The sequence below is a fragment of the Schistocerca piceifrons genome, chromosome 1, assembly GCF_021461385.2.
Source record: "Schistocerca piceifrons isolate TAMUIC-IGC-003096 chromosome 1, iqSchPice1.1, whole genome shotgun sequence".
In the NCBI taxonomy this organism is placed as follows: Eukaryota; Metazoa; Arthropoda; class Insecta; order Orthoptera; family Acrididae; genus Schistocerca; species Schistocerca piceifrons.
Genome location: NC_060138.1, coordinates 988,366,889 through 988,438,977, shown reverse-complemented (window position 1 = coordinate 988,438,977; position 72,089 = coordinate 988,366,889). Strand labels below are relative to the sequence as shown.

General features: G+C 43.0%; 1 protein-coding gene across 1 annotated transcript; it reads right to left on the bottom strand.

Moving 5' to 3' along the window:
- Positions 1-25,280: 25,280 nt before the first annotated feature.
- Positions 25,281-38,971, bottom strand: LOC124776975 (uncharacterized abhydrolase domain-containing protein DDB_G0269086-like). The gene is made up of 2 exons (XM_047252219.1): positions 38,191-38,971; positions 25,281-25,480 (listed from the first exon to the last, which is right to left on the bottom strand). The coding sequence occupies exons 1-2, from the start codon at positions 38,969-38,971 to the stop codon at positions 25,281-25,283; spliced, it is 981 nt and encodes a 326-aa protein (XP_047108175.1).
- Positions 38,972-72,089: the final 33,118 nt, after the last annotated feature.

Sequence of the window (72,089 nt, the reverse complement as noted above, 5' to 3'; positions counted from 1 at the left end):
CGGACGGTTCGGGAGAGCGTTGGGGGTGCAGCGCCAGGTCTTCGCCAGAAATCGCAGTTTATTAGAACTTAAGTGTTTGGAGATATGTTGTTTCATTTACTTTTTTTTCTTTTTTTTTAAAAAAAAAATCTTTATTTCAACATCAATAATAATATTTATACAAAAGGAACCCACCACCTTAGTGATTAGTGGGTCATAACAATTCTACAGTGTTATATATTCAGCAGCTATTTATATTATTATTATTATATTGGTACTATGTTTATTATTGTGAGCTATAGACAGGATACTACAGGATAATAGGCAGACTACAGCTATTAATCTATTCTACTTGCTAATTGTTAGTTTACTTCCTACTTATTAATTTCTAACTGCCTGCAGCGTTACAGGAGTGTCAGCGTAGATATAAACCTACTACTTTAGGCCCTGCTCATCGAGCTAATCCCGATGAGCGTGCCCCTGACACTGGGCAGGTCAAGATTGTTTCTCGCTGCAGGTTCCTAACTTAATATTTATATCTAAAGCTACAACTACTGTACTAACCTACGTCAATTCCGGTGCTTTAGTCTTGATCAGTGTACCCTGGTCCCCCTAGTCCTGCACGTGGCGGATTGCAACTGAAAAGTCGACCTGTCCACGCACAGGCGGTATAGGATCAGGGCAATTGGACATATTCGGTATCTGTCGTTAGTCGTGAAAGTCCCTCAAGTATGCTGTCAGTACTTTCCGTGATACCTCATCTGCCAGTCTGTTTAGAGTTTCAAAAGTTTCTTCATGTCTTAATAGGTCATATGTATTGTTATGTGGAAGCTGTTGTCTTAGTGTCACTGCTACATCATCGAAAAGGGGGCACTCGTAAACCACGTGGTCGGGAGTGCCCTCCGAAGCACCACAGTCACACTCGGGTGTAGCCTTTTTCCCAAACCGACACAAGTATGTCGGGTAGGGCCCATGACCAGTGAGAAAGTGTATTAGACCCCGCGTTGGCTCGAAGTACTTCATCCCTAGCCTTTCTTTTACATTTGGCAGGAACCCAAAGGTTCTTCTGCCAGTTTCTTCCGTTTCCCAAGACTGCTGCCGTAAGTCCTCACCCCTTCTGCGTATTTCTCCCTTGTCCCTCACCAGTGCTCCCAGGATATTCTCTATTTTCGTGTTGTTCCCCTTCTTAACCCAATACCATGCTGCTTGCTCTCGTATTTTTATATCTAAAGGACAGAGTCCCATTATTATTAATAGTGCACTTCCTGGAGATGTTCTGTACGCCCCTATAGATCTTAATAGCATGTTTCTTTGTACTCTTCTCACTGCCATGGCAGGCACCACCCTCGTGAGCCTATGTGCCCAGACTCCCGATCCGTAACCCACTACTGGCGTTAATATACTATTATGGTACAGCTTGATTAGGTGTGGTGGAAGGTGAAATCGTTTATGGCCTATGGAAGTAAGGTTGTTTAGTAATTGTAATGCTTTTTGGGTTACGGATTCAATGTGCCTTCCAAAGTTCCACCTTTCATCGATGATGACGCCCAAGTAGCGAGTCTCATGTCGTCTTATAACTGGTGAGCCTCCGATTCTGACTGTAGGATTCCTTACCAGCTGACCCTTCAGTAATAAGTACGTCGATTTTGTTGGTGAGATCGTCATCTTAGTATTCGTACACCACAGTTGTAATTTGGTCATTGCTCTGTCTATTTTTGGCTCACTGTCCTCACGGCTCCGGCCGCCGACCAACAGAAGGAGGTCATCTGCGTAGGCTATCGCCTCTAGCACTTCTTCACTCTGCTGCAAACTATCTAAAAGCGGCTCCATATGGATGTCCCAGAACAGGGGACCTAAGACGGAACCCTGGGGACATCCCTTAGTTATAGTTTTTCCTACTCTACCGCTAGGGGATGATAGCCAGACCTCCTGCCCTTCACAATAGCTCCTCAGGCAACCATATAGCGACCCTGGACACTCCTTCTCCCGCAAGCAGGAGAAGAGCGAAGGCCACCACAGGTTGTCAAAGGCGCCACTGATGTCAACCATGATGCCAACAACGTACTTGTATGGGGTAGAGTCGCAGACCTCAGCCGCCAGAGTGATGGCATCAGTTGCCGATCGCCCCGGCCTGAAGCCGAACTGCCTGCCACTCATCCCACACAGCACTCGGTGTGCAGTCAGTCTGTCAGCTAGCAGTTTTTCAAATAATTTCCCAAGGATGTCCAGTAGGCAGATCGGTCTGTAGGACTTGACATCCACTGGTTCCTTGTCGGGTCCATTTTTGATTATCACAACGGTTGCCTCTTTCCAGATTTTCGGGAATTTTTCCTGTCTTAGGCACTCATTGTATAACTGGGTTAGTGGCGCCACCAGTTGAGGTGCCAGGAACTGCACCGCCTCAATGCCGTCTGGGCCGGGGGCTTTCCCTGTTTTTAGTTCATTGATGTGGCCAGCCACCTCCTCTTCAGAGAAGGAGTAGACTGCCCTGTTGTTAGCTATTATGTCCAGATCTTGATTTCGTAGCTGGGACTGGCCTTCCGTGTCGCTGGCCTCATCGTCATCAGGCAGCAGGGATCGGAGTAGGACCTCGGCAGTCTCCTGCCAGGACTCCGTCATCCCATCCCCGTGCCTGACCGTTGATAGCATCATTGGGGATCGGATCTTTTCCCTTACTAGTTTGTAGGGTACTCCCCATGGATCCAAAGCCAACTGGTCTAGCACAAATCTTTCCCAACTGCGTAATCTGACTTCTTTCAATTCTTTTTGGAATTTCTCTTTTGGCTCCCGGTATTGCAGCAACCATCTTTGCTTTTCCCACCAGATGACACTGCGCTGGTAGTGTCTCCTCAGCCTTCTGACAGACTGACGCATTTCCTCAAGTTCAGCTGACCATGGTGACGGGGAGGCCGCCATGGCCCTCCTTCTGGTTGGAACAGCTGCCTTAACCGCTCTGGTAACTGCGCCCACCAGTTCTTCGGCCCGCTTGTCTATGTCCAAGTCTTGCTGTGCGTCACCTTCTGGCAATGGAGGAATGTCGCACTCTCTCGCTAGTCTCTCCCAATCAGCTCTCTTAAAGTTCAGTTGCAACTCCCACCCCGTGGCCCGGTGACAGCCTCTATTCCCTAGGCTAAACATAATAAGATTATGGTCACTTGTCGTTGCGTTCTCTCTAACTTCCCAATTCTGAATGATGTTGGCAGAATTTGGTGTAACTAACGTTACATCTATATTGGTGCCGTGGCCCCCTCCCGCTGCATAGGTGGGAGGGTTGCCAGGTCTATTTGCAACCACAAGTTGTAAAGCCATAATCATATCCTACACTTTTTCGCCATTTTCATCTCTTGTGTCACTGTACCAGAGGGGGGATTTTGCATTTATATCGGCTGCTGTAACCAGTTTGCGTCCCCGCAACGCCGTGGCTACTCTTGTTAGGTGATCCAGATGTTGTTCGATATTGTCTCCATATTGAAAATACATATTTATAAAGGTTATAATTCCCATGGGAGCCTGTACCTCACGACGTTGCAGTGACTGGTGGAGAATTGTGCGAGTGTTGTTACACGTAGAGACTGGTTTGTAATGACAATTGCCGCTTTGGGGGTTTCCCAACTATTTGCCACGTAGCGGCTGCAAATGAAAGTTTTGCAGCTTGAGAGTACGGCTCCTGTAAGCAGAGTACGTCAAGCCTCCTCTCCTCCACCTCCCTTCGGAGCTCCTGCATCACAAGTCTGCTGTTATGCGTGTTTAGTTGTCCAACAGTTAATTTAGTCATTATGGGAAGTAAGTGTGCATTCTATCGTTAGGCCAAGTCTTGCTCCAATCAAAGGCGATTCAACCATGAGCTAGGACTGGTTGAATGTAGATGTCGTCTATGTCAAATTTCTCCCCACGTCTCTCAAACACTTTCTTGAGTAAGTCTCGCAGGGCTCCGAAGTCGGTGGGAAGGTTCACTGACTTTAAGTGTATTCTATCTACAGCCTCCATTACCGAGAAGGTGACCTTTCTTCCATTCTCATGTCCTACCCGGACCACATGTCGTAAGGCAGTGGTCAGGATAGCCGGCTGCTCCAATCTCGCTAGTTGCATTGTAAATTCAATGTTGAGATACACCCTAACTGGGTCTACAGGCGGTAGCCTGATTACTGGGGTATCTGCCATGGTTGGGTTTGCACTGGTGCTAGAAACTGTACTTTCTTGGAGTGGTTGTTGTTTAGTATGTTTAGGTTCATGAGTGGGGGCCAGGGAGGCCGCCACCACCACAGGATGCTTCTGCCGTTGTAGATCTTTATTCGGCCTTTCTCCCCGGTTTGGGGGAGGGGGAGCTGTGTTCTTTTCCGGAAAATCAGTTTGTATGCATCTGTCCACCATAAAGGGATCTGTCTGGATTTCTTTCTCTATTGTTATAATTTTTACGGTGCCCGAAAGCGACCTTAAAAATTCCCTAAATCTGTTAGCCCTCACAGCATCCCTCCTTCTTTTACTCGGGGACTTGTGTTTAAGCATCCTGTTAACTGAGCCCTGCTCAGCCATAGTCGATTCTGGAAATGAGGCGTTGTTCCAGAATCCTGTAAGTAGGGCAGTTCTGTCCCGTGGCACCACAGGATTTCTTCCCACGATTTTTACACGGAATGCAGACCCCTGTTGCTTTACATTGCTTGCGGTTGTGCCCACTCTCACCGCACCTGGAGCAAGCCGACCCCCTGGTGCAGTGCCTCAGAATGTGGTCCAGGTCGCCACAGTTATGGCAGCGAGGTACCACGATATAGTCTCTGGTGTTAATGGCGTGGAAGCCTACATATAGTCTGCCCATTGATCTTATTCTTTTCCACAATTGCGCAGAGACCTCGGCCACGTGATGTACCACATCACGACCTCGAGGCCCTGTTTTGAATTTCAACATGAAAGAGTTTTTGAATTCCTGTTGATTCACGTCATCGAAATTTTGTGATCTAATGGTCTCATGTAGCTCTTCATTCGTCATTACCGTGGGTACATCATATAATATTATTAGTGTATTTCTCTTTCTAGGTGGTTCACACTTCACAACTGAGTTTAGTTTTTGATTATTTAGAAGCTTCTCTTTATCCTCCTCACTAGCAACTTCCACAATTACAGAGTTTCTACTGGGTTTGACTTTTATAATTTTAATTTTATCCTTGACTGGATCTATTGTTGTTGTTAACAGCTCTTGTATCCTTTTAACGCTAGTATCTTGGCCAGGCAGGGTCCTCAAGAAGACTGCCATGTCTGACCGTTTTACAACTTTTTCAATGGTGTCTTTGGTTGATATTTGTTTAGTTGGCGCCTGTGCAGCCACAGCCGCCCAAGTCTTAGTTGGTTGTTTCCTTAGCCTTTCATTTTCCTTTTCTAATTCCATAACGCGGCCTTCCAGTCTTGCATGAGCTATGGCCCAGGCCGATAGCTCGTTCTTGATTGTGTTAAGAGCCGCTTGACTAATTTCTCCGTTTTTCACATTTTGCTCTAAGAGCATAGTAATTCTTGTATGTCTCTGCACGACACTCTCATCATCTGCCTGTCCCGTCCCGTCCTGTGGAGAGGGAGCAGACATCGTAGAAGCCCGTAAAGGCGCACTCGTATCACACGCTTCGGTTTCAGCCATCATAGGTACGAGTGATAAAAAGAGAAAAAGAGGTGGGAGCCCGTCTCTTGCCCCAGACCGGCTCCTCTGGCATGGGGGGGGGGGGAGGACTGCTGCAGCTCGCCCACCGACCTCGCCCCTAGGTCAAAGGCACTCCCGAGCTGCTGGGTTCAACGCGCCGTTGCCAGCGCAAAAAAATGTTCAAATGGCTCTGAGCACTATGGGACTTAACATCTGAGGTCATCAGTCCCCTAGAACTTAGAACTACTTAAACCTAACTAACCTAAGGACATCACACACATCCATGCCCGAGGCAGGATTCGAACCTGCGACCGTAGCAGTCGCGCGGTTCTGGACTGCGCGCCTAGAACCGCGAGACCACCGCGGCCGGCCGTTGCCAGCGCACTGGTCCCCCTCGGTGGCCCTGTCATCGACGATTTCACGCGACGCTCCTCGGCAACTGCACCCCGCACTCCGGAGAGGCGGATGCACCTCTCGTCCTTCGCCTCCTACTTGCCCGAGTTTCCACCACTTGGCCAAGGACCCACTCCTACTCAGGTGGCGGGTCGGTCCCCCAGTCGTTCGGCGGTCTGGACCCATGCAACCTGGCCCAGGCGATGTCACCACCTCCTGGGTTTGGCAGAACACGCCCCGGTTACCCAGGGGCGTGGCGAAGCACCCTTGCCGACTCGCGCCGCGATCCCACGCGGACAAACGAAGTCGCCGGCATGCAGAGCACCTGTTGGTCTGGGCCCTGCGAACAGAAGGGACAAATGTTCGGTCCCTCGACACAGCTCCCCCTGTGCCACGCACCCTTCGCTTTCGCATCGGGTTGGGTCGCAGCTCTCCCTTTTGTCGCAAGGCAGAATGCCGAGCTTAACATCTGGCACCACGGGAAGGTGGAAAGAGCCACTTGGGAAGGAGAGGCTATGAGAGACGCATCACTTCCCCGAATGAGGACTGCCGCGGCACGCCCGACTGGAAGCGATACGCCCCAGTGCGAGCTCCCGTGCCTTACGGCGCGCCGGCAACAGGCAGGTCCGCGCTGGAACACGCCGTCAAGCGACTCGCCTCACACCAGACTGTTTCATTTACTTGTTAAATTCTACTTGTTTTCTTGGTGAGGTCACCAGCCGCTTTGTTTTGGGGTCGTCCCACCATTCTTCTCCGTTTTCCCACCCGCGGGAAGGTGGTTATTTGTGAATTGGGTGGTCCGTTTTTCCCTTGTGGAGTTGGGGAGGGTTAGAGCAATCTGCGGTTCGAGTTGTTCACTAATCCCCCTGTCAATCTGCCATACTTTAATAGCTGCCTCTGTCATGTTTGTCGGATTCGGTGTTAACGAATTTATAGAATTAAGGTGTTAATGCCGAATTCCTGAAATATGTTTTTATCTTGCCTAAGATCTTGCGAGACGGTATATGTGTAATGTAGAGCATGTTGTATATTTTATGTAAGTCTGAATTTCACGGGTTTTGTTTAAATAGTCATTTTTATAAAGTTGCCACCCTTCCTCCGTAAGAGTCCTTTTAAAAACAAATTGCACTTTCGGTGGCAAACAATTTCTTAGTGTGAGTGTTTGTACCATTTCCGTCCCTCTTACGGGGTGCATAGTTAATGTGTTTGTGTGAGTTGTTGAAATTTTTGTTTTAAAGTAATCTGGTGTGTTACAGATTTGCACCCGCGTAGTCTTTCAGAGGTTGTTGTGAGCAGTCGTGACTATGGCCATGTTGAAAGGGAGCGGCAAGCTTCTCAGCCCGAAGGCTCATACTGTCAATATTGTTCTTTCTGCCTCTAAATAAAATTGTAACTTGATATTTCGGGGGTGCTTTTCTGCTTATAAATTTTAAATCTGTTTTTGAAAAAGCTTTTATGAATAAAATTTCCATTTGTTAAAGGTAATTTCATTTTCATCATATACTCCCTGGCAACTACTTCCACGCTCACCTAGTGTGTTTAAATGTTCGATGTTTTTGATGAATCGCTAGTAAGTAAAGTAAATTCTTTAAGAAAAGATTTTGAAAGTAAATTCAGGGTACCATATGTAGTAAACAAAAAGAAATTCTGGTCGTATGTAAAGTACACCAGCGGCAGAAAAACAGTCAATACCGTCACTGCGCGATAGCGATGGAAATGTTGCCGATGATGGTGGCACTAAAGCGGAGTTACTAAATACAGTTTTTCGTAATCCCCTCACGAAAGAAGACGAAGTAAATATTCCAGAATTCGAAACCAGAACAGCTGTTAGCATGATTGACATAAAAGTAGATATCTTAGGTGCTGCGAAACAACTCAAATCACTTAAGAAAGGCAAGTCTTCCGGTCCAGATGGTATACCAATCAGGTTCGTTTCAGAGTATGCAGACACAATAGCATCTTTCTTAGCAATCATATACAACCTCTCACTTGACGAAAGGTTTGTTCCTAAAGACTGGAAAGTAGCACAGGCCACACCAGTATTCAAGAAAGGAAATAGGAGTAACCCATTGAATTACGGACCCATATCACTAACCTCAATTTACAGTTGTATTTTGAAGCATATACTGTACTCGAACATTATGAATCACCCTGAAGAAAATGACTTATTGATACATAACCAACACAGATTCAGAAAATATCGTTCTTGTGGAGCACAGCTAGCTCTTTATTCCCATGAAGTAATGAGTGCTGTCGACAAGGGATCTCACATCGATTCCATATTCCTAGATTTCCAGAAGGCTTTGATACCGTTCCTCGCAAGCGACTATTAATGAAATTGCGTGCATATGGAGTATCGTCTCAGTTGTGTGACGGGATTCGTGATTTCCTCTCAGAGAGGTCACAGTTAGTAGTGATAGACGGTAAATCATTGAGTAGAACAGAAGTGATATCTGACTTTCCGTGAGGTAGTGACATAGGCCCTCTGTTGTTCCTGATTTACAAAAATGATCTAGGTGATAATCTGAGCAGCCTTCCTAGATTGTTTGCAGATGACGCTGTAATTTACCGCCTAGTAAAATCATCAGATGATCAATTCCAATTACAAAAAGATCTAGAGAGAATATCTGTATGGCGTGAAAAGTGGCAATTGATACTAAACAAAGAAAAATGCAAGGTCATCCACATGGGTACTAAAAGAAATCCAACAAATTTTGAGTATGCGATAAATCACACAAATCTAAGGGCTGTCAATTCGACTAAATACCTAGGAATTACAATTACGAGCAACTTAAATTGGAAAGACCACATAGATAATATTGTGAGGAAGTCGAAACAAAGACTGCGCTTTGTTGGCAGAACACTTACTCGTATAAGATGCGACAAACAAACTAAAGACACAGCCTACATTACATTTGTCCGTCCTTTGGCGGAATATTGCTGAGCAGTGTGGGAGCCTTACCAGGTAGGATTGACGGAGGACATCGAAGAAGTGCAAAGAAGGGCAGCACGTTTCGTGTTATCGCGCAAGAGTGGTGAGAGTGACATAGATATGATACGCGAGTTGAGTGGCAGTCACTGAAACAAAGGCGGTTTTGTTTGCATCGAGATCTATTTACGAAATTTAAATCACCAACTTTCTCTTCTGAATGTGAAAATATTTTGTTAACACACACCTACGTAGGAAGAAATGATCATCATAATAAAATAAGAGAAATCAGAGCTCGAACGGAAAGATTTAGGTGTTCCTTTTTCCCACGGGCCATTCGAGAGTGGAATGGTAGAGATGTAGTATGAAAATGGTTCGATGAACCTTCTGCCAGGAACTTAAGTGTGAATTGCAGACCAACCATGTAGACGTAGATGTAGATACGAAGTAAAGTAGCTCCGAAGAGGCGTTGGCTAACGGAAGAAACAATTCATCTGATAAACGAAAGAAGGAACTACAAAAATACTCAGGGAAGGACAGGAATACAGCAATATAGATAACTTAGGAATGAAATAAACTGAAAGTGCAGGGCAGGCAAGGCGAAACAGCTGCAGGAAAAAATGTGAAGAAATCATCCGAGAAATTGACTCAGTTTATAGAGAAGTCAAATCAACCTTTGGTGAAATTAAATGCATGAGTGGTATTATTAAGCCTGCAATTTAAATTTCATTATTAACCGCAAGGAGAGAATGTATACGTGGAGAGGCCCCTGTGAGGGGGAGGATTGTCTGCTGACGTGATAGAGTCGATATGGAAGAGATTTGAGAACCAGTATTAGAGTCAGAATCTGAAATAACTCTGGAAGACTTCAGATCAAATAAGGCAGAAAGGAGAGATAAAATTCCATTGGAATTTCTAAAACCATTGGCGAAATTGTCAAACAAATGACTATTCAAGCTGATGTGTACAACCTATGAGACAGGTGAGGTACCATCAGACTTTCGGGAAAACATCATTCACAGAATTCCGAAGATAGAAAGGGAATATAAGTGCGAGAACTACCGCACAATCTGCTTAACAGCTCATGTACCCAGGTTGCTGACAAGCATAATATAAAGAAGAATGGGAAATAAAACTAAAGATCCGTTAGATGAAGATCAGTCTGGCTTCAGGAAAGTTAAAGCACCAGAGAGGATGGTCTTCACGTTGCGGTTGATTATGAAACACATTCATAGAATATGTCCACCACGAAAAAGCGTTAGACAGCGCAAAATGTAAACATGTTCGAAATTCGACGAAAAATGGTTGTAAGCTAAAGAGACAACGGGTAATACACAATATGTACAAGAACCAAGAGGTAACAGTAAGAGTGGAAGAGAAAGAATGAAGTACTCAGATCAAAAAGAGTGTAAGGCAGGGATGCAGTCTTTAGCACATACTATTCAATCTGTATATCGAATAATCTATGAATAAAATAAAAATTCAAGAGTGGGATTAACATTCAGGATGAAAATGTATCAATCATAAGATTAGTTGATGATACTGTTATCCCAAGTGAGAGTGAAGAAGATTTAAAGTTTCTGTTGAACGGAATGAACAGTCTAATGAGTAAGGAATATGGTTTTAGAGTAAACCAAAGAAAGACAAAAATAATGAGAAACAGAAGAAATGAGAATAGCGAGAAGTTCAATATCAAGATGATGACTGTAGGCGACTTTTAAGGAATTCTGCTATCTTGGAAGCAAAACAATCAACAACTGATAAAGTGAGGACGACTTACAAAGCAAACTAGCACAGGCAAAGAGGATACTGCTGGTCAACAGTAGTGTCCTAGCATCAAACATAGGTTTTAATTTGAGGAAGAAATTTCTGAGAAAGCACATTTGGAGCACAGCATTGTATGATAGTAAATCACGGACAGTGTGAAAACTGAAACGAAGGAGAATCGAAATAGTTGAGATGTACTGCGACAGAAGAATGTTGAAAATTAGGTGGACTGATAAGGTAAGAAACGATGAGGTAAAGAAATGTATGGGGAACACTGACAAGAAGAAGGGACAGGACCTGTGAGAAGATATCAGGGAACAACCTCCACGCAACTAGAGTGAGCTGTAGAGGGTAAAAACTATAGGGATAGACAGAGACTGGAATACAGCCAGCAAATAATTGAGGATGTAGGGTGTAAGCACTGCTCTGAGGTCAAGAGGTTGGTGCAGAACAGGAATTTGCGCCAGGGCGCATCTAACAAGTCAGAAGACTGATGCCTCTTTTTAAAACAATTATTTCCTGATATGGACTGGCCTGCCCCGGCCTCTTGATGAAGAATGGGCTCCATAGATACAATAATCCTCACTGAAAGTGTTCCCACATAGTTCAAGCCATGTTTAGTGTGGTACATTGATAAAGAAGTATTATCGACGTGTAACAACGAATCATAATGAAATAAACATTTATCCAACGATACATTAATGTGTGTATCATAAATAAAGTGTATATTGCTTGTAACACTCCGGTTTATTCTACTGACTTATCCCGCTCGATCGGGATCTGAATAGCAGCCCAAATAGATATTAATTAATTGTGACTGTGTGCCTAATGGGGCTGGAATCGGATTGGACTGCTACGGAGTTGTTACATTCCATTTTGTCCTTCGCAAATACTGTAATAATGTTCTGTTTGGTGGCAAGAAGAACAACAAACACAGCTTCACTAAACAAAACCTATATTCTTATCAAAAACCACAAAGATAAGGAGACAGCCACTGCCTTCGTCAGTACACTGTTAATAATGGCTAATCTCAGCACAGGCTTCCTCGCTATTCATAATCGTCACACGCAACATACAATCACTGTATCCAACACTGCAATCCAACACTGCAATCCAAATAATGCCAGCACGGTAGACGCGGAATATCAATAACGGCACAAAAATATCACTGAATCACTCTGTTAATTATACTTTCTCACTTTCCCGTATAATACTAACACAAAGGGGTTGAACCGCGGCGATGGCCACTCCCTTTGTCGGTAATTTCTATCAATTGCTGGCTTCTGCTCAGCTCTACCCGCCTCGCGGGAACCTACAACACGCACTGACTTGACTCAACTCTCGCTCTCGCGACCCGACACACTAATCGATAGTTGCCCTGTCGACCTGTGTGAGTGCAAACCTAGTAGTACGGGCCTGCGGACCCCTTACATCCCCACCCTCGAAAACTTCTTTAGAGCCGCAGGCGAAAAAGAATCGGCAAGGGAATGAAACATTGCTACATTTGAACAAACACACAGTGTAAATAATTAATGAAATTACAATTCATCAAATAATCCCTCGACTCCGGTAGTGGGCTGCCTCCACAATAATTTTACAAAAGGTTATACATCTCATAAACATGGCATTGTCCAATTTACAATTTTTATATGAACCAGCAATAGTCCTCTCTAGTCCAATATTGAATGAAACACACAACATATACACTCAAAAATTATTACTTAAACACAGGACATATGAATTACTATACTACAAATTAGTTATTACAGGTTTTATACTCATTCTTAGATAATCTTCGACATGAAATATGCAATTCTAATTGTAATACATCACAAAACACAATGTAAATAAACCTTTCCCTCTTTCAAATGTCCATTTTACAGCTAATGTCCTAAATATATCTTAGCAGGTTTATTCGGGTCCTGGTAGCCCTCACTCTTGACCGGACTTCACCTGGAGTGTCATTCAGTTTTTCGGTTCCTCCGCCTCTTCCTCTGTAATCAGACGAATGATTAAAATGAATCCTTGGGTCATTACTTCCCTCTCAGTTTCGATCATTAGCTTGATTGTGTCCCTGTGATCGAACAGATTCCAACTGTTCCAGTATCTCCATCAAGGCCTCCCTATTTTTAATTAGGCTCCCAGATACAGTTTCTTGCATCTTCTGATTCAGTCTTCTTTTTATCGCAGATATCATTACGTCATCACTCAGGGGTTGTTCCAAGGTCTCGTTCAATTCCCACAAATGCTCGGCAAACTCTTTCGACGTTCCTCTCCATGTAGTAAGTGACTTGCGGTGTAGTAGGTCCTCAAGTGCTGCACATTGATGACCTTTGGACCAGTAGTTTTTCAAGAATCCTCCTTCAAACTGATCATAATTAGTAGTCCCTTTCTTCTTCTTGATTTCACAAGTGAAGGCCTCCCTTTCTATTGCAACCCACTGGTTATCTTCTCCTCGTTGCACGGCTACAGCATTTCTCAGATGGACAGGCAATGGGTTTTGCTTATCTCCCATCTCCTTAACCGCATCGTTGCATTGTTTCTGCATCTGCGTCACCTCGGTGATCCTTTCTCCCAATTCGGTTTTAGTTTCTTCAACATCGTCTTCTATCTTCTTTGTTAACTTTCCTTCCACGTCTTCCTGGACCTGGTCTATATTTTTCTGTAGCTTACTCTCTCTCTCGTCGACGTTCATCTTCAGTCGTTTTGGTAACTCCTGCATTTCCTTCTTCAGATTACATTCCATCTTTGTGTACGATGTTCTGATTTCTCGTACTATAGTTTCTTGTAAACTTTTCTCTAACGATGCGTCAGTTTCTTGTAAACGCTTCTCTAATGATTCTCGGGATATTATTCCCTCTTCTCTAGTTTCTTGTAAACTTTTCTCTAATGATTTGGTCCCCTTCAGCAACTCTGCTAACATCCACCGTATATCTGCATCCTCTGAAATTGGCTTATCTCTCGTCGTTTGTCCCGGTGTCTCGGGATAATTAGTTGAATGTGCTAATGGGCTATTCAATGACACTCCATAATCACTGATACCTGAATCATCTCGGTCTTCCTGTCCAAGCTCTTTCCTTTCAACTACTGCATCACAAACCTGCTTATCTTCAGTAGACATGTTTGTTTATTTTTAATGCACAGCTAAGTAATATAGAATAACCTCTAGTAACCCAAAACCCTCCTAATTACCATGAAACTAATCAAACAGTACCTGAAGTATTATTCAATTAATCCCTAAATTGATACAATATGCAAGAGCATCGAACATAACAACTCTCAAAACCTAATCACTTCAAATATCAATTTTCACATACACCGCTTATGTAAAATGTTTTAAATAAGATAATCACAACACTCATAAAAACTATAAATGTAAAATCCCCAAAACCAATGAGCATATCTGTATAATTACCATTTAGACGGTGCAGTGTGCATAAATAAGTATGCTATATTTTTTATTTTATTTATTTATTGTTCCGTGGGACCACATTTAGGAGAAGTCTCCATGGTCATGGAACGAGTCAATACATGAAATTATAACACGATTGTAGAAACAGATAAAATGAAATATAAGAAACATATTCAGGTGACAAGTCGTTAGTTTAAATAAAGAAAATCAAGAATGTAACACTGGAATTTGCTTAATTTTTTATCTCTTCCAGGAGCTCCTCGACAGAATAGAAGGAGTGAGCCATGAGGAAACTCTTCAGTTTAGACTTAAAAGTGTTTGGGCTACTGCTAAGATTTTTGAGTTCTTGTTGTAGCTTATTGAAAATGGATGCAGCAGAATACTGCACTCCTTTCTGCACAAGAGTCAAGGAAGTGCATTCCACATGCAGATTTGATTTCTGCCTAGTATTAACTGAGTGAAAGCTGCTAACTCTTGGGAATAAGCTAATATTGCTAACAACAAACGACATTAAAGAAAATACATACTGTGAGGGCAATGTCAAAATTCCCAGACTATTGAATAGGGGTCGACAAGAGGTTTTAGAACTTACACCATACATAGCTCGAACAGCCCGTTTTTGAGCCAAAAATACCCTTTTTGAATCACAAGAATTACCCCAAAAAATAATACCATATGACATAAGCGTATGAAAATATGCGAAGTATACTACTTTTCGTGTTGAAATGTCACTTATTTCAGATACTGTTCTAATGGTAAATAAAGCGGCATTTAGTTTCTGAACAAGATCCTGAACATGGGCTTTCCACAACAGCTTACTATCTATCCGTACGCCTAGGAACTTGAACTGTTCCGTCTCGCTTATAACATGCCCATTCTGTCTGATTAAAATGTCAGTTCTTGTTGAATTGTGGGTTAGAAACTGTAAAAACTGAGTCTTACTGTGATTTAGCATCAAACTATTTTCCACAAGCCGCGAACTTATATCATGAACTACATTATTTGATAATGTTTCAATATTACACACAAGATCCTTCACTACCAAGGTGGTGTCATCAGCAAACAGAAATATTTTTGAATCACCTGTAATACTGGAAGGCATATCATTTACATAAATAAGGAACAGCAGTGGCCCCAGCACCGACCCTTGGGGAACGCCCCATTTAACAGTGCCCCATTGGGACGGAACATCATTACCACTCTCAATATTGCGGAGGATTACCTTCTGCTTTCTGTTCTTAAAGTAGGAGGCGAACCAATTGTAAGCTACTCCCCTTACTCCATAATGTTCCAACTTCTGCAGTAATATTTTGTGGTCAACACAGTCAAAAGCCTTCGTTAAATCAAAGAAAACACCTAACGTTCGCAACCTTTTATTTAATCCGTCCAAAACCTCACAGAGAAAAGAGACTATAGCATCTTCAGTTGTTAAGCCATTTCTAAAACCAAACTGTACATTTGACAGCAAATTATGTGAATTTAAATGCTGCAGTAACCTTGTATATACAACCTTCTCGATAACTTTAGCAAACACCGATGGCATAGAAATAGGTCTATAATTGTCAACATTATCCCTGTCTCCCTTTTTATAAAGTGGCTTCACTACCGAGTACTTTAATCGGTCAGGAAACCGACCACTCCTAAAGGAAAGGTCTATAATTGTCAACATTATCCCTGTCTCCCTTTTTATAAAGTGGCTTCACTACCGAGTACTTTAATCGGTCAGGAAACCGACCACTCCTAAAGGAAAAGTTACAGATATGGCTAAGTACTGAGCTAACATACGTGGAACAATACTTCAGTATTCTGCTAGATACCCCGTCATATCCATGAGAGTTCTTGGTCTTTAGTGATTTAATTATTAACTCAATCTCCCTCTTGTCAGTATCGTGGAGGAGCATTTCAGGTAACAGTCTCGGAACACTTTTTTCTAAGAGCGCTATATGATTCCCTGTTGGGACTAGGTTTCTATTTAGTTCACCTGCTATATTCAGAAAGTGATTATTAAGTACTGTACATATATGCGACTTATCAGTAACACGGACATCCCCACTACGCACTGATTCTATATTCTCGACCTGTCTCTGCAGACCAGCCACTTCCTTTACGACTGACCATATGGTTTTAATTTTATCCTGAGACTTAGCTATTCTATCTGCATACCACATACTTTTTGCCTTCCTAATAACTTTTTTAAGCACCTTACAATACTGTTTGTAATGGGCTGCTGCATTTAGATTTTGACTGTTTCTAACGTTTTGATATAATTGCCACTTTGTTCTACAAGATATTCTTATCCCTTTAGTCAGCCACCCAGGCTGCCTGTTTGTGCTAGTACCCTGTTTTGAACGTTCTAACGGAAAGCAACTTTCAAAGAGCACGAGAAAAGTCTTGAGGAAAGCATTATATTTATCATCTACTGTATCAGCACTATAAACATCTTGCCACTCTTGTTCCTTGATAAGGTTTACAAAAGTCTGTACAGCAACTGGATCAGCTTTCCTAAAAAGTTGGTAACTATATTTAACATGTGTTGCAGCACAAAAATCTTTTAGACTTAAAATTTGTGCATCATGATCTGAAAGGTCATTCACCTTTTTGCTAACAGAATGCCCTTCTAATAATGACGAATGAACAAAAATATTGTCTATGGTTGTTCTACTGTTCCCTTGCACTCTCGTTGGAAAGAATACGGTTTGCATAAGATTATATGAATTAAGGAGGTCTACCAGCATCCTTTTCCTTGCACAATCACTTATACAATTAATATTGAAGTCACCACATATAACTAACTTTTTGTATTTCCTATAAAGTGAACCAAGAACCTCCTCTAGCTTTAGCAAAAATGTTGTGAAATCGGAGTCTGGGGATCTATAAATAACAACAGTAAGAAGTTTAGCTCCACTAAATTTAACCACACCTGCACAACATTCAAACACCTTTTCAGTGCAGTACTTTGAAACATCAATTGACTCAAATGGGATACCGTTTTTCACATACATGGCTACTCCCCCACACCGCAAAGAGCTCCTAGAAAAGCTGCCAGCCAACCTGTATCCTGGTAAAGGAAGCCTCTGAATTATCTCCTTATTTAAGAAGTGTTCAGATATACCAATAATTTCAGAGTCAACATCTATAAGCAGTTCACTAACTTTATCTCTAATACCTTGTATATTTTGATGAAATATACTAATTCCCTCATTAATCGGATACCCAAGCTTTGTAGAAAGTGGTTTCTTTGTTAGAGAGACTTCCCTTAAGCAGGAATACCTATCAGCTGACTTCAATCTAAAAAAGGTACAGCTCTAACACTCACAACTACCGGAATTTTCCCATGAGTGATCCCACCACCCCCACCTATGCTGTCACCTATAAGTTTTGCCAACCTCCCCTTCCCATACCTGTTGAGGTGCAGGCCATGTCTAGTGAAACCCGTCCTACTGATAGACTCCACCGACACCACTGAAATGTGACTCATGCCTTCTGTCATCAGCGCACCCCCAAGTCTCATGTTATTACGCCTGATGGCTGTATTAAGATGAGGCCGATCGTGATGCTGAAACAGTTCCACGAAGTGCACATTCGTGTTGCCAGTCTGAGTGGCTATCTTTTCCAGGTCACCATCTATGTCATAGTCCCCATCCCTATCAATACTATTACCAGCCCCACCCACAATCACTACCTGATCCTCTTTAGTAAAATCCCTACATAACCCCCCTATGTTAAAAGCCACCTGAGCCAATCCTGCATTAGGCTTCACAATGCTGGTGACCTGGTACTCACTCCCCAAAACTTCCTGCAACTGCTGGCCTACACCTCTACCATGAGAACTACCTAACAGCAGAACCTTCTTCTTTCTCTTAGACTTTGCAACTGTCCTAGCCACTGTAACTGCTGAGGTCTGCTGCATACTTCCTACATCTACAGCTACTAGAGATTCCTCTCCACTAGACTCTGACAGTTGGTCATATCTATTGCAAACACCAATAGTAAAACTATCTGAAAATCTCCTTCTCCTAGCAGATCTCTTGGCAACAGCCAGCTTCCATTCCCCAACTCCCTTCTCCCTCCTCATCCTATCTAGCTCCTCCTGTGCGTTTTTCAACTGCACCTGAAGGGCACAGATCTTACACTCCTGCTCCTCTATCAACTTACTCTTGCTACATAACCTGCAGTTCCAGGAGAGGATCTCACCACAATGCCCACTGGCTTCCCCACTGCATTCCCCCCAGTGAAAATACTTCGAACAAGTCTCACACCGCAATCCACTACTCACGAACCTACGGTAAAGCCCACACTTCTCACTCATGGTAAAATTTTACAATTATTGAAACAAGAAAACAACTTTATCTAAGTTCCGCTACTACAATAAGAAGATGTTAAAAACTGACTACAATTATCACAAACTTGCTCTACAAAGGAATTAACTACTATTATTGACAGTATTAATCAACAACAAATGAGAATATAACAAAATACTAACACAGAAAGAAAATCAAACGTCTAATGACAGTAACGAAACTGAAAGCAGTTCGCAAAAATTTCTTCTGAAGTTATTTCACCAGAAAACACCAAGAACACCAGTTGAAGACTACTAAAGTTCCTAAATAAACTACTATACACAAACAATTAATTAGTACTTAGCTTTCGATGCGCCGCTACAGCTGCAACTGGTCAGCGCGGAATGTAAACACGGGTAAGAGGTTAAGTTGCTCGATACGAAACACTCACAAATATGAGGCCACAACACAAGAAATGCAGAGGTGAATGAAGAAACCACTAATAAGTCACTTATATAGTAAATATTATCACAAAAACAGTTAAAAATATATATCTGAAACCTAAAAATAGATGAAAACTTAGAGAGCGATCTCACACGCAGTCACGCGCTTCGCAAATTTTTCGGAAATTACTACAATTGGGCACTTGTCCTAATGTAAATATCAGTTAAAAATTGTTTATTTATCACGAAGACTGCACACCGCAATTTAATGTTATGTCAACCAGTCGTCTTCACTCACCAACTGACGTTACCGCGAGTCGCGATGTTTTGACGTTTGAGGTGGGCGTGGCGCTGTACTGCCGCTGGAGCTGCGTGAGGTTGCACTGCTGTTGCAAGTCGTCGTAGTTCTCCGTCGGCCCCTCCGTGGCGCTGCAGGCGGGCGTAGTTTGTAGTTTGGCCGCTAGGTGCCGGGACTGCGCTCGGTGTCTCGAAGTCGCGTCGCTCAGCCAGCCGCTCCGTGGTGGGATGTCGTGTGAAATCACCTCGCGGATCGAAGCTCTTTGGTGCAACTGCTACACGGGTCTGCGTGACGTCACTCAATAATTGCGTCGCCACAATACATTCTCGTCCGCATAACAGTTTATGGGTCCACAAGAAGCTGTCCGATTTTCACTATTCAAAAAGCAATTTCAGTCAAAATACTACTATTAAACACTTCTGTAAAGCTTTCGTGACGAATTCTTAGTTAGTTTTGGTATAGTAATGTTCACACATGTCTTTCTTTGGTGTTCACTTTTCACAGTTTTTCGTGCGGATTTACGCATTTGCACATTATAACACAGTTTATTGACACTATTATTTTCATCTAATATGGCAAGAAAAAAGTTTAGTCACAATCATAAGGTGCTACTACTTCGTATTGTTCACAATGCACTGTTTCTTGTCGCGATTTTAAAGTTTATGTTCTGTCCCGATCCAAATTGAAAAAAACACTTTCTTGTATTAAGCAAGGTAAAATTATCTATTGTTCTTTACTACTCGTCCGAAAATTGCACTAGTCCTTTCACGGTAAGCCAAGGGTGTAACACTCCGGTTTATTCTACTGACTTATCCCGCTCGATCGGGATCTGAATAGCAGCCCAAATAGATATTAATTAATTGTGACCGTGTGCCTAATGGAGCTGGCAATCGGATTGGACTGCTACGGAGTTGTTACATTCCATTTTGTCCTTCGCAAATACTGTAATAATGTACTGTTTGGTGGCAAGAAGAACAACAAACACAGCTTCACTAAACAAAACCTATATTCTTATCAAAAACCACAAAGATAAGGAGACAGCCACTGCCTTCGTCAATACACTGTTAATAACGGCTAATCTCAGCACAGGCTTCCTCGCTATTCATAATCGTCACACGCAACATACAATCACTGTATCCAACACTGCAATCCAAATAATGCCGGCGCGGTAGACGCGGAATCTCAATAACGGCACAAAAATATCACTGAATCACTCTGTTAATTATACTTTCTCACTTTCCCGTATAATACTAACACAAAGGAGTTGAACCGCGGCGATGGCCACTCCCTTTGTCGGTAATTTCTATCAATTGCTGGCTTCTGCTCAGCTCTACCCGCCTCGCGGGAACCTACAACACACACTGACTTGACTCAACTCTCGCTCTCGCGACCCGACACACTAATCGATAGTTGCCCTGTCGACCTGTGTGAGTGCAAACCTAGTAGTAAGGGCCTGCGGACCCCTTACATGCTGAAAGCAGACATATCCTGGCATCACTTATCTTTCATATGTGCGTGAATGTATCCATAAATATATGTTCATTACGTTGATGAAATGAACATTCGTCGTCACGAAGGTACCACACCATTTGTCGTTGTCATCACTCCTCCTTTCCGAAGAAACACGATTCATTGTGGCGAAACATCTGTCTGGTGAAAGATAAAGAGGAGTGAGGTCAGAGCAATAAAGCTGAAGTGACGTTAGAATGTACTGTTACCAAATTTATTCAAGATCTACGCCTCCTCTACCTGTGGTATTACCTCACTAGTCCTCCCCACCCCAGCTTCCATCCTGCACTTCCCTACTTCTCCCTTCCACTCTCCACCTCCACTTGTGTATTGGTGGGAAAGATTCTGTGCTCAGCTGCTGGAGAAAAGAAAAATGTATGGTACCGTCTTTAATTATCTTCTTTATTTACTTTAGAGGGTCTTATACTGATGCTGGATTGCCCTACAGCTGCTTCCACTCTCCGCCCCCTCCACAACACCTTTCTGCTGCCCCCTTCCCCTCTTTTTCCGATCCTACGTATGTAAGCTCCCCTCGAAGTTTGAATACCGACTGCTCTAGTCCACAATATCGTCATCAGATGGTTGCTCGAAACTGTCCTACAACTGACTTCACTCCGCTTGTCTCCACTTTCTGCCGTTCCTCCCCCCCCCCTCTCCACCCCCTCCCCTCCCCCCCAACTTAAGATTGCGTGGAAAAAAGGCTCGAATGGAACTTACTGTCTTTATATTTTGAGGGAAATGTGTCCAATTGACAAGATGTTGGTGTTGGGCAGATAGGAGTTTGATAAGTGTATTCCCGTAATAATGCAGCTGAGGACCATGTTCATAACCTCCTGCACAAGTAATGTAAGGAGGTGATAATGGATAAGCACAGAGAGAATACTTTTCAGCTAATAATGGTAATGCATCAGGATGGACTGAGGAAGCACTTCACAACTCACAGAAACTTCTGCCTATGTTTGAGCTGTTGGTGTTTTCTAAAATAGCTCGTCAACCCACAGTGCAGGAGACAACTTCGTCCTGTTCATTACCCCAGAGTGAATAAACCAGAAGTGCCTACATTGGAGTATGGAGTTCGACTGAGGACACTTGGAATGGATTAAGCTCCCCTTTCCAAGTGCGTGAGTATATATATTCATCTTGCTGTCCGCCTGCTTAGCCGAGTGGTAACGTGCTTGCCTACCATGCAGTGGGCCCGGGTTCGATTCCCAGCCGGTTCTCCGCTCGTGGATTGAGTGTTGTGTTGTCCTCATCATCATTTCATCCTCATCACCGGCACGCGAGTTGCCTAATGTGGCGTCGACTGAAATAAGACTTGCACTCGGCGGCCGAACTTCCCCAGAAAGCGCCTCCCGGACAACAAGGCCACACGTTCATTTGATTTTCATTTCACCTTGCCGTGTGCTCTAGTCACCACTCGAAATTGGTGGGGACTTACAGCTGTTGCCAGAAGAATTACCTGCTAGCGACCTACAAGTGTATAACTACTGAGGAACTTTCACACAGATACAAGGTAAGAGGTGGTAGAACAGTAAACTATCACTGAAGGGTGGGAAGAGTAGCCTCCTACCGATCTACAAGTGAAGTAACTGCTGAGGAAGTTATACACACACAGATACACACATATATGGTAAGAAATGTCAGGACAACACTAAAGTGCAGGAAGTCCAATACATGCTGCCACAACGGACGGAAAATGCTTCACTGCTCTCATTACACATCAAAATTGTCATGAAACAGAACCCACCACTCATAAACAATGGGCCATAATGCAAAACACACACTGAGAATTGAGAAAATTGATTGTAATAACACAACTGCAGCAAAATCCGACCCAAAGAGATCTCACCAGAAGAGAGTGGCAGGAGCTGCATGTGCTCTCACCTCGGTGTGCGCGTACAGATTAACCAACTTAGTATCAGTCTTACCTTCCCTCCTACCTCTCCTCCTCCCTCCATTTCCTCCTCCCTGTTTTCTAGGCCTGTTCTGGCCTGTCACAGATGCTCCACAAAGATATCCAACTTACGATACACAAGGACATCCAACTGCTGGCAGTGATATATTGTATCTGGTCTGCAGAAATCAGTCACAGACGTGTAGAAGACTCAAGTACAGGATGCTTCCTCTAAGCCATTAAACGCCTTTCTCGGAAAGACTTACCCCCATGGAACAATTACGAAATACTTGACTATTGTCATAGATGAAGAACTGAACAGTCAGCAGTGGAGTGCTTTCAGACATACTGCAGGTGCCGACACTGTCTGAAAGTGGTCATCAGCCAAGTAAAAGAATCAGTCTCATGTAGGACAAAGCAATGAAGTAATTCGTTCCACATAAATGAGGTACACACAGATCTTTATACCAGTTGTCTCACAGTGCACCGATTCACCCGCTCTGCCCTCAACAGACGGAGAGCAGTGTTTGCACTCACTATCCTGCATGTCGCTATAACCCATCATCACCCACATTTATTCTGTCCGAGGGCTGTCTGGTAGGGATTTCAGACGCTCTATATACCCAGTAACAGCAGTGTGTGTGTGTGTGTGTGTGTGTGTGTGTTGTCATATACTGTGGAAGGAAGAGATTATTGCCATACAGACGATGGAGGAATAAATGGTGGATAGATTTTACACAGCTCACTTGCTCACTGTGGACTAACACACTGCTTGTCTGCCTTGTGGTGCCTTTCTGAGCAGCTCAACTGCGGTAATGTCAACTCACTTATTTACAAAACTGATTGAATAAACGATAACACTATTTGTTGCATGCCGTATTACGATCATGTATTCCCCAGGTGTGAGTCGTACGCTTGCTACAATGAATATTGTATCAACAGACCTAATCTCACATAATGTAAAGGGTGTAGTCTTACAGTTTTAAAACGAATACTGTGACAGTGCAAATAGCTGATATAGTACTAAAATCAGTGAAAGATCTTGCTAAATAAGTGTACACTCACCTCTCGTGGCATGAACTTACGCTCGCTACACTGATTACTGAGCCGAGAACATTGAACCTTGCGTTGAATATACTATAAAAGTAGCACTTAATACCATCCAGCAGCCCTTAAAATTGCATTCAGCTAGAAAGTCTGATAAACTTTGAGAAGTCCCCTTTGGAAAATTATAATTACTGTGCCAGTAAACTTCTACGTTATTTGATTTTCAAACAGCTGAGCAAAACTGAACGTACTCAGACATTACTCTCTTTACTTATTCTGATCAATACTAAACTGACACACAATATCTTTAGCGCAATGCAATCTGACTTTCAATAATCCTCACAAAAGAATGACCCTAACTAACAATAACTTATACCTTTCATGAATCACTTACCTCACAAAAGTCTTGGTTACTCGAGCTACTGCAATACAGCGAGCGCCAATACTGCCAGCTAAATTAACGGATTCTAACTACTGAAGGCACTAAGTACTCATAGGCATAGTTAGCAAATGAAAGACGTTGATATAGAACAAACAGTGTATTTACTTTGATAATGTTCAAAAGTCATCATATATATATATATATATATATATCAATTCATGACATCCATCTTTACAAATTTCCTTTTTCTGGCGGACACACGTCCAGATCGTTCGCTTATAGTAATCTCTCAAAACTCTGGCATCTCTCTCTCTCCACATCCACCACTGCTGGCGGCTCACCTCCAACTGCGCAACGCTACGCGCTTTTCACATCCCACTGCCCAACACTACTCAAGCAAATATTCCAAATGGTTCAAATGGCTCTGAGTACTATGGGACTCAACTGCTGTGGTCATAAGTCCCCTAGAACTTAGAACTACTTAAACCTAACTAACCTAAGGACATCACACACATCCATGCCCGAGGCAGGATTCGAACCGGCGACCGTAGCGGTCGTGCGGTTCCAGACTGTAGCGCCTTTAACCGCTCGGCCACTCCGGCCGGCGCAAATATTCCAACAATGAGTCCAACGAGCCACAGACGGCACACAGCACAGTCAGTGATTTTCATACAGAGTGCTACGTGGCGTTACCAACATAAAAACCTAGACAGCCTACCTACAACTTTGGTGGAAGGAGACTTCAGTAATAAGGCAATGCTGGTATGACCAAACAGCAACACAATAATCAATATTGAGCGAATATTCTGGGAGAGATGGACTTGAATTTCTTGTAAGTGGTACCAGTGTGTATTAGGAGAAAGACGTGATCCTCTTACAAGGGAGCAACTGTTAGTTAAAAACGCAACAGCAACGACTATGTCATGCTACAAGTGCACGGGGGCATCCCAGCCTTGGGTCTACAGGAAGACGAAACACTGTAAAAACATCACACAACTACCGAAAAAAAGAACCTGCTACCAGAACAGTGCATATTTCTTCACTTCGATGCGTAGATAGAGACTAATCAGCTCAGAACCAGTCTGACCTACCCTCCTACCTCCCCTTCTCCCTCCCTTTTCTCCCCTCCATAGACAGGGATACTAGTTTTCCCGGCCTGTTCTACCCTGTCGCTGATGGTACACGAAGAGCTCCATCCATTGCAGGTGCTCTGCTGTGATCGTTGTCGGGTTGACAATGATCTACTGTTTCAGGTCTGCAGAAATCAAGCATTTTTCTAGGAAATTCCGACCCACGGAGCAATAGCGAAATACTTGACTGGTCGTCACGCAACACCCGACAGCACGCTACGGCCCTTGGCTACGTCTCGTTGTGGGAAGAGGCAGCGCGTGCCAGAGACCCAGATGCCGAGACCCTGATGGCGCAGAGGCCGGCGGGCGTTGAAACCACGCAGGCGGCAGCTATTCAATACGCTGGAGCCGACCAGCTCACTGTCGCCGTTCGCTTCCAGCTGCCTCTCGCAACCTGAGCATTCACAATTAATGTCAGTGGAAGTCACATAAATAAACCGTCGTGCATGTGGGTATTACATACATTTCAGACAGAGGCCTCCACGCTATCTATTCATATGTTGTGGGTGCAGAAAACGCGGTCATTTTTACATCCGACAGCAAGCTACAATTCTCATCCTTCCCTCCTCGACACTTCTTAACATCCAACTGAGTAAATCTACGAACTTTGTCCACGATGCTGTTGTCGACGATGGATGAGCAAACTACTGATGTCGAAGCTCTATAATAATCATTTTTGTCGTATTTTTCCTCAATTTTACGTATTTTCCATCAGTTTCACAATTTTACCAGGCTTTTTCGTAATTTCAATGCACTTTACACAATTACTCTACTTCAAGACCACTGCTTTCGACGACTTCTCTCGTCAACAAACCGTCTAATTGTGTCGATCTCGTGATTCTATCATCCAATGACATGGATCTCAATTTCTGCATCTTGCCAGAGTACTCCTCCATTACTTTGCGAGTGCTATATACATTTGGACATACTGTGAACCCTGTTGTTGGGGCTATGATCATCTGAAGTGTTGGTGACATCTTTCAGTCTCAGACGCTATCCTACGAACGCGAGAATACTTTATGACTCCCATCCACATGGAGAGAGATGGCCAATCTTAATGAAATATTTCGGCTAATGAACTTAGTTTTTGCACCCAAACTGCAAAACAGTAGTTGTCTAGTATGATGCAGGCAGTATAACAGGGTAAACGATATGTCCACATTTACACAGCACTCGCAAACTACTGAAGATGGCGGTTTAGCAATGATACGGCAACAATTGAGGTCAATGGTGAATTGTCATTGGCTGGTAGCATAACGAAATCGACGCGATGAGGCGTTTTCTTGACGTGGGAAGTCATAGACAGTAATGGTTTTGAACTCTAAATTACGTTAAAACCTGGCAATATTGAGAAACTAGGGGGAAATTCGTAAATTTGACAAAAAATAAGAGAAAAATGATTGTCATAGGTCTCCAAACTCGACAGATTACTCGTCCACCATCTAGAACACTGAGCGAGGTGGTGCGGTGATTATCACACTGGACTCGCGTTCGGAAGGACGATGGTTCAAACATTTAGGTCTTCTGTGATTTCGCTAAATCGCTTCAGCCAAATAACGGGATAATTCCTCTGAAAGGGCACAGCTGACTTCCTTTCACATCCTTCCCTAACCTGATGGGACCGATGACCTCAGTGTTTGGTCTCCTCCTCCAAATCAACCAACCAACCAACCCTGAACAACAGCCTTGTAGACAGAGTTCGTAGCTTTACTCAGTTGTTGGGTGTTAAGATATAACGAGGAGGTAGAGATACAAGTTGTAGCTTGCTGTCGGGTGTGAAAATGACTGTCTTTTTTCCGGACATGTGAACAGATACCGTGAAAGTCGCTGTTCTGTACTGATACTTCTGCGTCTGAAAAGTTTGTAATAACCATACGCATGACAATTTACTCACGTGACTTTCACAGACACTAATTTCGAGTGCTCGGGGTACGAGAGGCTGCAGGCAGCAGACGGCGGCAGAGGGGTGGTCTGCGCCAGCATATTGTACAACTGCCGGCCGCAGTGGTTCAACGCCCGCCAGTCTCTGCGTCCGCCCGGTCACAGCATCTACATCTACATCTTCATCTACGAGATTACTCTGCTATTCACAATAAAGTACCTGACAGAGGGTCGAATGAACCATAGTCAAGCTGTCTCTCTACCGTCCACTCTCGAACGGTGCGCGGAAAAACGACCACTTAAATTTTTCTGTGGGAGCCCTGATTTCCGTTATTTTATCGTGATGATTATTTCTCCCTATGAAGGTGGGTGCCAATAGAATGTTTTCGCAATGTGGTGATTGAAATTTCATGAGAAGATCCCGTCGCAACGAAAAACGCCTTTGTTTTAATAATTGCCACTCCAATTCACGTATCATGTCTGTGGCACTATCTCCCCTATTTCGCCGTAATACAAAACAAGCCACCCTTCTTTGTACTTTTCCTATGTCATCCGTCAGTCCCACCTGATGCAGATCCCACACCGCACAGCAATACTCCAGGATAGGGGTGACAAGCGTGTTGTAAGCAGTCTCTTTAGTAGACCTGCTGCACCTTTTAAGTGTTCTGGAAATGAATCGCAATCTTTGGTTTGCTCTACCAACAAATTTAGGTTATTTGTAATTGTAATCCCTAAGTATTTAGATGAATTTACAGTCTTCATATTTGTATGATTTAACGCGTAATCGAAATTTTGTGGATTTCTTTTAGTACTCACGTGCATAACTTCACACTTTTCTTTATTCAGGGTCAATTGCCAGTTTACGCACCATACAGATATCTTTTATAAATCGCTTTCTAATTCTTTTTGGTCATCTGATGACTTTACCAGACTGTAAATGACAGCATCATCTGCAAACAATCTAAGATAGCTACTGAGATTGTCTCCTATATGGTTATCATAGAGCAGGAACAATAGAGGGCCTATAACACTTCCTTGGGGAAGCCCGGATATTACTTCTGTTTTACTCAATGACTTTCCATCTATTACTACGAACTGTGACCTTTCTGACAGGAAATCACGAATCCAATCCCACAACTGAGGCGATATTCCATAAGCACGCAGTTTGGTTAGAATGCGCTTGTGAGGAACGGTGTCGAAATCCTTCTGGAAATCTAAAAATATGGAATCAGTTTGACATCTCCCATCGATAGCACTCATTACTTCATGAATATAAAGAGATAGTCGTGTTTCGCAAGATCAATATTTTCTGAATCCGAGCTATGTGTCAATAAATTGTTTTCTTCGAAGTAGTTCATAATGTTCGAATACAGTATATGTTCCAAAGCCCTACTGCAAATGGACGTCAGTGATATGGACCTGTAATTCAACGGATTACTCCTACTTCCCTCTTTGGGTATTGCTGTGACTTGAGCAGTTTTCCAATCTTCAGGTACAAATCTTTCTGTGAGCGAGCGGTTGTATATAAATGCTAAATATGGAGCTATTGTATCAGCATACTCTGAGAGGAACCTGACTGGTATACAATCTGGACCGGAAGCCTTGCCTTTATTGATTTAAGCAAATTTCCGACACCGGGGATATCTACTTCTATATTTCTCATCTTGGCAGTTGCTCTTGATTTGAATTCAGGAATATTTACTTCGTCTTCTTTGGTGAAGGAGTTTCGGAAAACCGTGTTTAATAACTCTGCTTTAGTGGCACTGTCATCAGTGACTTCACCGTTGTTGTCGCACAGTGAAGGTACTGATTGCGTCTTGCCACTGGAGAGCTTTATAAATGACCAGAATATGTTTGGGTTTTCTGTCAGATTTCGATACGGGGTTTCGTTATGGAAATTATTAAAGGCGTCTCGCATTGAAGTACCCGATATATTTCGAACTTCTGTAAAACTTTGTCAGTCTTGGGGATTTTGTGTTATTTTAAATTTGGTATGCTTTTTTCGCTGCTTCTTGCAACAGCTATCTGACCCGTTTTGTGTACCATGGGGAATCAGTATCATCACTTATTAATTTATGTGGTATATATCTCTCAATTGCTGTCGATACTATCTCTTTGAAATCATTCCACAACTTTTTTACGCTTAGACGATCAGATCGGGAGAAGTGAAGACTGTCTCTTAAAACGGCGTTAAGAGAATTTTTATCAGCTTTAGATATGCTTTGCTTTTCTTTTTTGATGGCTGTACGTGGCATTCAGCCTAGCAGCAACTGCCTTGTGTCGCTTATACCTGTATTCTTCACGATACTCACCATTTGTCCAGAATTATTTGTTGCTAAGAGATCAATTATGCTTTCGAAAACATTTACGCTTCGAGTGGGGTCATGAAATAATTGTTCAAAATAATTTTTTGAGAAAGCATTCAGTACAATTTCGGATCACGTTTTATGCCTGCCGCCGGCTTTAAACGTACAATTTTTCCAACATATCGAGGGTAGATTGAAGTCACCACCAACTATAACTGTATGAGTTGGGTACCTTTTTTGAAATGAGACTCAAGTTTTCTTGGAACTGTTCAGCAACTATATCTTCTGAGTCGTGGGGTCCGTAAAACAATCCGATTAGTAATTGTGTCCGACTGTCGAGTATAACCTCTAACCATACTATTTCGCAGGAACTATCTACTTCAATTTTACTACAAGGCAAACTACTTCTGACAGCAATAAATACTCCACCACCAACTGTATTTAATGTATCCTTTCTGAACACTGTTAGGTCGTTTGTAAAAATTTCGGCTGAACTTATTTCCGGCTTTAGCCAGCTTTCTGTACCTATGACTATTTGACCCTCAGTGCTTCCTATTAGGGCTTGGAGCTCTGGTTCTTTCCCAACACAGCTACGACAATTTACAATTACATTACCGATCGTTTCTACAACTAACTTACTGTGTTTTACCTGTCCTCTTTTAGACAGACGCCCTTTCTGTGGTCCCCAGAGACCCTCTAACCTAAAAAACCTCCCCGTCCCTTCCACACAGCCCCCGCTACCCGAGCAGCCACTTCCTGTATGTAGTGGACACCTGACCTATTAAGCAGAACCCAGCAACTCACCACCTGATGGCACAAGTCAAGGCATCTGCAGCCTACACAGTCACAGAACCACCTGAGCCTCTGATTCAGACCCTCCTCTCGGCTATGCACCGAAGGACCACAGTCGGTTCTATCGACTATACTGCAGATGGTGAGCTCTGCCTTAATCTCGTAAGCAAAACTGGCAGTCTTTACCATTTCCGCTAGCTGCCGGAAAGCAGAGAGAATCTCCTCTGACGCAAAGCAACGCATGTCATTAGTACCGACATGAGCCACCACATGCAGTTAGCTGCACCCTTTACTCTTCATGGCATCCGGAAGCACCCTTTCCACATCCAGAATGACACCCCCCCCCCCCTCAGTATGCATATGGAATGCACACTGGCTTCTTTCCCCTCCTTGGCAACCGTGTTCCTAAGGGTCCCCACTACGTACCTAACATTGGTGCTCCCAACTACCAGCAAACCCACCCTCTGTGAATGCTCAGATCTCGCGGACCGATAAGTTTCCTCTTGAACAGGGTGAACGACTGCTATTGGCTCAGAGACATTGTCAGCCACAGATAACGCCCGAAACCTGTTCGTCAACGAACAGGGGAGGCCCTACAATCGGCCCGTCAGGAAGTTTTTCGCTGCCTGCCAGACTTTGGAATGATCTCCCACTCTACCACGGCTGAGCAGTCAACCTCAGTGCAGCCAGTACCCGCAGTGGACCGATAGGGGGACACATGGGACGTGCTCGATGTCCCTCACATCCCTGTGTCTAACCCCCCCACAGTGATGCCCCTTGGAAGCAGTCTCAAGCTGTGTGACAGAAGCCAATGCAGCCTGGAGCTGTGAGGTAAGGGTCGCCAACTCAGCTCGCATCTGAACACAGCAATCACAGTTCCTGTCCATTACTGCAGTCGCTCCTGTTTGGAGCTCGTAAAAATATGTAACAAATGAACGGTGTACTCAGTTTATTAGCACCAGGAATTCGAAGTGCTCTCTCACTAACAGTCTAAATGACACTGAGCTACACTAACCAAAACAAACAAAAGCCTATATGATACGAGGGTCGATAACTACGGCAGTACTGTACGCTACACTGTTATTAAAACAAAAGCTTGTGCCTAGCAAGCACTCCAACATGCAAGGAATTACAAAAATAATCTACTAACTACACAGGTAATTGTAAATAAGTCGCTCCCCTTGGAAGCTCGCAAAAATATATAACAAACGAACAGTGTACTCGCCTTAATAGCAGCAGGAACACAAGGTGCTCTGTCTCTGATGGTCTGTCTGACACTGAGATACAATAACCAAAACAAATAAAAATCTGTGCGATAGGAAGGTCGACTTGAGGTTCGATAGCAACAGTGGTACAGGACGCTATGCTGTTATTAAAAAAAAGCATCTGCCCTTCTGGCGAGTGATGCCTCTTCCCACCACGAGATGTAGCCAAGGGCCATAGAATGCTTTTGGCTGTTCCGTGACGACTAGTCAAGTATTTCGCTATTGTTCCGGGGGAAGTCATTTCCTAGAAATATGACTGATTTTTGCAGTCCTGAAACTGTATAAAATTGTGAACCCAACACCGACCACAGCAGATCACCTGCAGTTGATGGAGCTCCAAATGGTGGACACTTGCACTGTTCTGATGGAAGGTATTTACTGTTTTCTTTTTATTTCGATGATTGTGTGATATTATTGCAGTAATTCATCTTCATGTAGAGCCAAGGGTAACATGTAGTCATAGCATAACACAGTCGCTGCCACTGTGTTTTTTTAATAGTTGCTAAGACGATAACGTCTCTCTCCTCCTAAGACACAATGGTACCATTCACTAGAGAAACACGTCTATCCATCATGGAATGTTAGCATAATATTGATTATTGTGCTGTTGTTTGGTCCTACCAGCGTTACATTGTTAGTGGTGTCTTCCACTCACTATAGCTATAGTGTGGCTCTTGCTAGCTGAATGTATGTTTAAGGACTGTTGGATGGTGTCAGGTGCTTATTTTTTAGTACTGTATATTCAACATAGCATTCAGTGTTCTCGGTTCAATAATCACTGTAGCAAGTATAATTTCATACCATGAGTGTAAGTTCACACTTACTTATGTGAAGATTTCATTAAATTTAGTACTGTATCTGCTGTTTGCCCTCTTGCCATCACAGTATTCTTTTCAAATGCATAGGACTACACCCTATACACAATGTGAGGTGACATGAAGTAAAACTTCTGGGCTATGAGGCCGTGGTCTTTCGCGTCTGTTTCACTTTTCGTAAAAACTCTTTTCTATTATTTGCTTTATCATTGCTCGCGTAATAACGCATATACGAAAAGAGCCGCGAAATACCTTTTAGTAATGCTGTGCCATGAATTTCTTTATAATCATTAATTTTCAACAAAACAGAATATATTGGATTCTTATTGTTCTGTATCTGGTTTTCTATTAAAGGAACATTTTCCGTTACTGTAACTCACTATAAAAGTCAACATATCTTCCCTACTTTATCGTTATTGAAAATGAAAATTACTTTGTTATGAAATACTGATGTTACAGTTCACGAAGATTGTTCAACATCAAACCTTTGCAGTGGATTTTTGTTAATAGTAAAACACCAATAATTACCACGACCAGCACAAGAACATGAGACTATTGTCGGAGAAAAATACGTTTTTACTATAAGGTTTGCCAGACCAGAACTAAGCACAGCAAAACTCCTATTGTGTTACGAAGGTAAATTATTTTTTTTGTACTGTTAGCAATATATTATCAGCAGCCCGCGTCAACCTGCAAAACACATCATAAAATCTGCTGCGCTGCTCTGCAAGTCCGGAAGCTGAAAAAGATGATTTTATTTCAGTATTACCTTCCCGCTTCTTTGCGGTATGATCGATGTCTTTTAATGCAGTTTCAATGCGCCGCGGCAGCGGCTCGTTCGTTCGTAGCGCAGCTTTGCACCACGGATAATATTTAAATAACTGAAAATTTCTTAAAAGGATGGGATAATATACCAAGCAAGCTACTAGAAATAATAATGCAAGGTTTCATTAAATAACTCTATTCAAAACATTCAAATATGTTAACTAATACACACCTTTTACAATGATTACGTAATGGCGTACATCTGTTGACCATGACAAAAGAAGACTACATTAGCATTTACTGCAACGTCACAGGCTATCTTACTCGTACAACTCCAAGAAGAAGACAGAGAAATTAATGTTCGTTCTGTATTATTTATACTAGTGGTATTTTTTCATCTTTGTATGATATTTATCGTCTGTGCGGTTTCAGTACTCGCCGACACAGATATCATCTAAAATAAATAATAATAAAAAAATACATATTTCCATACAATAACAAAACATGATACACAATATTTTCTCTTTACTACAAAATATGTCTTTTGCTAATAGACGTTACAATGCCCCCTGGCAGCAATTGACTAACATTAAGAATGTTCGGCAATATGCTGCCACTAACGTCCGTTTTGTCATTGTCTATCACCTTGTTTGAAATATTCACTCTTCACTTCTTTACTCTTTTGCATTATAATTTTAATTACACTTTTTATAGTTTTTTCACACTTGGCGAGGCGACCGTAAACCTAGTCCCAGGGTCATTACAGCTTTCTGGCTCCCCCATTTGGGCTACGTGCGGTCAGAAAACCTGGGAAAACTTCGCCAGAGCCATGGTCATCTCACCTGGTTTGTCTTAACACGCGGTTTGATTATTCATCAAAAAAGGTTGGACTTTATCCAATGTTCACAGATAACGAAGGTTATTTATTACCCAATGTTAAACTTTTAGTCTCTCTGTTAAAAATGTACCTTCTACACTCTGTCACATTTGTGTTCTGTGTCACAATGAAAGTCAATCATTTAACAGTTTTATAGCAAGGTAATGGATTGTCTCTACACTTACTCACGACAAATGTTCTACCATTGTATGGCATTTGTGTCAGTTTGCTTCACTAATATGACGGAAACATATCTCATATATCATCGAACAAGTGAATGTTTTGAGTTTATACACAGTAAATTAAAAAAGGAAAAATGTTTGTCACGTAATTTCGTGTCCAATAAATCATTTTCATATTAGTACATTAACAACGTAGTTGGTAATGTTCGATTGAATGTCAACAATGTCGTCCGGAGCGGGCGGCGCGAAGCAATTGTTGCGTAGCGTCGTCTGGAACGCGGCGTGTCAACGACCGCTGAGGTCGACGACCTGCTCGCAGTAACAGCGACGGCGTGCTGAGGTGGCGCCCGAGCAGTCGCGATCCGCGCCGAACCATTCACCAATGTCGGCGTGTTGCAGTGGTTTCCCGCGACCGGCTGGCTGGCGGCACGGCACCCGTCTCTGCTTCTCCGCATGGCTCCCCGTCGTAACGCATGAAACAAATATTCCACAACGGTGTACTGTCTCTAAGGATACAAATTATTAGCTGTGGAAGAAAATGCACTTTGGTTAAAAGCGTTTATTGTTCATTACGCCGTCGCTTCGCTGGCTGATATGCACAGGCTGTTTTGGCGTGATAACAGGTTTCTTGCGACACTGGTATTTAGGGTTCGTCACACACACATTGTACTACACACTTTCATTTGTTCTCACGGTCGATTCGCTGCCAGAGCGTCTCTCAACACGTGAAATGTTTCGGTTCACACACACACTAAATGTTTCCGTCGAACGATGTTAGTTCGTATCGACTCTGAACGGATCACTAACTACCGTTTTCACTCACAGTGTCTTGTTCGTTGAGCACTGCACTACGACAGTTAGTCACTCAACACTTAACTTATACTGACGTATATATTGGTGCAGATACAACAGTCATTTTCTGTCCCTACTACACACAATATTCCGTCCTTTCCTAGATTGTTTATGCACACAGTTTATTTTTAATGCATAACAACTGTTCTTAGCATAATCACTCTCATCTCCATTGAGTCCATTGTGTTTACCTTGTCATTAGACACTTTTAATACTATTACTAGGCATATATGGCTTTTTTTGTAATTATTTAAAGGTGTGTGATTTTTGTTACATAGCTTTCTTTTCCTTTTTTAGTGTAGCTTGCCAGGTTATCACCCATCTAGCAAACAGATTTTACCATGTGCATGACAGCTTGACTTGGGCATATTGTTCAATAAATACTTTATTTAGTACTAGTATTATTTTTAACGGTTTGTCCTACAGGACTACAGTGTAGTTTCCGCGTAAATTGATTCGCGTACAGCGTAATTAATATTCAAGGGCGTGTACCAAGTACACAGGCTTCAATTGAAGCATCGATACATAGAAAGCGTAGGTCACACGGAACGGTTTTGTTTTGATTGAATTCTGCTCCAGTGTCGTTCTCAGATCACTATTGGCCGTAATTGCATCACATAATTATTTCGTACTACAAAGTCCATTTTTGGCTAGGAGAGACTCTCTCTCAGGGTTCCTTAATTCTAACACAATTACATCTGTTACATAGTTATATGAGATTGCATCATTAATTGTACTTACTTACTACAAATGAAAAATGATTCAAGAAATTAATCATTATTTTGTCAACAAAAAGATTATTCATTGCTTGAAGAGCATATCGTATTTTAATGACACTAACTGTCTGTAAACAAAGTCTTCAATTTGCCTGTTATTGCTCAGTTTACTGACTCTACTTCCTCAAAGTTTTAACTATATACACATTCTTTCATAAAACTAACATACTTATACTCTAAAACACAATTGAAATCTTCTTACTACTACTATTTACATCAGACATGTCACTGAATAAATAATTTTACATCTTTACGTGAATACAGTCCTTTTATTTTCCCCGTCTGGGGATGTGCTAACAAATAGCTACATTCGTGTGGCAACATCTTCCGAATCTCTTTAGCCACTACTTCCCTCCTCGACCAAGGGATGGTGTAAGATGCGCGACAGTATGTTTTATGGGGCATCACCTCTATGTGATAGTGGTACCCTTTGACTATTCCTGGTCGGTCGGTAAATACAATGTTATATTCTGATAACAGCTGCGTCAACTGTTGCTTTTGTATGTTGCTTAAACTTTCAGATTCCTGTACTTTGGTTTGAAATTCATCAACATTTGGTTCAAAATTTCTATCTCCTATACTCGGATAATAGAGATCCGTCACAGGTGAATAATCATTGAGGTGTAGTACCCAGGGTTTCCTACATTTGATGTTAATTCGATTGCAACATGGCATAAGTACCTCCTTCGATTTCATCATAGACAACACAATCCTCCTACCTTTATTAACTATGCTTAGTTTTCCCGAGGAGAGGTCGATCACTGCGTCCCTCTCACGGAGAAAATCTACTCCCAGAATGCAGGCCACCTTTAACCATTTAACAATGAGGAACGAGCTCACTATGGCTTCGCCCTCCTTACAAATTTCCACCTGCACCTGGTACTTAACTAATTGGCTCTGTGCACTTATAGCTCCAGACACCTTGCAATTATTAACCGGGAAAGTCGGTATGCTACGTCCCTTCCCTAGCACTTTAAACAACTCTGTACTCATTACACTCACTGAGGCACCTGTGTCAATGATTATATTCACTGCAACATCATTGATTTTCGCTTCTATTATGGCTTGCACATTTTCGTTGCTATTTCTCTTACATTCATGCGGTTCGGTCAGTAGATCTTTATCCATACTGATACCGTCGTTGTATCGCAGCATATGTATTCCAGGGATATTATTGTCATTCGTGTTGCTCTCACTCCACCCCTCGGCCAGCGATGGAGAGCATATCGAGGCCGATTTTAGTTTCTTGGATGGCTTGCTTGCGAGGTACTTAGACGGCTATTGTCCGCGACCTCTACAATGTTTACGTTTTGGTTTGTGGGCCGCCACGACTGCACAATAGGCGCGTTTTGCAGTGGTGGTTTGTTGTTATCGTACCGGTCATTACCCTGCCGTTCTGGGCTTGGTCGCTGATTCTGATTCCAATTACGATTACCGTCATTGTAATTGCTATGCCACTGACCTCGCGCATTTTTCCAGCGGTTGGTCCCTGGCAGTCCGGAATCGTACCGGTCGTCAAACCGACACTTTTTTATTATGAGACGGCTGACCATACCCGTTTTGATTTCTACCATTATTACAATTTTGCGAATGCTCTTGCCGCTTGTTACCACTCCCACCATTTCCATGGTTGTGGTTTTGTGCACTATTATTTCTGTCATGTTTACACACTGATCCATTATTCCGCGAGTGATCACACGCTGCTTTTGCGTCTTCCTGGATTAAGTCTATTGAATCTAGAACAGACAGGAAATGTTCCATGTCGCTTTCTGGTACGTGTATTAATTTCTCTTTTATATGAATGGGTAAATGTGATTTAAGGAGTCTTATTATGTCGCTTGGTGAGATAGGCTCGTCCCAGTAGCGCGTTTTGTTTATGTACTTCTCAAAATACCGTCTCAGATTCCCAAGACGGGGTGAGTACGGTTCCGGATTGTATACTTCTTTTCTTAGCCGCTCTTGTATACAAGGCGACCAGTATTTCGACAAAAACGCCCTCTCGAATTGTTCATATGTCATGCAGCTGTCTGCTACTTCCGTAGCCCACAACGCTGCATCACCCTGAATGTATGACATTACGTATTGAATTTTCTGTGCTTCATTCCACACACTAGGCAAGATATTTTTAAAGCTTTTTATGAATACTACTGGGTGTACTGACTTCCGTTCAGTAGTAAACGTTTGAAATAGCCTATTTTTATCAAACTTTCTTCAACTAATATTTTTGAACTATACTGGTTTGCTCCTGGGACATATGCTGTGTGCTCCGAACCGAAGCTACAGCTCTTCGCATTATCGCCTAAAGATTCACCATTGTTGCGTCGCATATAAGTTTGTGCGTTGCCAAACACATTGGCTGTTGGCGACATAGTTTCATGTTCAAGATGTTTGCTACTTTGTGCTAAACCCTTTTCCAAGTCGGATATCCGTTTGTTAATATTCACTTGCCACTGCGGAATATCCTCACTGAGTATTTGTTTGACGGTTTGCACGTCGTTCTGTACCTGACTATTTATTGCGGTACTGAACGAGTCGGAATCTCTATCTGCCATAGCTGCTTGTACCTTAGAATTAATATTTTTGTCGATCTCACTCTCCTTCACTTCTAGCCATGAGTTGAATTCAGTTTCAATTTTAGTTGCTTGTTCGTTCCACTTCTGCTCTACAAGCTGTGTGGAATCTACTTCCAGCTTTTCTAATCGGTTGGCTAAGACACCTATTTCATCTACCATGTTAGTGTTTGCTACTTGCAGGTTGTTGACCTGTTCAGTCAACTCCTGCACGGCCTTAGGTATCGACTCATAATTCTGTTTCATACAGGCAATCTCTTTTTTCATATGTTCTAACGATTGCACAAGTTGCTGGTCCCGCTCAGCTTGCTGGCGATCTCGCTCCGCTTGCTGGCGATCCCTCTCAGCCTGCTGGGCAAGTAAATTTTCTGTTAATTGGCGATCTCGCTCAGCTTGCTGGGCAAGTAAATTTTCTGCTAACTGGCGATCTCGCTCAGCTTGCTGGCGATCTCGCTCAGCCTGCTGGCGATCTCGCTCAGCCTGCTGTGCAAGAAAGATCTCAATTTTTTCGTCTTTTTCAGCTTGTTGTTGTGCAAATTTTGCCTGGTAATGCAGCACGCGCTCTAATATCGCCTGAAGTGAATATCCACCAGGCAGATTACCACTCTCTGGTTCCTGCTTTTCTGGAGGTGGTGTAATTTCTTTATCTACCTCTCCTTGAGCACTGGTGGGCGGCGGCATCACTTCCTGTGTCCCTGCCCCCACATTTTCGCATGGTATATCCTCAAAGAGAGTACTTGTACTGCTTAATGCACCCGTTTCTACATTTCCTGCACTAACTAATGGCTGTTCCTCAGTATCCATATTGCTTGGACGTTGACTACGCAATTTAACCATATTCATAAATTACCTACTCGAACACAAGACCTGACAGTTTCCACTTGCACACAAAATATCTTAATTTATCTACAATACAATGCACACTAAAAATTGCTATCTACAATCAGCTTTGTCCTGTCATAAACACTAACATCAAACTACATACCACTAGCGATACGAGATCACTTCACTGGAGTTAAGCTTCTATAAACAGGACAACTACACTGTAGTCTTACCTTTAATTTATCTGATCTCGGGGTTCGGCTGCCCCCGGATTATGTAGTCGTTACAGTTTCTCAGTACTATCAGGATCATTTCCTCTGACTCGCTTGCAGTGGTGCGTTTTTCCATGAAAAATTTTTGTACATTCATTAATACATGGCATTAATCATGATACACATACATACATTTATCACTAAATACATACATACATATATATATATATATATATATATATATATATATATATATATATATATATATGTGTGTATATATATAACAATAGACACTGAAATGAAATTACATAAACATTTATTTTCGTGGCCACTGCAAATTCGAGCCCCGCGTTTTTGGGCGACAGTTTCGCGTCTGTTTCACTTTTCGTAAAAACTCTTTTCTATTATTTGCTTTATCATTGCTCGCGTAATAACGCATATACGAAAAGAGCCGCGAAATACCTTTTAGTAATGCTGTGCCATGAATTTCTTTATAATCATTAATTTTCAACAAAACAGAATATATTGGATTCTTATTGTTCTGTATCTGGTTTTCTATTAAAGGAACATTTTCCGTTACTGTAACTCACTATAAAAGTCAACATATCTTCCCTACTTTATCGTTATTGAAAATGAAAATTACTTTGTTATGAAATACTGATGTTACAGTTCACGAAGATTGTTCAACATCAAACTTTTGCAGTGGATTTTTGTTAATAGTAAAACACCAATAATTACCACGACCAGCACAAGAACATGAGACTATTGTCGGAGAAAAATACGTTTTTACTATAAGGTTTGCCAGACCAGAACTAAGCACAGCAAAACTCCTATTGTGTTACGAAGGTAAATTATTTTTTTTGTACTGTTAGCAATATATTATCAGCAGCCCGCGTCAACCTGCAAAACACATCATAAAATCTGCTGCGCTGCTCTGCAAGTCCGGAAGCTGAAAAAGATGATTTTATTTCAGTATTACCTTCCCGCTTCTTTGCGGTATGATCGATGTCTTTTAATGCAGTTTCAATGCGCCGCGGCAGCGGCTCGTTCGTTCGTAGCGCAGCTTTGCACCACGGATAATATTTAAATAACTGAAAATTTCTTAAAAGGATGGGATAATATACCAAGCAAGCTACTAGAAATAATAATGCAAGGTTTCATTAAATAACTCTATTCAAAACATTCAAATATGTTAACTAATACACACCTTTTACAATGATTACGTAATGGCGTACATCTGTTGACCATGACAAAAGAAGACTACATTAGCATTTACTGCAACGTCACAGGCTATCTTACTCGTACAACTCCAAGAAGAAGACAGAGAAATTAATGTTCGTTCTGTATTATTTATACTAGTGGTATTTTTTCATCTTTGTATGATATTTATCGTCTGTGCGGTTTCAGTACTCGCCGACACAGATATCATCTAAAATAAATAATAATAAAAAAAGTACATAATTCCATACAATAACAAAACATGATACACAATATTTTCTCTTTACTACAAAATATGTCTTTTGCTAATAGACGTTACAGGTCGAACAGTTGAAATTCCTCTTCTTTTCATTTCCTTGCCAACTGTGAGCAACATCTTCCGAAGTGAGTCAACGACTGGCTGTTGGGCCGTTGAGGTCCTGTATATACAGAAAGCATAGAGAGCGCCACCACTCGTCACATGATGTCATTACTCTCAGTCACAGGTAAACGGCTGTCACATCGTTGGTACAAAGTCGGCCACCTAATCTTATCTAACATTAAGACTTCTTCCTGTCTGTTAAAAGTATTGTGGTGTTTATAAGTCTCTATAGCTTCTCTGTATATATGTGCATAATAATGCAATGTCTTAGGTAGCAAGCTTGCCTCCCCTCCCCCACGTGGATCCTCTAAGACTTAATTCCGTTTCCACACCGTCTCCTTTTCCTCGAACGGATAGGATCCTTTACACCTCCCACAAACTTGATCCCCCTCACCCACTTGTCTCTCCCATTTTTTAACACCCCCATCCACTGCCGTGCCTGTACTCCCACATCCCACCCACTCCCCATCCCTCCACACTCAATACCCTTGCCCAAGGTGGCTTCTGCCAACTCCTCCTCCCTGATGATGCCCTCATCCCCTCCATCTACCCCTCCTTCCTCTGTATTTTTCCTCCAGGGCACCCGCTTTCCCTTCTCTGCCTCCTCTCTTCCTCCCTCCCTCCCCACCCCCCCTCACCGGGCTTCCACGCACCCCCCTATCCCCTCCCCCCGCCCTTCTTCTCTCCCACTGGCATCAACCCCCTCCCCCTCTCCCTCCTACCCTCACCTCTTCCCTCTGGCAGGCTCCAGCTTTTTTGTGTGAACTGTGCGTCTTCGTGTGCCAGAGATCGTCGCCGCAGTGCTCGTGTTTGTCGTCCCGTCGGTGCATCAGTGTCTCTCTGTCCGAACTCCTCTCTTCACGTGTGACGTTCTGCATTCTCCGTTGTGTGCAGTGTTGAACTATTTTATTTTGTCAGAGCAGTACGTCGGTGAACGACTTCACTTATTTTTACTATGTTTGTCTCCCGTTTTTGTCCCCCATGTATGTTTGCTGCTCTGTATTCCTGTTATACTGTGTGTCTTTCCTATGGCCGGTTCTAGGCGCTTCAGTCTGGAACCGCGCGACTGATACGGTCGCAGGTTCGAATCCTGCCTCGGGCATGGATGTGTGTGATGTCCTTAGGTTAGTTAGATTTAAGTAGTTCTAAGTTCTAGGGGACTGATGACCTGAGATGTTAAGTCCCATAGTGCTCAGAGCAATTTGAACCATTTTTTTCTATGGCGGAAGAGCCACTGCCGACCTACCTTGTTGTATCAAACTGACAATAAAGAAAAAAAACTAATAAGCTTGTCTCACTAAATTTTATTTCATGATCACCATTTTTAAAAACATCTGGCGTTATGGCCAATTTGTCGGTGTATCCTAGACGACAGTTCGTTTTGTGTTCAGTTAGGCAGGTGTTAACACTTCTTTTCGTTGTTCCAATATAAACCTTACCACAACTGCAAGGAATTTTGTACACCACAGGGGTTGCAAAATGGTGTCTCTCGTCTTTCGGCGATCTTAAACATTCACTGACTTTCTTGATGAAGTATTGTTTCAACTCTAAACTTGGCCAGAACTTTTCTAATACTGTCAGTAATACTGTGGATAAAAGGAAGAAAAACTATCTCAGATGATGGTTGTCTTTGTTGCCTGTTTTCGGATACTTTTCTTCTGGGATGGATTGCTCCATCTATCTCATTATCAGCGTATCCATTTTTCTTAGAGGCTGTTTGCAAATAACTTAGTTCCTCGTGCAAATAAACTGGTTCACATATTTTATCATCCTTGTCAACCAATGTTTTAATAACACACCATTCCGTCTGGGATGATGGTTCAAATCCTAACGGAGGTAACGATCGGTATGTGCATCTTTCCCATATACCTTAACACCTAAAGTCCCATCTGCCATTTTAATTACTGAAACATCCAAAAAATTGAGTAATGGATAGCCTAATTTTAATTATTCTTCCACTAGTGAGTTGAGTGTAACGAGGTACGAGCAGACTGGTTGGCTGTCGCTTTATCCCCATGCGCTAACATAAGTGCTCGGTCTCAAGCACTCTCTTCTAATATTCAACAGACCCGTAAAACGTCGCCCCTCAATTTCTCAAAAACGCCCGAGAAATGGTTCGTATAAGAGTAGCATTCGTTATATCTACAAATGCACTGCAACCGTACGAAAGTTGAGCAAAATCCGTGATCCGTTGCTTGTTTGCTTCCCCTCAAATTGTAGGTTTCCACCGATTGCTGCCATTCGTCTGTCTATGGCGAGAAACTGTAAATAAAAGCACGAAGTTATTTGAATGATCACAAGGCCTTCTGCTATCTCCTACATTTAAAAAAGCTACTAGTCAATATCCCGTATCCCGTTTTTTTTTTTCTTTTCTTTTTTTTCCAAGACGTAGTAATCCTACAGGCAACATGAGGTGTCTTACTGTCTGTGGACAATTTTAAAAGACTTTTAAGTGCCATAGGCAAAAGAGCATCATGGATGCCCAGCTTCATACTACATTTTACGAAACTAACTTTTTAACCAGGAATAAGAGACTCCTTTCTTATATTATCTTATTAAAAATTTCATTTTTATTTGTTTTAAAGCACTCATTTGTTTTAAAGCACTCATTTGTTTTAAAGCACCGTCATAGTAGTGGTGACCACTGCGGTAGTCCGTTCTCTCTGCCCATCGTACAAGAGTCGTTTCTAAACGAATGTACTTTGCAAAGCGAAAAACATATTTCTCATTGGCGCCCCGAATTGTGATTCACCTATTGCTACTACAGCCTTAAGTACTCACTTAAAGAACGAAGTGCAATCAAAATCTCAAAATACAGTTAGAAGTTACTGTGGGCTTAGTGATATGACAGGAAATAAACGAACACGACATTCTAACCCATACATTTCGCATTTATTTGCTTCTTTGCATTTTATATTCTCATTTCGTATTGAACTTCTCGAGAGTTAGTTCGGTTCACTTTTAAAGATGTTTCCTCTTCATTCCCACTGCTACCATTATTCCAGCAATTACACTTATTCCAAATACAATCATTATTTACAACTATAAAAGTGGCTTAAAATTTTTTAGAATGTCCCCCCCCCCTCCACACACACACACACACACACACACACACACACACACACACACATGTATATACAGGCACATACTGGAGAAAGGTAGGAGGGGGTGGGGGGGCGGGTTCGCAGCTGTCTTGATGCCAATATATTCAGCCATTGACTTTAAAAATTGTTCAGATCAAAATATAACCATGTATGAAGTTAAAATACAGATAACGGTGTTTATGTAAAAATGATGGAGATGTGACGTATACTCAAAACCATAGTGAGAATTAAGTGATGTTGGCTCTTGGTGATTGTGAGTATTGACTGGGATGTGGGAAATAGAAGGATGCTGGATGGGCAAGAATGAGGGATGTCTTGGTGGAAGGGAGGTGTTGGAATAGGAGTGGGATGCCAGCTGGGCGAGGAAAGGGTGAGCTGAAGCATCCATTTGGGAAGTGGTAGGTAGGGTAGGTTATGGTTGGGTGGAGGGGTAGACTTCAGGGATGAATTCATGTCTTGGTAGTGGAAGTCGACTGAAATTCCGTTGAGAAACGGTCTGAAGTGCATGGATACAGGAGAAGGTAGCGATATTTTGATGTGTGGCAACAAGCCAGAGCTCTCTCAAGGATGAAGGATAGCCAGCCAGAGAGGCCGAGTGGTTCTAGGCGCTACAGCCTGGAAACGCGCGACCGCTACGGTCGCAGGTTTGAATCCTGCCTGGGGCATGGATGTGTGTGATGTCCTTAGGTTAGTGAGGTTTAAGTAGTTGTAAGTTATAGGGGACTGATGATCTCAGAAGTTAAGTCCCATAGTGCTCAGAGCCATTTGAACCATTTGATGAAGGACACTATGTGGAGTTGATCGAGAGAGTGAAAGAACATTGTACTGAATGACATGTATTTTATGTCAGCGGTAGGTAAGAAGTGAAAATGTGGTAAAAACAAGAATATTAATTAAAGAATTCAGAGGAGGATAATTTTATAAAAATTTATGAGGAACGATGCGTCTGGTTCTGCTTCCTAAGATCAAAAATGTTCAAATGTGTGGGAAATCTTATGAGACTTAACTGCTAAGGTCATCAGCCCCTAAGCTTACACACTACATAACCTAAATTATCCTAAGGACAATCACACACATCCATGCCCGAGGGAGGTCTCGAACCTCCGCCGGGACCAACCGCACAGTTCCTAAGATCATCACTCACACATATAGACAGAAAAATGGTAATTGTTCTAAACGGTGTTGCTTTAAGCTATAATAATTTTCATTGAGAGTATCTCACAGTGCATTAGCAACAGTAACAGTAGTTTTGTAAAGACAACGGCGAGTGTGAGTGCAGGCAAGTATTGTTAGGTTAAAATTATAATATAATAAAGAGTGATTTAATTACAAGTGAATCTGGTTAATTATTTGGCATTGTCTATTACAGTACGAACAATATTACAAAAATTAAAAGATCGAAACAGAAAGAGAGGATTGGTAGTAGGCACACAGTCAAAGCTCGGATCCTTTCCTTGTTCATCAGTATGTAGCCACTTCGTTCTCTAAAAACAAATTGTCTACGGCTTCTAATTAAATTTGCGACAGCTAAATAATCATTCCAAATACAGCCAGAGGGGAAGAAATGTTAAAGTATGTCAGTAAGTGTCAAGACCGATTCGGTTTGCTGCCAATTTGCTCCTATTATTGGAGGGACTAGCGGCACTGCTGGAACCGCTTGTCCTCTGTAGCTTCCAGCGCATGCCGTGGCGCTGAACTGGACGCTGGAGCACCTCGCGCCGGAACTGAGGAGGCGCGCCCCAGTCCGTTGTTTTCACAGGTGTTTTCCGATATCGCAGTGTCCCGACCGGTATCCTAGAACGCGCCACGGCATTTTGCCGCCGGACGTAATTTCCCCCGCGACGTCCACTGCAAACCAAACAATCCGGACTGCCCTGCCCCCCTGCTGTCCGATGAGTGCGTCGTATTAATCCGACGGGAAAGGGACGCAAACATTTCCGCCCTGGCGAAAGGTCACGACAGGACAAACACAGCTTATCTGGCGGGCGGGCGCTCGCCGGCCGCCGGCGGAGCCGCCGTGCCCGGATTACGGCGGCCAGCTGCGACAACAGCGCCCCCCGCTGCCGGACGCACAACTACGCCGCGCCTGTCACGCTGACAAGCCGGGCGCCCGCTAACAGCGCGCCTCGCTGATCGTCGACTGTCACACTTCGAAGCTAAACAGTCCGCCGGCGAATACTCCTACCTGCCGCGTTACCAGTGCGGGTGCTACGAACTCCAGTACCGTCGGTGAAAACTGCTTCAGTGTACCGGTAGCAGATTTATTCTTCTTGCAATTGCGACACTCCCCTATTTCATGCGACTTTGTTCTTATTTTTTCAGACAGAGGGGTTATCGATACCGTTTATAGCGGCATCACTTGTACAAAGATTTTGCTGTAATAGCGATTTCTGATAGCCCCGTCTAGACCCTCACCTACCTTGGCCTCACCATTGACCATCACCTCACCTGGATCCCTCATCTCCGCTCGATCCAATCCAAAGTCCACAACCGCCTCTGACTCCTCAAACTCCTCTCTGACCGGACATGGGGGTTGCACCCCTCTACCATCCTCCACACCTACAAATCCTTAATCTGTCCCATCCTCTGTTATGCCAGTCCCGCCTGGATATCTGTCCCCCCCCCCCCCAAATTCTGTAAGTCCATCCAGATCCTTGAGCGTCATGCACTCCACCTCGCCTTCCTTGTATGCCTCCCGTCCCCCACACGGATGCTCTATGACCTCATTCCTTTCCCCATCTGCTCCTATTTCTTGAATATATCCACATACTCTACACCTCCCGCCGCCTTGATACCCCTCACCCCCTGGTTGCTCCTCTCCCATCCCCACCCTCTGCCACGTCTTCACTGTTGTGTCCCCCCTACCTTCCATCTCTACACCCTTCATCCCAAGGTGGCTTCCATCAACTCCCCCTCCCGGGTGATGCCCTCTCTCCCTCCATTTATCCCTCCTATCAACTCTGACCCTCACCCCTCCTCTTTTCCTCCATCCTTTTCTTGGGCTCCCTCCCCCCCTTCCATCCTGTTTTCTCCCCTTCTACCCTCTCAATGCCCCCCTTCTCTCCCTCGAGTCCTTTTGCATTTCCCCCCTCTGCCTTTTCCCATTCCCTCTCGCGTCTGCCCTGCCCCTCCCCCCATTATGAGTCCTCTCCCTCCTTTGGTTCCCCTCCTTTCGTTTTTCCTCTCCTCCCTCCTTGTCCCCCCCCCCCCCATCTGCCCTTGGCTATTGTGTGTCATCTTTGTGCCGACATTGTTCAGTGTTGTGTGTCTTGACTGAAGTGCTGCAACGGACATCATACTGTCGCTGGGTGTGATTTTTATATCTCTTGCTAACAGAAACCAGACTGTCGCCATGTTTCTTTAATTGTCTGTCTACTATGTTGACTGTCTGCTTCCTGCGTATTTTATTAGCTTTGCCAATCCTTTGTTTTATGTTTTAACTTTCCCCAGTTTTCCGCCGTTTTACAACTTAAGTCACCGTTTTATCACCTGCTTTTATTGTTTCTTATCTACTCTTTACGTTTTAAAAAATCTGTAGGCTGCAGAGCAGCGTGATATGCTGCTGCCAGCCTGCCCCCTTTCGGGGGGAATCGACATTCAATAAAGGAAAAAAAAGTCCCGTCTAGATCCTATGTAAACGGTATATTTTTAAAAAATCGTATATTACGTTATCGCGTATTGCGACTTATCGTAGAAAGCGAGGAATTTTTATTATATTTTTGGAGAAATATATCGCCTATAACGTTCAACGTTCGGTTTTGTTTTTTACGTATTTGTGGATTGCTGAGAACAATGTAGCTCTTGATTTCGAACTCTTGTTTTCTGGGGATTTTTGGTTTCAAGACAGGCTTTAAAACGAATGCATTATGAAATATAAAATGCGTATGCCCATCTTAAATGCAAAAAACAAAACAAAAAAACTGATACTCTAAAGTGGGACATATTGTACTATGCTTACTGTATTGCATTTTAACGTCAAAGCAACTTGTTACAACACTAAACAAAACTGTGTGACTTTAGAAAATGTGTTAGTTTTTCAAAGTACACTACTGGCCATTAAAATTGCTATACCATGAAGATGACGTGCTACAGACGCTAAATTTAACCGACAGGAAAAAGATGCTGTGATATGGAAATGATTAGCTTTTCAGAACATTCACTCAAGGTTGGCGCCAGTGGCGACACCTACAACGCGCTGACATGAGGAAAGTTTCCAACCGATTTACCATACACAAACAGCAGTTGACCGGCGTTGCCCGGTGAAACGTTGTTGTGATGCCTCGTGTAAGGAGGACAAATGCGTACCATCACGTTTCCGACTTTGATAAAGGTGGGATTGTAGCCTATCGCGATTGCGGTTTATCGTATCGCGACATTGCTGCTCGCGTTGGTTGAGCTCCAATGACTGTAAGCAGAATATGGAATGGGTGGACACAGGAGGGTAATACCGAACGCCCTGGATCCCAACATCGTCGTATCACTAGCAGTCGAGATGACAGGCATCTTACCCGCATGGCTGTAACGGATCGTGCAGCCACGTCTCGATCCCTGAGTCAACAGATTGGGACGTTTGCAAGACAACAACCATCTGCACGAACAGTTCGACGACGTTTGCAGCAGCATGGACTATCAGCTCGGAGACCATGGCTGCGGTTACCCTTGACGCTGCATCACAGACAGGAGCGCCTGCAATGGTGTACTCATGGCAAAACGTCATTTCGGATGAATCCAGGTTCTGTTTACAACATCATGATGGTTGCATCCGTGTTTGGCGACATCGTGGCGAACGCACATTGGAAGCGTGTATTCGTCATCGCCATACTGGCGTATCACCCGTGGTGATGGTAGGGGTTGCCATTGGGTACACGTCTCGGTCACCTCTTGTTCGCATTGACGGCACTTTGAACAGTGGACGTTACATTTCAGATGTGTTCCGACCCGTGGCTCTGCCCTTCATTCGAACCCTGCGAAACCCTACATTTCAGCAGGATAATGCACGACCGCATGTTGCAGGTCCTGTACGGACCTTTCTGGATACAGAAAATGTTCGACTGCCCTCCTGGCCAGCACATTCTCCAGATCTCTCACCAACTGAAAATGTCTGGTCAATGGTGGCCGAGCAACTGCCTCGTCACAATACGCCAGTCACTACTCTTGATGAACTGTGGTATCGTGTTGAAGCTGCATGGGCAGCTGTACCTGTACACGCCATCCAAGCTCTGTTTGACTCAATGCCCAGGCGTATCAAGGCCGTTATTACGGCCAGAGGTGGTTGTTCTGGGTACAGATTTCTCAGGATATACGCACCCAAATTGCGTGAAAATGTAATCACATGTCAGTTCTAGTATAATATATTTGTCCAATGAACACCCATTTATCATATGCATTTCTTCTTGGTGTAGCAGTTTTAATGGCCAGTAGTGTAGAATATCCGTGTATCCGTTATCGATATTTTGTGATTATGTATGTTAGATATTCTCAATGTATTACACACAGTACATCAAATGCGTAAACATTTTAAAGAGAAACGTAGGGGAAAGTGCCGACCTTCGTGTTATTTATGTATAGAGTACTGTCTTTTTGTTTTGCTTCTGGCGATTAACTTTTCTAATACTTTAACTGTAACGACGTTGTATCATTAACGACTAAAATTCTGGATGTCTGCTATTTCCGAACTGGGCAAAACTTGATAGTGGCGGCACACTGTCCCCCCCCCCCCCCCCCGCCTCCTCTCGAGTGTTTGATATAAGGCATCAAAAATTTAAAAAAATTCAAAAATATTCATTTTTTATGCACATTTTTCTGAAGAGTTTGATGTAGAAAACCTATATGCTAGAGGACATGTAAGACATGTTATTTAGTCTTAAGTTTACCTAAGTGCAAAGCTGCCACGCCTCTTTCTACAGCATTCTTCTATCGCATGACTATTTCGCTCTGAGGAGTTCAAATGTGTTGAGAGAGGTAAAGTTACTCTCTCACCTATTTTTCGTATACGAAAAATTATTAAAGATTTCATTACAACCTGAGACACCTTGAGCAAGACTAGAAAGTTAATGCCTAAGCAGACGTTTATGGAGCCTGGTACGGCGCTAAAAGCGTGAGGTATTTTTATAATTCTTCGCTCATAGAAACGGCTTGTTGGGAGTTGAAAGCAACTGGAGGCGAGCCCAACGTTAGTAAATCTTGCCAGACAGGCCCACAGCCTTACAGGGCACACAGGGCAGCCCCTTGTCAACACAGGGCTCCAGCAGCACTATCTGCCACAGTGCCAGCAGAAGCCTGGGATGGGTCGATCGCCTAAAGAAATGTGTCTACACAGTGGAGTCGTAAACTGGGCATTGTGTGCAGAGCCAAGCGTAATAAAAATTCACATGTTTTCGTGTTCGCTAATAGTGCAAAAGGGCCAGTGAACCACTTCCCTTGGCCACCTTGGTTGTATAAGAAAACTCCAGCGTCTTAGAAACGTTTAGAAGTAGGATCTCTATTACTGCTCATAGCTAGGGCTAACATACACCAAGGCACAGGTGATGTAGATATCGATCATTGAGATTGTATCCGTTCGCTTGTTGCTATGGGAAGAGAGAGTGATTGGCGGTTTTCTTTTTTTTTTCTTTCTTTTCAGAGACGCAGGTTTCTGAAAACTTGCCCCTCTTCGACATGAGTTTGTGCTGCGTGTCGGAGGGAAGATTTAGCGCTCTAGAGCCTTGTAATTGGCTCAAGACGGTGTGAAGCTGGTGCCGTTCGTGCACTTTGCGGGAAAACGGAATTTTTTTCCGGAGAGTACATTTGGTCGAAGCTCTGGCATGTGTGGCTGGTACTTGGGATCTGTCCTGAGACTGACTTCACTTGCGAGCAGTTTGGCCTGGGGAGCCTGTGGTGAAGTTGTTACTGTACCGACAGTGTGACTTCAAAGGTCTCGGACTACTCTTTTGCTGAGGGCACACTTACTCGTTTTTGGTTTACCAGTCTTCACTTTTGGTATCCTTCTGCGCTCTGTAGTATAAGTGAGCCAAAAAAAAGAAAAAAAACAGGGCAACGTACTACTGCTCCACTGCTCCGGCATTGTCAGGGTGTACAGATCTCAATCGCCACTTGCTCTCAGCTGCACCAATGTAGAGAAACTTCAGTAGATTTGATCAATCAAAGTCTGCTCAGCGTCAGATCAATCCAACTTGCGTTATCCACGTTTATAGGGCCAGAGTACTTGACTCACTTATCACCTAGTTAAACTGTCTGTGCCACCCAGGATCCACCCAGTTCAGTATTAAATCATCTGTTAGTTGTTTAGGGTATTCAATCTATAACTTGTTTAATATAATTTATATCTGGTTTGAAAAAATGTTGTTAGTACACTAAATTTTGCCAACATTCTCAATCAGTTAAATACTCCCGCCAGAGTTACTTTTCAGTGTTTATTTTGCATTGGAAGCCATGAAGCGTACATTTAGGACAGTGGAAATTAAAATGTCCTCTTGTGCCTCTCCTGTTTACAGTCGGCCCTGGTAGCATCCTACTCCTTTAAAAAAAAATTCACCATTGATACTGGGTGGGGTTATTTGTGACCAGGAGAATAAGAACCCTTCAGGAAATTTGCATTCTTTATTGCCTACCAATAACTTTCTCTTTTGTGTGACATATAATTAAATATAGGAAACATGAAAACAGTGAAGACAGTACCCATTTCTTCAGTCCTTATCCCACATTTTTTCTCTCTCTAATCTTGCTACAGCGTAACACAGCGTACTTCCTTTGTGCGAAAGAATCTATTACCTCATCGAAGTTCGTCAAACATTTTACTACATGGAAAACCGAAAATTTCGTTGTCTAGTACTGAAAAAGTTGTTAAAACGTATAGTACCCAAAGCTGCATCAAACCAGTCTCAGGACTGAAGACCACATCAAGAACAACACCCAGGACTGGTGTGGTTTCTCGATTTGATTACGTCTATTTTTTCATTATCTGCTAGATAAAACGAAACAGGCCTTTCCAGTGTTGTAGCGGTTGTAACACATGCCAAGTAAGCGAGACTGTTTTAGACCAAAAGTTCATTTTTATGTGCTTCATTTACAGAAATAACAAGACAGTACCAGCATCAAATGTCTATTATGCCTGCTTCAAGTAAAAAGTTTTACGTTAGGGAAATAGTTTCACATGTCATTCATTTGCTCCCGTTTCTCAAGCATAAGGTCAGAATGTAGCAGTACGAAATTTTTATATAAATTTGGAATCGTCATATTTTGTGTGCTGTCCCTGTTTCTTCTCCTTCATCATTCTAACAAACAATCTCATCATCACTAAGTCAGGACATGCGGGGACCAAGCAGCAATCGGTATTGTAATTGTCAACTGTCGAAGCTGCGTTGGTAAAGTACCGGAACTTCAAGCGCTGATAGAAAGCACCGAAGCTGAAATCGTTATAGGTACAGAAAGCTGGCTTAAGCCAGAGACAAATTCTGCCGAAATTTTTACAAAGGTACAGACGGTGTTTAGAAAGGATAGATTGCATGCAACCGGTGGTGGAGTGTTCATCGCTGTTAGTAGTAGTTTATCCTGTAGTGAAGTAGAAGTGGATAGTTCCTGTGAATTATTATGGGTGGAGGTTACACTAAACAACCGAACTAGGTTAATAATTGGCTCCTTTTACCGACCTCCCGACTCAGCAGCATTAGTGGCAGAACAACTGAGAGAAAATTTGGAATACATTTCACATAAATTTTCTCAGCATGTTATAGTCTTAGGTGGAGATTTCAATTTACCAGATATAGACTGGGACACTCAGATGTTTAGGACGGGTGGTAGGGACAGAGCATCGAGTGACATTATACTGAGTGCACTATCCGAAAATTACCTCGAGCAATTAAACAGAGAACCGACTCGTGGAGATAACATATTGGACCTACTGATAACAAACAGACCCGAACTTTTCGAATCTGTATGTACAGAACAGGGAATCAGTGATCATAAGGCCGTTGCAGCATCCCTGAATATGGAAGTTAATAGGATTATAAAAAAAGGGAGGAAGGTTTATCTGTTTAGCAAGAGTAATAGAAGGCAGATTTCAGACTAACTAACAGAGCAAAACGAAAATTTCTGTTCCGACACTGACAATGTTGAGTGTTTATGGAAAAAGTTCAAGGCAATCGTAAAATGCGTTTTAGACAGGTACGTGCCGAGTAAAACTGTGAGGGACGGGAAAAACCCACCGTGGTACAACAACAAAGTTAGGAAACTACTGCGAAAGCAAAGAGAGCTCCACTCCAAGTTTAAACGCAGCCAAAACCTCTCAGACAAACAGAAGCTAAACGATGTCAAAGTCAGCGGAAGGAGGGCTATGCGTGAAGCGTTCATTGAATTCGAAAGTAAAATTCTATGTACCGACTTGACAGAAAATCCTAGGAAGTTCTGGTCTTACGTTAAATCAGTAAGTGGCTCGAAACAGCATATCCAGACACTACGGGATGATGATGGCATTGAAACAGAGGATGACACGCGTAAGGCTGAAATACTAAACACCTTTTTCCAAAGTTGTTTCACAGAGGAAGACCGCACTGCAGCTCCTTCTCTAAATTCTCGCACAAACGAAAAAATGGCTGACATCGAAATAAGTGTCTAAGGAATAGAGAAGCAACTGGAATCACTCAATAGAGGAAAGTCCACTGGACCTGACGGGATACCAATTCGATTCTACACAGAGTACGCGAAAGAACTTGCCCCCCTTCTAACAGCCGTGTACCGCAAGTCTCTAGAGGAACGGAGGGTTCCAAATGATTGGAAAAGAGCACAGATAGTCCCAGTCTTCAAGAAGGGTCGTCGAGCAGATGCGCAAAACTATAGACCTATATCTCTTACGTCGATCTCTTGTAGAATTTTAGAACATGTTTTTTGCTCGCGTATCATGTCATTTCTGGAAACCCAGAATCTACTATGTAGGAATCAACATGGAGTCCGGAAACAGCGATCGTGTGAGACCCAACTCGCCTTATTTGTTCATGAGACCCAGAAAATATTAGATACAGGCTCCCAGGTAGATGCTATTTTTCTCGACTTCCGGAAGGCGTTCGATACAGTTCCGCACTGTCGCCTGATAAACAAAGTAAGAGCTTACGGAATATCAGACCAGCTGTGTGGCTGGATTGAAGAGTTTTTAGCAAACAGAACACAGCATGTTGTTATCAATGGAGAGACGTCTACAGACGTTAAAGTAACCTCTGGCTTGCCACAGGGGAGTGTTATGGGACCATTGCTTTTCACAATATATATAAATGACTTAGTAGATAGTGTCGGAAGTTCCATGCGGCTTTTCGCGGATGATGCTGTAGTATAGCAGAGAAGTTGCTGCATTAGAAAATTGTAGCGAAATACAGGAAGATCTGCAGCGGATAGGCACTTGGTGCAGGGAGTGGCAACTGACCCTTAACATAGACAAATGTAATGTATTGCGAATACATAGAAAGAAGGATCCTTTATTGTATGATTATATGATAGCGGAACAAACACTGGTAGCAGTTACTTCTGTAAAATATCTGGGAGTATGCGTACGGAACGATTTGAAGTGGAATGATCATATAAAACTAATTGTTGGTAAGGCGGGTACCAGGTTGAGATTCATTGGGAGAGTGCTTAGAAAATGTAGTCCATCAACAAAGGAGGTGGCTTACAAAACACTCGTTCGACCTATACTTGAGTATTGCTCATCAGTGTGGGATCCGTACCAGGTCGGGTTGACGGAGGAGATAGAGAAGATCCAAAGAAGAGCGGCGCGTTTCGTCACTGGGTTATTTGGTAACCGTGATAGCGTTACGGAGATGTTTAATAAACTCAAGTGGCAGACTCTGCAAGAGAGGCGCTCTGCATCGCGGTGTAGCTTGCTCGCCAGGTTTCGAGAGGGTGCGTTTCTGGATGAGGTATCGAATATATTGCTTCCCCCTACTTATACTTCCCGAGGAGATCACGAATGTAAAATTAGAGAGATTAGAGCGCGCACGGAGGCTTTCAGACAGTCGTTCTTCCCGCGAACCATACGCGACTGGAACAGGAAAGGGAGGTAATGATAGTGGCACGTAAAGTGCCCTCCGCCACACACCGTTGGGTGGCTTGCGGAGTATCAATGTAGATGTAGATGTAGATGTAGATGTAGATGTGAATTCTGTAACTATTCTTGCCACTGTCAAAACTTATTTACCAGTGAACTTCGCTAACCTTGCCAGAATCACCGGCTCATTTATCTCGCGTTTATTCTCCGGTTAGGCGTTATTGCGTGCTCGTACAACGTGTTTTCTGCGCTATTTCGAGAATAGAAGTTATGCGGCTGCTAACCGGGGACTGTACAGTTGGCCCTAGTGGTGTAGCAATGTGGCATAAAATTTTCTGTCAAAATTCCATTTTCTTGAATACCCTGCGAAGATAATTTTTAATCTGTCTTAGCTTTTATACCTGTTAGCCGTTTATTTCCACTCTGTTAATCTGAATCTATGGATTTCGCTAGTAATTATAACAAAGCTGATCATCTTCACACCCAATCAACCACATAAACAAACAGCGATTGGCATTCACCCATTCGGGTTTATTTGGTTCAGCTCATATAGCCCCGTAGCCTTTTGTCTGCGGAAACGATTTTTATTTATAGATGCGACGGAGTTTCCCTAGAAGAGAAATCATGTACACTAGGCGCGCATTCAAAAATAAAATTATGATTCGTTCAGGAATCATCTTAAAAGGTGTTCAAAAATGTTAAAAAGTCAATAGGGATGCGCTTCAAAACCATATGAATAATCGATTTGCCAACGGGCACTGGATGCAAGGCGCTTTGTGAAACAAGGTTTTTTTCTTCAACAATATGAATTTTGCGCCCCTGAAATTGTCGTTTGGGGCAGATACCCTGGTTGCCACCCCCCCCCCCTCCCCCACTACCTCCCTAGATCCGGACCTGAATGACTACTACACAAGACAGCACTTACAGTTAGTTACAGACACGCTCAACATGGTATCTCATTCACTATTCAAGACCATGTTCGACATTATTGTACAACTTACACTGTTGATACTTCTTTCTTCACTAATTAAAGTTTTTTTTTACATTTTTCTGGCATTTTTTGCTGTATATACTGCATAAACATAAGAAAAATTCCTCTTCAGTCCCTCTCTGCAACTGCTGTATTGTGAATACTGCCGGTGGGTATCTCTACTACTTTTTGAAGTGTTAACTCCACGGCAGCCTAAAACTTAAAGATACCAAATTTTTAACAAGAAAACAGCAAAAACCTGGTTTGTGTGACTATCGACTACATACACCGTAAACCGTTGCTCCCTTCAGTGTCGTTATATCCAGTTTCGACTGCATGTCGGCTCTTTTGTCGTAAATATAGGCCGTAGAATTGTACTAAGACATTAGATGTCGTTTAAAAATTTGTCCCCCTAATATACTGCCTTTCCTGTCTGGTTTGTACCCGATCAGTAATGTTCTAATAAATCAGCTCCTGATCGTAAATACAGCCGGAACAATTGTACTAAGGCACAGGCTGCCGTTAAACAAAGGAGGGACCTTGTGTTTTGATTTAGACATCGACTGGTTCATTCTTTGATTGTAATTGTATTTCTCAGTCGTTAGGTACAATCTGAACAACCTGTTTTACTAAGCTGCTCGTTGCTGTGTTTGAAAGACCAGGTCATTATTGATGTATTTTAGCTGGATCTTGTGGATCGGCCAAGTGAGTTCTCTTGTAATAACTGTTCAGAAGTAAAGTGCGGTCTTAATAACTGACAGTCAGTTTAACTTTGAAAATAGTATCAGCTGACTGTCACCATGGCTTTAGCCAAACTAAAATTGTCAGAAGTCTGGTATCGCGCACCCCGGAATTTGAATCCGCGCCAGAGGCATGGACGTCGAAGACCCATAGAGGTCTCTGCACCAGTGCGCAGTAAGCCGTGGCGGCGTGCGCCTCCTGGCACGCATTTAGTGTGAGGGCGCCACAGTTGAACACGTGGACCCAGCAGGCAATAGTGGCAACCCCTGATCACGGATTTAAGCGCCTGCCTCTCGCTCAGCCAAATTGTGCCTCCTTTCAGTGTCTCTGTGCTCCCTCCTGCCCTGTCTTCCCTCTTCCTCTTCCGCCCCACGTGTCTCTTGCCTCTTCGTGAACCCACTGACGCCCCTCCTCTCTTCATCCCGCCGCTTCCCCTGCTGCCCCATGCTCTCCCCTCCTTTTCCATCCTCTCTGCCCTTTCCCTCGGCAGGTCCCGCCTAGCAGTTTTATTCTTCGTCGTGTGTGCTCCAAGTGGATTTTAAGTGTGTTGTTCTGGAGTGTTTTTACTACTGTGGCCGACTTTTAACGTGTGCATGTCCATTAAGTGTCTTCTCTGAGTTTTGCAGACTAGCCAACTGTGTTTTTTTAACTTTCTGGTGACTTTTAACTGTCCTCCATGAACGTCTCTGTGTTAGTCTATTTTTTACCTCCATTTTCTCCCATTATCCTGTTTTAAGTTCCACTTTCTCGCCTTATGTGTGTAACACTTTATTCTTATTTTAAGTTGTTATGTCACTCGGTAGAAGAGCGACGGATTGTACCGCTGACAGCCCTCCCCTGCCCATATGGGGCAGGGGAATGAAATCACAATAAAGAAGAAAAAAGAAAAAAAGCTCTTGCGTTTTACGAGTAGACGTGGTTGTCTGATTTGGTTTTCCTGTGTCTCTGTTACTTTGTTTTTGTTGTTGCCATAAGGTCCTTCATTGTTCGTGTCCGTCCTCTCCCGTTTGTGTTGTCGTTTGCAGGCCGCTCCGTGGGTCCCGCTGCACTTTCCAACACGTCAACCACACAATCGTTCCGGGATGGGTTGAGACCCAGTCGCACCTTGGTTGACGATTGAAATTAACAGGTGACTTACTTTGAAGTAAGCCTTACCTTTGTCACACCATTTCCTAATCTGTTTAACCTTTAAGCACAGGTGTGCATCTTAACCCCGAACCTTTCGACAAACAGCTTTTAAATTAAAAGTTACATAATCTGTTTCGAGTAATTGAGTCACTTGTCATCAAAGGTGCTTGTATAGGTTCAAATGGCTCTGAGCACAATGAGACTTAACTTCTGAGGTCATCATTCCCCTAGAACTTGGAACTACTTAAACCTAACTAACCTAAGGACATCACACACATCCATGCCTGAGGCAGGATTCGAACCTGCGACCGTAGCGGTCGCGCGGTTCCAGACTGTAGCGCCTAGAACCGCTCAGCCTCTCCGGCCGGCGTGCTCATATAGTTTTTATGTGTTGCAGAAGGGCATTTAATAAGTCAGACATTGTCCAGCGCAGTAGTTAACAACGCTGTTTCACCTGATAATGTGCAGGCTGCAGGTCTGGCCGTCTTGTAATCATTATCATATTGTTTGCAGTTTTGCAATACAGCACTTCAGATTTCCTTTGCAAAAGCTTATTCAACTCAAGCCTTAAGGATAAAAAATTTTGAAAATTTGTTCATTTTGTTGAAGAAAATTTTATGGTAATATATTGTTAAACAGGTTGCGTGAAAAGAAAGTTATATTGGTGGGCCCTCCCTTCCACGTTTTCCTTAATTCTAGTAATTACCACGTGTCATTGGTAGCGAAGAGTGGTTTTCGTCCCATTAGCAAGGAGTTGTCACGAGTTTCATTTCATGCAACCTGCTTCAGTTTAAATTTTGTACTTTATTCTTTTGGGACATTGTCTAATTATTCTCTTGTCCGCAGCCGCAGCATGGATCCACGTCATTGTCCCGGTATTTCATACCGAAAACTGTATCAGCTCCAGTATGAACCGAACATTAGGCAACAAAATGTTCACAGTACTGTGTGGGAGATGGCAGCCAGGCTACGGGCAGTGTTGTCAACACCACTCTCCGTTTCTGTGAGCACGGTTGGCGAAATGAGCCAAAATTTAGACTATCATGGTAGCATTGAATCGGTTACAACAAAATTTCTCATTTTTCCAAAATAATCGACCAACTATGAGGCAGGTGAAGTGCATTCATGCACAATTAGTCCACCTGGGCAATAGAATAAAGGATCTTGAATTAGTAGAACGTGAGCCCTGAGTAGTTACCACGTTACATTCAGTTAATCTTTTGTTTGATTTGAAAATCCAAACTGCAGTTTTAGAATTAGAAAGTGCGACTAAAACAAATAATACAGAATGTTGCTTACAATCCGGTAGCCGAATGTGGATCCGTCGCCCGAGATCTAAGCAATCGGTCTGGGGAATATTTTGCCCACCTCCCTTAAATAGTATTCGGGAATTGTCAATTGAAACCCAAGAAAATATACGATAGGTATTGTCTCTGCTAGTCAAGCATGAGTCGCATGCTGACGCATTAGGGATCCCCCATCACGTAGTACGTATCGCACTCTACCCATTAGCACGCGCTAGCTTAAGTAATCTGCTATCCGAAACCTTACCGCACGGTATGACGATCGGACAACCGAGGCAACCGGTCGTGGATGGTAAGTTATGAGACCGCATGCGCAAAGAGCTAGTGTGTCGATATTATTGGCACGTGGAGAAAACCCACGAATCTTTTTTTTTTTTTAAAAAAAAGAAAAAAGAAAAGAGTAGAGCGGGTTCATGAGGTAGTACCGGCACTACGTATGGATGTTCCCGACGCGAATTTAGTTGCGAATGTCTTGGAAGGTATTCAGTCAAAAGATAGGTCTCTGATCGCACTCTTTCCTCGTCCAGTCACTCTTCATGAGTTGGAGAATCTTGTTAACTCTATTATGAAATTATCCTTTGCTGACAGCCAGCGAAATGAGTTAACGGAGGACATCAAAACTTCTCTAACTTTGGTACAGAGGATAGCATGATAGGTAGAGCACGCGGGTCAATAAAAATCAGGGGCTTGTTTCACATGCAGCACACGTGACCATTTAGTACGAGAATGCCCGGTCCAAAGGACGCCATGCGGGGGCGAGGTCGCACCCTCGGAAACAAGGGTGGCGTCGTCGTATACAGGCAGTCACCACGCATACCTTACCATTTGTTTGTGCGCCTATAGGGCATGAACCATTGTGTGGGTTACTAAATTCCGGCAGCTCTGTCACTCCTTAATTACGAGTGGTTTATTGAACATAGACACTTCTGTAGATATCTCTAGTGTGTCTCTCGATTGAGAGATGTCGGATGGCAAAGAGTTACCTTTGTGCGGGGAAATTTTCCGTGTTTGAATTTTCATGTCTTATCAAGTTCTTATTAAGGAACTGGTGCCTGACTTAAATTAAAGGGCATGATTTCATCAGTAAGACCGGTATGGTGTTTGATTTTGGTACCTGGACATTTTATTGCAAATTTTCCCCCAACGATTCAATAGCCTTTTGTTCATAAGTTCATGTGGGGATGGGACGTGACACCAGTAGTAATACGTGCCTGCTTGGGGTACACCACCTCTCTAATCAACAAAGGAAACAGTTAAGTGAAATCTTGGGAGAACTTCCTAACGTATTTTATGACAGGAAGGGAGTCACAGACGACATTAGATACCGTATTCGTGTCGTGGATGACGTGCCTGTTCGCCAGTCTCCATATCACTGTCACCACCTACGATGAAGGTATTGCGGCAAAAAATTTAAAGCTTAAAAGATGGACTCATAAGACCATCCACCTCCCCTTATGCTTACCCCATTTTCTTTGTACCTAAAGATCAGGAGCAGGATTTCCGACCTGGGTGTCATTGCAGGCTTATTAATAAAAAGGTGACCTCTAAATCGACGCCACTGTCTCTTTCGCCTGGTTTTCTGGAGCATCTTTTTTTTACGGTCCTAGATCTTAATCAGGCTTATCAGATATCCTTAACGGAGGAATCTAATCATCTTAGCACCTTCGCCACAGGCTGAAATTGATGAGTTTAACCGGGTTCCGTTTAGTTTCACAATCGGTGCAGCAGTTTTATCCCGTTTATTGGATAAAATTTTAGGTGATTTCAAGTTTGTCTTCAGTTATTTGGACGATGTGGTCATATTTAGTGAATCCTCTGAAGAGCACTTAGAACACATCCGGAAGGTACTATCCGGGCTCACGGATGCGAGGATGACTGTAAAACCCTTAGATAACCTTGGCTAAGCGCCCAGTGTCATTTTTGGGTCACTTGGTTTTCGGGGACGGAATTAGCATTATCAGGAATGCACTAAGGCAGTGAGGAATTTTGTGCAGCATCGAAATGAGACGGAGGTTGCCCAATTTATAGGGATGGCTAATTCCGCAGATTTGTCCCAAACTTTGCACAACTTGCAACTCCGTTAAATTTGTTACGCAGAAATAGTGAGATTCGTTTGGGCTGAAAGTCAGCAGGCAGCCTTTCAAGGAATTAAACTGCGATTTCCAACCCACCTGTTTTAGCAGTACCTGAATTAAAGAAGATTTGTGGTCTATAGACTGATGCTTGCAATACTGGTGTAGCAGCAGTTCTTTTACAGAAAGACAAAGATATCAGGCGCCCGTTAGTATTTGCTTCCAGACGTCTGCAGAGGCCTGAGCACAATTACTCGGTATATGAGTGCGAAGCGTTAGCTGTGTTATTTGCCCTGGATTTGGGTTCTATCTCGAACATCGTGAATTTGACCTGGACACGGATAGTCAGGCCCTTAGTTGGGTCCCAGCTAGTCATACGAAGACAGGGCGTATCGCGAGATGGGCGGTCCACGTTTCGGCTTTCCATTTTAAGATTCGGCACGTAAAGGGATCTGATGGTCAGGTTACTGGCGCTCTTATCAGGATGTTCCAACAGCATGAGCTTGATGAGGAAACCCCGGACAATCACCTAGTATGTACAGTCCTCACCGAGGTACCCCAACTGTTTAATAATTTGAAAACTGAACAAGACACATTGGGGGAGGGGAGGGAGGGGGGGGGGTCTAGGAGGCAAATACTAGATAGACAGGAATTCAGTGACTATTTTCTGAAGAACAGCATTCTGTGGAACCTCTGGGGTAGGTCTGGGGAGGCTAGAATTTCTCCCACTAACCTTAGTTATTCCGGTCTTCCGGTACTTCCATGACTCTCCAGTAGGAGGACATCTAGGTCTTGATAAAACCTTAGAGAAGGTCAAGAAGCAGCCGACCTGGCCGACACTTTATAAAGATATTACAGGTTTAGTCAAAGAATGCCGAGATTGTAAGAAGAAAAAACTTACCAACTCCCTGGCGAGGGGATTGGTGCAGTTGGAATGGAAAGAGCATCCATTGGACAAACTGTTTGTTGATTATGTTGACCTGCTTCCCCAGACGAAAACAGGCAATCCGTATACTCTCGTATTGGTGTGCGCCTTCTCCAGCTTCGTTTGGTTGATACCTAGCCGGGGTGTGACCACTCTTATCATCATCTCTCATCTTATTAATATATTTACGTGGTTCGGGCCACCGCGGGCGTTGGTTATGGATAACGCTCCTGACCCTCTGTCAAGGTCGTGTAGACAATTCTAATTTGGCAATGTGATAAAACATTTTACCACCACGCCTTATTATCTTAGGGATTCCTTTGCCGAAAGGATTAACCGCAACTTCAAGTCAGCGTTGATTATTTATCACCATAAATCGCCCAAGAAGTGGGATACTACCTTGTGCTGGTTAAACTTAGCGTTCAACTCGGCATGGCACAAAGCATCCCAGGCCACCCCAGCTAGCCTAAGGCTAGGATATCCCATGAATTCACTGATCTGAAACTTATGGGAGGTAAATGATCTTTCACATCCATCTATCACTATCTAGGGAGAAGTGGCGGCGAACGAGGGACAAATATTAGGAAGGCTCACGATCGTCAGGTCAGTCGCTACAATAGAAATCAGCGCTCCTTACAGGGGAAGATAGCGATTTTGTCTACATTAGGAACGTTCCTTGGAGGACTTCCTGGGATAAACGATTAAAGCAGCTCGCTCCGCATTCCTTAGGTCTATACTCCATCGTCAAAATTCTAAGCCCAGCAAATATTTTGGTCCGGGATCCGGGAAAGGAGAAGCTGATAAGGGTTATTCTCAGCCAGATTAAACATTTCAGCAGAGTGAGGGGTTCTTAGCCCTGGGGAGGTTGATCCCTGGCGCCATTGAGTTAGTAGACTGTTCTGTCAGGTGCCACTTGCTCAGGTGTAGTATCAACTATACCACTAGTGGCCCCATTGCCCCAGATACGGGGTTCACTGGCCCGAGAGGGGGCACGAAGTTTAGGGATTGACGGTAGCGTCGCGACAAGAGGTGGTCACCAGGTCCAAGCGACCGAAGCCACGAGCTACGCAAGGAAGGCTTGCGCAGAGCGAAGATACCGGAGTACTTCACCGGGGTCACCGTCGACTACAAGCAGCAGGCCGACATACTGTCGATTGGTTGGCAATATTCGTGTGGGACTGCCCTCTTCTACCTGCCTTTCATCGGCACCACTCAGTAAGTGCTGCGACGCACCGTGAAGCCATGGAACTGCTTGTTGATAAAGGGGAGTAACATTCTGTAATCCCCGGGGTGATAAGTCATTCTCCACCTGCCTTCCTTATTTTCTGGTTTGTGCCCCACTGTCAAAGTTTTACTCGGTCGGCTCTTTGGTCGTAAATATAGGCCGTAGTATTGTACTAATATACTAAATGTCGTTCCAAAATTTGTCCTCCTAACATATTGCCTTTCCTTTGTGGTATGTACCTGATCATTAATGTTGTCATAAATCAGCTCCTGGACATAAATACAGACGAAACAATTGCTCTAAGTCATAAGTTGCCGTTAAACAAAAGTGGGACCTTGTGTTTAGATTTGGATGTTAAACGGGTCATTCTTTGATTGTAATTGTATTTCAGTCATTGGTTACAATCTGAAGGACCTGTTGTACTAAGCTGTTCGTTGCTGTGTTTGGCCGGCCGAAGTGGCCGTGCGGTTAAAGGCGCTGCAGCCTGGAACCGCAAGACCGCTACGGTCGCAGGTTCGAATCCTGCCTCGGGCATGGATGTTTGTAATGTCCTTAGGTTAGTTAGGTTTAACTAGTTCTAAGTTCTAGGTGACTAATGACCTCAGCAGTTGAGTCCCATAGTGCTCAGAGACATTTGAACCATTTTGCTGTGTTTGAAAGACCAGGTCATCATTGATGTATTTTAGCTGGATCTTGTGGTTCGACCGAGAGTTCTGTTGTAATCAGTGTTCAGAAGTAATGTTTTAAGCCATTCCTTCACAGCGGTCTTAATAACTGACAATCATTTTAACTTTGAAAATATCAGCCAACTGTCACCAGGGCGTTTTCAAACTAAAATTGTCAGAAGGGACGGGTTGGGGTCCAGTCGCCCCTTGGTTGACGATTGAAATTAACAGGTTGCTTACTTTGAAGTAAGCCTTATCATATCGTTTCCTAACTCGTTTAGCCTTTAAGCTCAGGTGCGCATCTTAACCCCGAACCTTCCGACATACAGCTTTCAAATTAAAATTTAAGTCATCTGTTTCGAGTAATTGAATCACCCTTGTCATCAATGGTGCTTATACAGTCTTCATGTGTTGCAGAAGGGCATTTAATAACACTTTCAAATGGCTCTGAGCACTATGGGACTCAACTGCTATGGTCATACGTCCCCTAGAACTTAGAACTACTTAAACCTAACTAACCTAAGGACATCACACACATCCATGCCCGAGGTAGGATTCGAACCTGCGACCGTAGCGGTCATGCGGTTCCAGACTGTAGCGCCTTTAACCGCTCGGCCACGCCGGCCGGCAATAACACTTTGTTCAGCGCGGTAGTAAACACCGCTGTTGGGCGGGCGGGCTGTACATCCGGCTGTCTTGTAATCATTGTCATAATGTTTGCTGTTTTGCAATACAGCACTTCAGATTTATTTTGCAAAAGCTTATTCAACCTAAGGATTAAGGTTAAAAAATTTTGCAAATTTGTTCATTTTGTTTAAAAATTTTATGGTTACATATTGTTAAATAAACAGGTTGTGTGAAAAGGAAGTTATATTGGTGGATCCTCCCTTCCACGTTTTCCTCAATTCCAGTAAGTACCACGTACCAACGTCATCGTCCGACATCCAGTGGGAATCTAAAATGGAGACTGGAGGACATGGACGGGATGAAGACAGGTGGTGCTAGGGAGGGGTGTGTCTTGGCAGGAGAGCGTGCTTATATAGTCCGTGTTTCTACGTTGTACGCTCTCCCCAGTTGGCGCAATGGTTAATGTAAATACCTCCTAAGCAGGCGATCCTGAGTTCGAATCCCCGTCCAGCGCACATTTTTCTCTCGTTGACAGTCACTCCGCATAAAGTCTCCATGCAGCTGACATAGTTCCTTCCCTTTCTTTTTCTTCCCCTGTATCTTCAATGTACATGATATTCTAACCATATCAAACATAACACCCTGCATTTGATTTGCTTCTGATAGTCCTTCATACTTTTATGTATTTGTACATTACATACATTTCAAATTTTGGCCTCTTCACCTACCCATATCTTTATTCCGTACCTTAATGGTTTGAGGCCCCACATGCTCGAAATGGGCAGTTGCCACGGAATTTACCAGTCTTTCATCAAGAATTTAGTACTCATTACGGCTGTGATTATTTATGCATTCATTCAGAAATATAGGAAAAAGCTTTCTTATTGCCTGAAGCTCGTCACCTGTCTCTACTATTCTGATATTGCGAATTCTTACATCATAAAACATACAAACAGTTGATAACTGTTGAAATCTGGTACGTGATGTAAAAGCCGTGAAAAATGGATATCGAAAAGCTGGGTTACTATTTCATAACTGAGAAACATTAGTCAATTTCAGTGAGTCTCTCCTGCAGCTAGTAGTATAAGTGCCAACAATTGCTGATTTGTCGTGTTGTCATTCTTCACTTCGTTCAGGTGGGATTCATTGTATATACAAAATATTTCTTGACCATTTTCATTACAATGCCTACTTGCGATATCGTGCATGTTTTCAGGAAGAAATTGAGCAAACGTGTCTACATTCGAATCTACAGTTTTACCCCCATTTATAAGATCAGGATTCTGTGATAAAATATTTTGAACTGGCCTCTTTCGTTGACGGAAGCGGGCAGAATGCCATGCTAGATTACTTCTAGATTTAAAGACATCAGAACGATTTGGATCTTCATCCTCAGCGTCATCTTCTGATAAATTTGCTGACTCTAGTGGCTCTGTCATTTGATGCGCTTCACTCATAACTTTATTATCAACTTCTTCAAAAACTTCATTAACGTTTTACCTTCATAATACCACAAACTGGACATATCATGACTTGCGTCACACATTATTTGGATATCAATTTTATAATCTTTTAAAGTTCCTGCACACCTTAATACTTGCCCATGTTTACACTCAGAAGTACAAGCTAAAAATGCCATAGATGAACATAACAGACCCGTTATAAATTCACTGTCATTGGTTTATTATCTAAATTATGAAATTCGAAATAAATCATAACAATATTGTTGATACTTCAACTTTTATTGCTTCTGCATAGAATAATTAGGCTATAAGCAAAATCCTGTTAGCTACAAATTTCGTAGCAAGCACTGCTGGAGCGTGGGCGGGATGGAGGTTGACAACCCCTCCACATGAATCATGGAAAATATTTTTCAAATTGGATAAAAATATTGTAATATATTAAATGAATAACGCTATTGCATATATAATGATAAAAACACACTTTCAAATTGTAAGCCACGAATGAAAGTACAACTACACCCCAATAATGGTAACAGGAGTTAATCCATTACCCTCCCCCCCCCCCCCCCCAACGGTAGCAGAAGAATTAATTCACGTTACCAAAATCTCTCCATGCATATAATAAACATTTTTACTTTAAAATGCGTCTCACGGAGATAATTTCAAATATAAACTTCTGCTTTCGCAGAGATGTCTGGTTCACGTGGTGGCCGGTGAATATCCTTTGGGTGATGGTGAAGCTCTGTGGCTATCTTACCATAGACAATGAAAGAGTGAAGATACGAGGACAAAAGCATTATAGTGTGCAAAATCCAACTAAAAACTCTTCAGTATTGAAAACGTTAAACTGACCATCTTTGCAAAGCAGATTGGAGAAATTCAACATTACTGTCGAGGACGTAAGTATACAGTTGGGGGTTACGACTAGACGGCTCATGTGAGCATCGCAGGTGGACACATATGAAGGCCACACATCGCAAAAGTTTCAGCGTCACTGACTTGCTATCATCTAAGGATGTCGTTTCTCGCTGTATGTATCGTGTTCTTACAAATGTCTGAAATTTTACCTTCCATTCTACCAACTGAACCTGAGTAATCGGCTTCGCTCGTAACTGGTGATAATCCTGACAGCAACACATCGTCCTGAAACAGACACAATCGAAAAATATTATCTGCCACGGAATGTGGTCCTAGGTGGCAGATCTAGTGGCGAACATGGCTATTCAGTCATGTAGATTACAAGACTTTGGAGGCCCACCTTTGCTTCCCACTCTAAAGTGGTATCATACACTGTCACACCCGAAAAATAAAGCAAAAAAACATTGAGCCAACGTGACCTTCTCCTGTGAACTCCTTTCAGGGGTCTTGGATGAATACTGCAATTTCTCCATGGCAGCATCTCTGTAATACAATATACTAAAAAGAAAAGTACTATGAAACTTCCTGGCAGATTAAAACTGTGTGCCTGACCGAGACTCGAACTCGGTACATTTGCCTTTCGTGGGCAGGTGCTCTACCAACTGAGCTACCCAAGCACGACTCACGCCCCGTCCTCACAGCTTTACTTCTGCCAGTACCTCGTTTCCTACCTTCCAAATTTTACAGAATCTCTCCTACGAACCTTGCAGAACTAGCACTCCTGAAAGAAAGGATATTGCGTAGACATGGCTTAGCCACTGCCTGGGGGATGCTTCCAGAATGAGATTTTCACTCTGCAGCGGAGTGTGCGCTGATATGAAACTTCCTGGCAGATTAAAACTGTGTGCCGGACCGAGACTCATTCTGAAAAGTACTGTTGTCTACTAATAGCCTTAACACAGTTTCTTGTAACAAGACTACATTTTGGACGATTCAGTACGCCGCTACTAAGAAGGCCTGGGATTGAACATCATTCATTAATTTAGTTAATGCACTTCGAACTACAATTTAGTAAAATTACAAAAATTCACACAATTCACCAAACCGGCAAACTGAACAGGATGCTACCAAAAACCAAAGGGTATAGTTAAGTGTTCTGGCGTAATCACGAGCGCCGGAACTAAGACGAACAGAAGACCAGAAAAAGCGGTGAGAACGTCGGCTAATGGTGCGCGGAATTGGATCCCGCCCCCTCCAAGAAGTGAATAGAAGGGCCGCTCCTGCCAGCCTCGGCCGCTCAGATCGCCCCAAGGCTGCAACGGACATTAGTGCTACGCTATCAGGTTTTCGTGGTCCGTATCAAGTGCTTAACTGGACTCTATGTATCGCAAGAACTGTACTGTTTTCATGTCGCCTCTCGCTAGTGACATGTTCTGTAATCAAAGTTAAGGATTGTCAATTTGCTTTCTAGAAATAAAACTAATAATGATTTTTATTTCAGTTGAGTATCATCCCAAGAACGCAACATCCTTTAGGTACCATATTAGCGACGAGTGGGCAAGAACTCACAACTGGCGACGAGGTGTTAGAAACAATCCCCGTGACTGACGGCCGCCAACTGTTTTGTGGATATTGTGCCAGTGCCTTAATTCACACTTGCATTTACACTGAGACGCTCGCTTTGCTTTGCCTGTTTCTTGTCGTTTTTGCTAACCAGTGTTTCCAGGTGGGCGTTGCAGAACATTTCTTTGTTTTTGTCATTATTTTGTCTATTTGTTGCATTTGTGTGTTCCAGCATGCCCGCCAATCCTGTGCTACAGCTTGCTACAGCTGCTGTCTAATAGACAGTTTTTTTTAACAAGAAGAAGAAGAATGGCTGGAGTGGTTACAACAGTTCGAGGCACATTTACTCGCCAACAGCGTTCCAGGTACTGTGAAACTTCCATATCCACAGTAAGAAATGCAGTGTTCAGGTTAATTCAAAAGCTCTTTCCTAACGCGACTCAGAGTGAAGTTGCTTACGACCAAGCAGTACAGTCCCTAGCAAACTATGATGACCAACAAGTGACTGTGGTAGCAGCTAGGTAGCAATTCTGTAATTGCAGCCGGCCGGAGTGGCCGTGCGGTTCTAGGCGCTACAGTCTGGAACCGAGAGACCGCTACGGTCGCAGATTCGAATCCTGCCTCGGACATGGATGTGTGTGATGTCCTTAGGTTAGTTAGGTTTAATTAGTTCTAAGTTCTAGGCGACTGATGACCTCAGAAGTTAAGTCGCATTTGAACCATTTTTTTAACTGCAAAAAACAAAAAACGGACAGAACAAACATATCGCGTGTGGGTAACACATTTGCAAGGTATGACAGAAAAAGGCAATTGCAAATGTGCTTGCTGTGCTTTATATTCAGATATTATGTGGCACGATGCGATCGTGTATAATGTGCCTGATGTCAGAGAATAGATTTTGAAACAATTCGATCCATCATTTCAGCAGGTAGTGCAAATATTAGACCAGTAAGATTGCGGTGCCTTCTAGGCTCATACATGTGAGCAGCCAGCTATTTGTCGGGTTGAGTCCCTTAGTTGTGATCGCCCCATTCCGTACCAGCGGCGAAAAAATTCGGCCCACTCAGAAAAATCTAGTCACAAGGCCCATGTCATTAATTCAGTATATTCAAAGTCTGCAACTAGCAAGCATGCAGTTTCTACAGCGACACGCCAGTCAAACTAACTTTTTGTTCATTTACTTATTGGTGGGAACCGTGTGAAATTTCAGTTGGACACGGGTGTCTGTCACATTGCTCAATCGTCACACAAATGAACAGTTAGGCCCCCTACACCTGTCTAAAAAGCATGCAATTGACGGCTTATAGTGGACACGACATTCCCGTTCTTGAAACATATACTCTGCCTGCCAAGTATCACTCGCGTACATGAACAGTGACTTTTACAGTGCTACAATCACGTGAGGGTGAAAATGAGGGTTATTCTTCTAACTTGTTCGGCTTTAACATTCAGGAAAATGTGTTGTCAGTGTGGGTGCCTTCAATGCGAAAGACAATGTAGCTAGCTTGCTAAAATAATTCCCAGACCACAAGGTTTAGGCGAAGCTAATAATTTTATTGCACATTTACGCTGAAGGACAATGCCCAACCGAAATTTGGATGGCTCAAATCTGTTCCCATTGCACTACGGGACAAAGACGCTGCTGAACTTAGAGAATTCCAAGATAACTGAGTTACTGCGCCCATATCAGCCAGTCAATTGGCAGGTCCATTGGTTTTGCTCCCCAGACCTTCAGGTCGCTTTCGCCTCTTTGTTGACTGTCTACAGTCAACTCACAAACTACCATTGATACTTATCCAATGCCACGCCGAGAGGATCTTATGGACAAATTAGGCGCTGGACGATACTTTTCAAAAATTGATTTGAGCGACGCGTATCTTCAATACTGCTCGATGAAGAATCTCAAAAAGTGTGTATTAAACGGTCATTTGGCCTTGTTTAAATGTTTCAGTTTGCCTTTTGGCAGTGCTTCCGCACCCGCCATTTTCCAACAGTATTTGGAAGAGCTGACTGCACAAGTGCCAAACTGTGCCTGTAGAACATCTGCAAATTTACGTGCTTTGTTTCGTGTGTTATCTGGTGCAGGACTAAAGTATAGACTGGACAAGATTGATTTTTAAACCTGAGTTGCAGTATTTTGGTCACGTCATAAACAGTCAAGGTGTACATCCTCTGCAGTCGCATTTGTTAGCCATACGCAACTTGCCAGTTCCTCGCAATATCACAGAATTGCAGTCAGTTTTAGGAAAAATGAACTATTATATTCGATTCATACCGAATGCTGCACAAATCGCGGTTCCATTGCATGGCTTGCGTCACAAGAAAGTCCCCTTCGTCTGAACAGATGAGTGCCAAGTAGCTTTTCAACAACTTAAAGATGCATTACTCAGTGATCGGTGCTTAGTTAACTTCAATCCTGACAAACCAGTAGCATTGCAAGTTTACACTTCCTCTCGCGGAATCGGCGCAGTACTTTCGCACAGAATTGGTGATAAAATAGCCGTATTGCTTTCGCATCAAGTGTTGACCAACGCTCAGTGTAACTATTAACAAATTGAAAAAGAGTCTTGGCTGTCGTGTATGGTGGTCAACAAATTTCACTATTTGTATAGCAGAAAAATTCTGCTTGGAAACGGACCACAAGCCTTCGGAGTCCTTACTTCGTCCGCCGAAATTGGTTCCTGTACGAACTGCCCAAAAACTGCAAAGATGGACTTCGTTATTGTCTCAATACCAGTAAGAGATTCTGTATCGTCAGACCGCTCAACATGGCAATGCGGATGCACTTCACACCCCTAGGACACTTAAAGAGCTCCGACAGGCACTGGTGCAAGAATGGGAGGCTATACCCCCAGCAGCTGCTCGACCACCTGATCCAGAGTATGCCAACCCGTTGTGCGGCCTGTATATGTGTGCATGGTGATCATATCCCATACTGATGTTGGGGTAGATGCACAGGAAACAGTGGCGTTTTGTAGCACATGTGTTTCGGGATGGTTTTCTCAACTTACCACCAAAACCGTGGAATAACAAATCTGTACCGTGTGTTTTCCCTACGTCCCTATGCTATTAGCGCCAGTTTTGTGTACGAAGTCCAGATTTGTGTCAGTGCATTCCATGGATGGCTTCCACCCCCCACACAATTTTCCCCTCACTAAGAAATCATTGTGAGCCATTGAGTAAGAAGAAACTTATCCTATCTGCGAAGACCTTTATGTGTTTGTGTGGCACTGCATCCCCCGTGTATACATTTGCCTGACAGATGTCCTGTTTACAAAGTTACATGACGTGTAATTTCACATTTCAAACACCCCTGCTATGCGTGTATCTGTTTCCTTCTAAGAGGTATTCGCCGTTACTAACGATTATTTTATATAGGACAGATGCGGGCTTAGTATAATTTCTGGACCGTGATCGGATGTAAACAGTGGATGCTATAAATCTCTGGAAAGCTATATTGTGCACATATCACACACAGTCGGTATTTTAAGTAGTTTCTCATTTTACGCTTTATTACCGTAGTTTATCACAGAGAAATCGGCAAGAAGGATGTATATCACGGGCTGGAAATATTTCTTACATTGGAATAGAAACAGCTTTACATTCCATATGACTAATAGATCAGAAACTGG

Coding starts and splice junctions, on each gene's coding strand:
- LOC124776975 (XM_047252219.1), bottom strand. CDS start 38,971: ATGGATACTGAGGAACAGCCATTAGTTAGTGCAGGAAATGTAGAAACG. Junction 25,481..38,190: donor ATGGCTAGAAGTGAAGGAGA/GTGAGATCGACA, acceptor GTGAATGCTCAG/GTTGCGAGAGGCAGCTGGAA.